At 36.4% G+C, this 54,911-nt stretch overlaps 1 protein-coding gene across 2 annotated transcripts; it reads right to left on the bottom strand.

Annotated features, from left to right (window-relative positions):
* Window positions 1–13,008: 13,008 nt before the first annotated feature.
* LOC102507386 (solute carrier family 22 member 9) lies at window positions 13,009–41,200 on the bottom strand. Of its 2 annotated transcripts, none has more exons than XM_006191559.3 (10): window positions 40,556–41,200; window positions 39,777–39,880; window positions 28,111–28,265; window positions 27,840–28,008; window positions 26,988–27,111; window positions 17,704–17,819; window positions 16,896–17,110; window positions 15,420–15,528; window positions 14,597–14,800; window positions 13,009–13,704 (listed from the first exon to the last, which is right to left on the bottom strand). In XM_006191559.3, exons 1-10 carry the CDS (start codon window positions 40,952–40,954, stop codon window positions 13,644–13,646), a joined length of 1,656 nt encoding a protein of 551 aa, XP_006191621.1. In that variant the 5' UTR covers window positions 40,955–41,200; the 3' UTR covers window positions 13,009–13,643. The 2 variants fall into 2 exon arrangements, with proteins under 2 accessions (XP_006191621.1, XP_032345526.1); XM_032489635.1 differs by having other exon boundaries at window positions 13,573–13,704; window positions 14,597–14,687.
* Window positions 41,201–54,911: the final 13,711 nt, after the last annotated feature.

Below are 54,911 nucleotides of genomic sequence, written 5' to 3'. Positions count from 1 at the left end.
TTTTTTTTCCTCCCTGTGATACTGTGATCTATAATAAGAATATATATTTCATCTTCATCCAATTTCCTGGGCACAGGGCTCCTAAAACCTTGGAATTTTCTGTGTTGAGAGCAACAAAGTTGTATTTTTTATGTTCATGAGGTTCATAACTTTTGCACTACTCGTAAGAGTAGGGGCTGGTAGCCAGGAGAATGAACCAACTGATTGGAGGACTGGAACTTTCAGTTACCTCTAGGGAGGAGAGAGGGGATGGAGGTTGAATCAGTTTCCAATGGTCAATAATTTAATCCATCATGCTATGCAATAAAGCTTTCATAAACTCCCAAAAGGACTGGGTTCAGAGAGCTTCTAAGTCGGTGAGCACATACACATCAGGAGGATTATGTACCCCATCTCTATGGGTACAGAAGCTCCTGTGCTCCAGACCCTCCCAGACCAGGACTTGTGTATCTCTTCATCTGGCTGCTCACCTGTATCCTTTAACATATTCCTTAATAAACTGGTAAATGCAAGGTAAGTGTTTCCCTGAGTTCTGTAAGTCATTCCAGCAAATTAATAGAAGCCATGGAGGGGGTCCTTGGAAACCCTGATCTATGGACTGTTGGCCAGAAGCACAGCAGGTAACCTGGGCTTGCAGCTGTTGTCTGAAGTGGGCAGGGCTTCAGCCCTGTGGCACCGAGCCTTCAGCCTGTGGGATCTGATGCTGTCTCCAGGTAGACAGTGTCAGAGTTTAATTACATTGTAGGACACCCACCTCGTGTCACAGAGACTTGCTATAAGCGGGGAAAACTCCCATACACATGGTAACCAGAAGTGTCAGAAGTGGTGTTTTGTGTTGTTTTGTGTTGCAGTAATATGAGAGTAAGGGAGACACAGAGAGAAAAAACACACAGTAGGGGAAAACTCTTCTTCCCTACATGGGAAGGATAAATTTGAGTTTTTCCTTTTTACTTCCTAATGTCTATGGGTTTCCACAGAAACTTCTTAAATTGACTCTGAGCTTTGTAGCTCTCTCAGTTGTAGCTGACTGTTATCCTAGATCCTTATTGATGTGGTGTTTGGTTATCAAGAAGGGAAAGCATCTATAATCTTATTAAATTTCTATTAAATATCCTTTTTTTTTTCTTTTAGTGGGCCAGAATCCCTAAGATGTGATCTTCAGAAGAGTTATTTATCTTTTTCTCCCTCCCTTTATGTGAGTCAGAAAGCCCAGAAGAGGCTGGAGTTGGTGAATTTACCATCCCTAGGTCAGATATGGATTTGGTAATGTAATTTCTCTTGAGATCTGGCCCAAAGCAGACATATTTCTAAATGGTTACTTTGCTCCTTTTCCTGATGGAAGGGAGAGGATTGTCCTGTCTTCAAAGCGAGGACTTGGTGGGGCTCCACGAAAGCATACAGTCCTCCTAGGACTGCCTCCTCCCTGAGTTTTTAACTCTCAAGCTATTCCACCTCGAGCCTCCAGTAATTCCTCAATTACAGTCTGAGTGGTCCCTCCACTATTGGCTCCAGCAGTGGGTTTCTGCTCCTGAGACTGCTCCTGGTAATCTGTGATTCTCTGTAACCTTCTGTCCCTCCAGGCATTGGGAAAGCTACCGGCACTGAATCTTAATTCTGTGATGGATCTAGGAAGAATTGTTGTTTTTCAGTTTCTTCAGCTTTATTTCTTGTTGTGAGGATGACTTCAAAAGTATAAGATGGAGCAGAAACCTGAAGTCTCTTTTACTTTTTTTTTTTTTTTTTTTTGCTAGACTGGATTCTAGAAGCATTGTGAAGAATTCCATGTGAAATTCAAAGTGTAAAAAAAAAAAAATTAACAGAAACCTTAAGTAAATAGAATCAAGAGATCGGAAAGGGGAGCTCTGGCACCCTGTGAGGACAGTGGGGCCCACTAGGAAGCGGAAATACTCCTCTTCTTTCCTGGCAAGGACTCAGCCAATGAAAAGCCATGGACTCCTTGCTTGTTAGAGTCGTTACAAGTCGTTAGCTCTCATTTCGCCTCTAAGAAAGCATTCTCCTTCCTTTGCTGTGCGGGGACTTGCAAGTGGTTTGACATGGATGTAGACTCCAAACTGCAATTCTCTGCTGATCCCAGATAGACCCATCTTTGCTGGAGAAATACCTGGCAGTCTAGCTGTTTTAGGACAACAAAAGTGTGAGAACTGTGAAGTATTTTGTTGAATTATACAAATAGTAAATTTGGCATTTTTGCCACTTAGATACAATAGCTTGCTAAATGGCGTTGAAAATAATTCTAACCCCAGCTGACACCATTTATTCCAAATGCTTCTGACCAAGAAAACTATACAACAATATCAATAAACCAGCTTTTTAGAGTTGTTGACATCAGTATTGTATACATTTGAAAAGTCAAATACGTAGTTCATAAATTTTAAGCTAACATCATGCATCATTACCTCTAGAATACCACGCACAACATAAGGCCTCAACTTCTTGAGCAGCATTTCACCTGGGAGTAGTCTTATACACGAAACAGTTCATTTTTGTGCTGTATATTATAGTTTAAAGATATATAATAGATGGCTGAGAAAAAAAATCCATTAAAGAGTGATATGAAAGACAACTGGGATTTAAAAAGTTTGCTTGTAAAAAATCATCCAGGACATGTAACATTCTGTGCAAAGAAAAGCAGAAAAATTCTGGATCACACTAGGTAACTCAGAACGAAATGACGTCACTTGTTAAAAGTTATTTTCTACTTGTTCATTCCTTTGACATTCATTATTTTGTGAACTGAAGATTATACTTAGTTTAGCTGCACTTCTGGGAAAATATTTCATTCCAAACCCAGAAATTTTGGTTTCTGGTCTGGCATGTAAGAAGCATGGAAGTTGCCACTCTGTCCTGACAACAAATAAAAAACTGAATGAACTGAAAAATCATCAGTGCCTCTTATATTCATAAGAAAACTGAGGTCCCAGGGCAAAGCACTATTTCTAAAATTGAAGAGACTGACAGGAAAATACAGAGAATCACAGCTCACCTGAACAGAAATTTATAGGTGACAACCTCCTCAGGAACCAGGTCTGGAGGTGGGAAACCTGGATTGTTGTATAAAATGTTTTAGACATATTTATTTTCTACTTTAAGGTCATCACTTATCATTTACAATATTTCCAGAAGGCTTGAATGTACATATAGGATGATCGCTTGCACCTCACACCTTCTTAATTCCTGACCTGGTTGGGAAAGTGGAAGAGTTTCAGGAACACTGTCTGTGTACTTTCTGTGGGATTCTTGTTTTCAAATAATTATAAAGGTTAGTATGAGACAAATAATTTTTAGTTCAGGGTATGATAAAGTCCCCTTAAAAATTAGTTGTATGTGAAGTAATGCCTGTCTACAACCTATAAAAGATGAGACATTCTAAGTCACCATATGAAAAGTCTGTAACAGTTGAAAAAACAGAAGTCGTGTTAGTCCACTGTGATTGCTTCCGAGCTGACTGAACATTTCAGGTTAGAGACAGTCTTGCAGTTATTGATAGATAGGCACATTTAACTGAAGTTAAATAAGTTTAACTGAAGAGGTGCCATGAATTCAAAAACTGAAAGTATACTTTAAAGACTAGATTAAATTCAGAGAAACATGGTGCAAAGGTAGTCTGTGTAAAGAGAGATTATAGGTAAAAGGAACTGGCAACTGAGCTTGCTATTTCAAATTCCATGAATACACTTTTCATGATGAGATGCACTTATTTCATGCCTTTCGCTAACAGTGAGACAGGAGGGAAGCAGGCAGGGCACTGCCATTGAAGGAATGACACAGCATTTGAGGACAGGACAAACTGGTTAGAGCCAAGATGGTGAAAGATTTGACTTCCAGTAGACCTTGAGCCTCTTGGCACTATGACAGTCCCTAGGCTGACCATAAAAGGTCAAAAAGTGGGCAGGGGCCCAGTTCCTGGAAATTCCTGCCCTTCTCCAAAGTAGTTGGAGTAATTCTCCTACTAATCAGCATATGAAATTACCAAGTCTGTAAAACCTAACCTTGTAGTCACTCTCTCTCACCTTCTGAGACAGCCTACACTCTGTCTATAGCATGTGTACCTCTCTATAAACTTACTTTCACTTTACTATGCCTTGCTCTTGAATTCTTTCCTGCACAAGGCAAGAATCTATTCTCCAACAACAATCCCTTCTTAAGTATTACCAGTCCTACAGGGTCATAATTTATGTTAAGCAACTCTTGCATTATAGTGGACTAGACATGTCAGTTTAGTTAAATAATAATCATGAGATTTGAGATAAAAGAATCAACAAATTTATGGGAAGAGCAAATTAAATCATTTGTTCAAATAGTTATCGGGCAGTTGAGAAATACTCGCAATCTGGAAGTTACCAAGTAAAATTGTGACTCTATAGAGCAAGTTTTGGGACGAAATCAAAATTTCTTTAAGACCAAGGCTGATCATTTTCACCAATTTTCCAATCACAGAAGGATTTGCTAAATACGTTAATGCTGTGAAACAAAAAAAGTTAGGAGGAAATCAAGCCCATAGGTAAGTTGAGGTGACTTTTAGAAGCTACCACTACAAAATAAGTCACAGACTGATGTCAAATGGACAAAAAAATTTGAATGCTGGGGAAAACTGACAACCAATAAACACAAAGGGGTGGCAGAGTTAAGACATCTAAAAAAAAATCCACCCAGTTTGGCTTAATAAAATGTTGATACTATTTAAAAGAAAAAAGAAAATTTCAAAGCAACTGAGAGGGAGGAATCAGGAGCAAGAAAACCTCTACCCTTTTAGGTTCTTCTTAGGCTGGCCTAAGAAGTCAGTTGACATGAGCCAGATTAACAGGAGAAAATCAAACAAAAGTTTAATATACATGAGAGACCTAGGAGAACTGAGTAACTTGCTAAGATGGTGGAAGCCCTCACCTTAAACACTACCTTCGGTTAAAGATAAAAGAGGATGTTGGGGGGTAGTGGTTTGGGACTTCAGAGGGGAGGAAGGCAATTCACCTTGAAATAGGAATGCAAATATTTGGTAAACAAATGTTAGCTGGGCCACGCAGAGACAGTGGGACAGAGAGTGGAGGCTGATGTCTAGGCCCTGGCCGTCTCCCCCACCACACCCAGCCCATATTCTTCCCAGATATCTTTGGTGATAGGTCTATTTCAGGAGCAGGATCTTTATCTGAACTCTTTAGGCAGCTAATGGGGAGGTAAAAAACTTCCTGAACCTTCCGTTTCTTTAAAACAACAACAACAACAAAACAGCCTAAAATAATCCTCATGCCAAAAAGGGGTAGTATTTGGGGTAGTGAATTTTGCTCCCCCAGGAGGCAACTTGTTTGAAATGGCTTACAAGCTTAATGGAGATGTACGCCAAGGACAACATAGTGCCTGTCCCTCTCCCTGCCAATTGTACCTGGTGGTAAACAGCCTCTCCACTGTCTTTATCCTACACTAGATGGCAACTCAGAGGGATGTCCTGTGGTTGCAGACTTTTTTTGTTATCTGGGAGTAGGGTGGTGGGACAGGAGAGCCTGGAATTCATTGGCTGGGCACAACTAAACTTTAGTTTTCCAGATACACTGCAGGTGCAGGTTTATGGAATTCCAGAACTCCAACTGCATCCACTTGTTAGAACCATTCTCTCTTTCTTCCTATAGTTACAGAATCTTCCCAGTCTCCTCATAATTCAGAGACCACATTTGTGTTCTGGGCTTTCCGTCTTGGTTCCCCAATATTCCCCTGGCATCTTACTTTCCCCGCACACTAGCCTCTTGTAAGTTGCTTTCATGACGGCACCACCAGCCTCTTCCTCTGACTGCATCCTCCAGCTGGACAATGCAGTGGTCTGGGCACTGAGGACTACTCACTAACTGCACCTCGTCCTCCTGCTTGCTCTGGTCCTGGCAGCACCCTGAAGAGAGGAGCGGCGAAAGCGAGTTGGGGCACAAGGATTGTCCATTGAGTGGTATTGGAGAGTAGCGAGAGGCACTGGGGTGGGTCAGCCCTGGAGATCCTGGTCATTGGGATGCAGTGTAGAGCAGAAGTCCCAGTCCTTGGAGCGCCTCCACTTCTGGCCGGTGTGGGCTGCTCTTCACTGCGCCCACCGCCCACACCGGGTGGAGCGGGGGTGGAGCGAGGCTGGCGCCCCTTGCGACGACTGCGGGGACTTGGCTTCCGAAGCGCCACTGCAAGGAGCGCCGCGCAAAGCTCGTGATTTTTCCTAATTTCTTCAGGTTATTCATCCCGTTAAGCTTCATATATTTGCACTTTCTCTCTTTCTCTTGATTACTTCAGCTGTTTTTCTATTTTTTTGATAAGTGTTTTCCTATTTGATAGTTTCAAAAATACAGTATTTTCATGTGCTAATTATGTGTCCTTTATTCCATAGTGTTCTCCATTCCCTTTAGATCTGTTATTTACTTGTGATTTCTTTTGGTTTGCTTTGTGTGCTTTTGCCAGGTTCTTGGGTGAAAGTTAAGTCATTATTTTCACTCTTTATTACTAGTAGGAATTTTTAGGGCTATAATTTTTCTTTGACCACTGTTTTAAAAAATCCCGTAATTCCTTATCTGTAGCGTTTTAATTTTTATTATTTTAACTATTCTGCCATTTCAGTTGGTTTTTCCCCTTTCAACAAAGAGAGATGTAAATTAAAAAAAACTTTTATACAATTTTAAAGGTTATTTTCCTTTTATAGTTAGTACAAAATATTGACAATTGTCCCCATGTTGTATAATACATCCTTGAGCCAATCTTACTCCCAATAGTTTGTCTGTCACACCCCTCCCCCGCCACTGGTAACCACTAGTTTGTTCTCTGTATCTGTGAGCCTGCTTCTTTTTTGTTATATTCACTAGTTTGTTGTACTTTTAAGATTCCACATGTAAGTGATATCATACAGTATTTACTTCTTCTGTCTGAATTATTTCACTTAGCACAATGCCCTCCAAGTCCATCTATGTTTCTGCAAATGGCAAAATTTCGTTCTATTTTATGGCTGAGTAGAATTCCATTGTGTATATACCACATCTTCTTTTTCCATTCATCTGTTGCTGGACACTTAGGTTGCTCCCGTGCCTTGGCAATTGTAAATAATGCTACTATGAAGCTTGGGGTGTGTGTATCTTTTCAAATTAGTGTTTGTGTTTTTTTTCAAATATATATACCCAGGAGTGGAATTGCTGGGTTATTCGGTAGTTCTATTTTTAGTTTTTGGAGAAACCTCCATACTGTTTTCCACAGTGGCTGCACCAACTTACATTCCTAGGAACAGTGCATGAGGGTTCCCTTTTCTCACATCCTCACTAACACTTGTTATTTGTAGAAAATAGCCATTTTGACAAGTGTGAGGTGATATCTCATTGTGGTTTTGATTTGCATTTCCCTAATGATTAGCAATGTTGAGCATCTTTTCATGTTTCTGTTGGCATCTGCATTTATTCGGAAAAATGCTTATTCAATTCTTCTGCCCATTTTTTAATCATGTTGTTTGGTTTTTTTGATGTTGAGTTATATGAGCTGTTTACACATATTGGATATTAATCCTTTATCAGTCATAGCATTTGCAAATATTTTCTCCCCTTCAGTAAGTTGTCTTTTCATATTTTTTTTTGATGGTATCCTTTGCTGTGTGAATGCTTTTAAGTTAAATTAGGTTCCATTTGCTTATTTTTGCTTTTATTTCCTCTACTTGAAGAGATGGATCGAAAATAATACTGCTTTGATTATGTCAAAGAGTGTTCTGCTTGTGTTTTCCTCTGGGAATTTTGAAGTATCTGATCCTACATTTAGGTCTTTAATCCACTTTGAATTTATTTTTGTATGTGGTGTTAGAGAATGTTCTAATTTCATCTTCTTCCATGTAGCCGTCCAGTTTTTCCAGCACCACTTATTGAAGAGACTATCTCTTCTCCATTGTACGTTCTTGCCTCCTTCAACAAAGAAATACTTATTAGGAAGGTTTATAATTTCCAGGAAGGAAGACTTCTTAATTTTTTTATTTTGTAAATTTCTAATTTTACTTCGATGATCAGAGATTGTGGACTGTAATATTTTATAGAAACTACTGATTTTTCATTGTGACTTGATGTGATATTGTGGTATAATAAGCATATATTGTGGTTTTTGTAGCTGGCTCCTGGCCAAAGTTCCTAAAACCTTTGTAAATTCCTGAGCGATAAAGGTGCTAAGAGCATCTTTTGTTCTAATATTTGATCTGTTTCTGACACAGGTTCCTAAATCCCTTGTAAAAAGAAGGTGATGGGACTTTCTTTTGTTCTAATGAGGTCACTCTTGGTGGGCTCTTGGAGACTGAGTTAATAATCTACCATGCCTATGTGATGAAGCCTCCATAAAAATCCCTGAACTGTGGGGTTCTGAGAGCTTCCAGGCTGCTGAACACACTCATGCATTGGGAGAGGGTGGTGCACCCAAAATCCTGCATTTGGGACCCTTCTAGACTTCACCTTATGTACCTCTTCATCTTCATCTGTATCCTTTATCATAACCCTTATTATATAATAAACCAGGAGATGTCAGTAGTTTCCTTGAGTTCTGGGAGCCTGAGAAGCTGGCTGTGGGAACCCCCAATTTATAGCCAAGTCAGACAGAAGTATGGGTAACTTGAGGACCTACTTTTTTCTGAAGTGGAGGCAGTCTTGTGGTAAACCCTTAATCTGTGGGCTCTGACACTAACTCCAGGTAGTTGGTGTCAGAGTGAATTGAATTGTAGGATACCCGGCTGATGTTAGAAAATTGATCCATGTCGGGGAAAGCTCACACATCTGGTCTCAGAGATGTTCTGTGAGTAGACAGAAAACAGGGGGTTTTCCTTTCCATTAATATATGATTAATTTGTGTGTGTGTATTTGCCATAGTTGTTTAATAGGAAAGCATATTCTATCATATTAGATAGTAAAGTTCAATAGATTAATCCATAAGATCTACCTTACTTATTGCATGTTTAGGATTGTCTATATCCTTTCTTATATTTATCCTATTGTTATGCCTTGTATTGAAAGAAGTGGTTAAAATCTTCCATTAGTTTGGCATTTCAACCTTTGTCTTCTTTCCTATGTATCACCTTTCTGAAGGCGGTTGATGAGTTATTTAGTGCACAGATACTCATAAATGGTCTCTCTTCATTGTGCGTTTTGGTGTTAATGTTAACCCCCATCCTCCCTTTTCATATTCATTTCTTTCTGGTCTGAATTCTGCCTCATCTGACACAAGGACTGAATATTCTGCTTTCTTATTATTTTCACTCAGTAAGTGTACATTTGCTGATGGTGGTGGTTGTTGCCACCTTCTGAGTTACTTCAGGTATGTGTCTTGTATACCGCATAGAGTTGAGTTTTGCCTTGTGAATGGAATTAAAAACTACTTTTATTCTGCTAACGTTAGGTTGCATTTGTTCTTCTTTTTCTAGTTCCTTTAGGTGACAGGTTAGGTTTGCTAGTTCAGACTTCTGGACGTGACTGTATGTGTATGAGTTTGTCTTTGCTCTTTCTCCCTGTGGTGTGTTTTATTACATTTGCTATTTAAATATTTAATGTTTTGTTTTGTTTTACCTTTATATTTTTTAAAATACCATTTAAAGCATGTATTTTATTTAACCAAAATTTTAATATTTTTAACAAATTTCAAGTTATACTTTAAATCTTAACCAGTTGTGGGTACAAAAATCAACAAACTTCTCATTATTCTCTTCATCTCTCTTCTCCTCCTGTCTTTTAAAGGCTGTTATGAGTTAAACCAAGTCCACCAAAATTTATATGTTGAAGTCTTAACCCTCAGTTACTCAGGATGTGACTTATTCTGAGGATGTGCAATTCTCAGAATTGTCAATGCAGATGTAATTAGTTAAGAGGAGGTCATACCATAGTAGGGTGCACTCCTAAACCAGTATGACTAGTGTTCTTATAAAAAGGAGAAGTATGAAACCAAGGCACATTCATGGGGAGAACACCATGTGAAGATGAACAGAGATTAGGGTGATACAGCAGAAGCCAAGAAACAGCAAAGATTGCCAGCAAAACTGCCAGAAGCTAAGAGAGAGGCCCAGAACAGGTACCTGCTTCACAGCCCTCAGAACGTGCCAGTCCTGCCAGATTTTATCTCAGATTCTATTTCACAGAAGAGGCGAAAGTTTAATGTAGCCTTTGTTGGTTTAAAAAGTATGTTCCTAAATTCTTCAATCATCCTTTCTTCAAGAGTTGAAGCCTAATTCTCCTGCCTTTGCTGTTTGTTAGACTTAGAGATTCACTTGCAGTGGAGAGATGAACTAATTTCTCTTTCTAAAATGGAACAGTATGTGCCATATATAAACACATTGATAAATAAATTGATAAAGCAGCTCTGTAGTTGAGACATCCTCGTGTAAGGGTTTCCAGCTCCTACAGAACATGCTGTGCAGATGACAGCTTATGGTGACGAAACTGCTCGGCCTGTGTCTTGATCAACAGCAGCTCGTGGCCTTTGGAGAAGATAAACTCTGGGGAACAGGGCTGAACTAATGTCTCCTTGAGTTTTCTGCAAAGAAGGATGCATCTGTGGGATGGTCAGCAAACAAACAAAAAACCAAAAGCCAGCTTTACTAAATTCCATGAGCGGCCACATAGCCTAGGTCTAGTTTTCACACATTTCCTTACCTCAGGTTCACCACAAGGCTGTATTCCACTCAGTGGTGTTATAATAACTTTGAGAAAAATAAAGGGCCAATAACTGCTTAGAGAGAGTATGAATGGAAGCCTTTTTCATCAGAGATTTTCATGCCATGTCACTGTGTAAATCACCTGCTGTCCTGTAAATAGCGACACTTGTTTTATGTTCTACCCTTGTTTAGGAATCTTTGACTAGATTCCATGATACTATTTCCAAATAATTAATAGAATCATGTTTTATAAAACATGACTGTCAAAAATTATATACTGTCTCATGGCTCAGATCAGTATGGTTGACAGGGCCTCTCTTATAGGGTATTGTGTGTCTGTGTCCAGGAAGAAGCTCTAACGCTACAATTAAGAGAGAATTTTCCATACAACATTTCCTCACTTGATTTCAAATGTCATTAATTCTCTGACTGCTGTTTTTCCTTTTATAAAAATCCTTTTGAGAAATACTACAAAATACAGAGTAGATGAAACATGTTCGCTGATATCCTATTGTAAAATGATGACAATTTGGAAATATTAATGAGGTTTTTGAAGAATGATGCTGCAACTCTGTGTTAGACTGAAAGGAAACTTGCCCAACCCTTTCGCCACAATTTTCTATACTTGTGTTTACTATGCTTCTCCACCAAAATACACCTCACTTTACTCTCTGTGTCATGGAGCTTCTGCTGGGCTACACTGCTGGTGGTAGCATTGACAACTCATGAGGACCTGTGGGACTTTCTCTGCCACAAAACGTTAGATTTTATGGACTGGCAGTTGGCCCTTGCAGTGATGCACAGTAGATATTGTCTGGTCTTTCTTTTGATGGGATATCAAACATTTCATTAGGAAAGAGACTGGATAAACCAATGACATTAATTATCGACAATTCCCTGGCATTTCCCTTTTCTCTTTCCTGTGTCTTGCAGGTTGTCACTTCTGTTTTTCTTGATCTCTTGGAAGTCATTTGGCAGGTGAAAGGCAAAAGAAGCCTGTAAGACTGATTGACTTGATTGACTCTGTTTCAAAAGCTAAAGTCCACAGGGGTACCTAGAGGGTGTGTGTGAAAGAGCTCATAAGAGAAAGAAATTGAGTGTTTAGGAAGCCTGAGGAGGGCGGACTGTTTGTGGGTCCTGGGGGAGCAAGAATCCAAGTCTGAGCCTTAGGAGCCCTCCATGGAAACAGAAGACCCCTACCAGTGTGGCTGCAAAAGTAGCTGAGCGGTCAGACGAGAAGCCCCAGATTCCAACGTCTCATTATGATGTGAATGGCAGAGGTGCTGTACCTGAGCGTCCACTGGCCCGGTAGTAACTTGGTAATCTCTCTGAACAGATAACTAATAACCTGTGCAGCCTCTCCTTGTAACCACCTTATCTCCTTGCCACTGTGTATGCTCCTGGGATCTAGATAGCTCTGGTGTGGAAGACCTGTGGAAATAATTTCCCCAACAAACTGACTTGCAATTTTCCACCAATCTGGAGGGAATGAGGACTTTAAAATAAAATTCTGTTGCCCATGGGAAATAAAAATGTGATGCCACACCACTACACATAGACTAATATCTGCAGCATCTGTTTTTATAACTTGTTCGTTCATTTCCTCTTTGTATCCAAGGTTCCTAGCATATTGCTTGGTAACTATTATATGCTGAATAAATAGTTGTTGAATCCATGAAAGATTTTTAAAGCTCTTTATAATGACACCATTCTGTTTTAAGCAGCCGTACAGTATATGTTATTTTATAACTCTATCATCAATTTACAAATTTCCATTTATATCCTTTTTGAAAATAAAAGTTGGCATTTTATTTAGTTTGTATGTCATGAAACTCCAGTGACTTTGTACAGTTTTCATAAATTTATTAATCATAGGATTTTTCTTTTGAAAATTATATGCTGTTGCCTCTTGACCATCTAATATTGAATTATGTATTCTTTTCCTGACTATTTATTAGAATTCTACATATTAATATATAAACATTTAAAAAATTGTTGTCTTTCGCAGTTTATTTTTGATGATATAACATTTAAAAATGTTTCATTACCCTTTTTAAACTAGAATACAGAAACTTACAAAGAAGACAGTAAAATCTCATAAAGGTATACCACTAAAAATTAATAGCTTTTATCATCTTGGTGAATGTTCTTCTAGATTTATCCAGTAAGTTTTTAGGGTTTTGTTCAGCAGAGGTTTTAAATGAGTATTTAGTCAAATCACCTTTATTTAAATCTCTGGCATTTGCTTTACTATTCATAACATTTTTTTAATCCCAAGATTTTGTATACACATTTCCTATTGAATAACATGGCTTAATTGTTCCATTCGTCATTCTAATCACATGCGATATACATATATTTTTTGGTTTAGCGAATGAAGTCAAATTAGGAGTCATTTATTTCTAAAGTTAGTTAATGACATTTATTACATAATCATTTATTTCCACCAGTGATTTATAATGCCCAAATTATCGAATTTTAGGTGATATACATGCCACTGTCTCATTCTAGACTGCTTCTGATTTGTAAATGCATCTGTATTTCATTCCAGCATATGCTGCCCCAAATACTTGCACCTCCTCCCCTCCATAAACTTCATTTTTCTGAATTATTTTGCCTGCTAATTTGTAAATAAATTTGGAACTCTTTTTGCAAATTGTCCCAAAAGTAATTATTCTATTAATTACTGTGTTATTATTTGGAGCAGAATCAAAGTTTTTAGTACTATTCTATGTTTCTATCGAGAAACATGCTATAGATCTACAATTATACACATATTTTATTACTATTTCTTTAAAGGTATTATGACTTTCCTCAAACTTCTTATTATGATTAGTCATAGGCATTTTATATGTGATGATTTAGTACTGCAGTTGTAAACGGGGTCCATTTTTTCCATTACATCTTTTTATTTATTTATGTTTCCAAATTTTGTCTAGGAATAATCCCATTTTTTTTTCTCTCATTTATCTTGCTCTTTGATTTTAGAGTTAGTTCCTGGAATTACTTAAAACTGTGTCACTTTTATGAAGGTATCTTCCTGCTTTGCTTTTCTTGAGCCTTTTCTCCTAGAAAAACAACAACAACAAACAAACAGAAATTAAACTGAAAACATGGAAAAAGCATATACGTCCTGCATTCTTTAGAGCAAGTTGATTCTTGGGCCACAAATTTTAATAAAAACCATGACACTTGCCCTGAGGATTTGATTAAATTTTATGAACAAAAAGGCCAAGCTCCCAGGGCAGGATCTGGAAGGCAGTTTTGAGTTTTCAGCTCTCACCCTCAGACACCATGGTATTGGCTAATATGGTCTTTGGAAGAGGCAAAGGAAGTATACAAACGTTTTAAAATCCTTTCTTGATCATTTAAAAATATCAATATTTACCACCCCTTTCCTCTCTTTTCTCAACACTTTCATTCCCAGTGAAGACCAGATGGTCTGAATCTCACAGGCAGCCCAACAGGTCTCCTTCCCCTGAGATAATTGTCATCTGTGGGAGGGGCTCTTGTCCTCTCCCTGATCTCCCTCAGATTCTTCAGTGACCAGGGAAGGTCACGGACCTACAGGCACCAGCAATCCCAGAGAGCTTACTGCCCTCACTGGGCTGAGGGCTGCCAGGGTTTGAGGGATGAGAATCTTGTATTTGGATCTGTGCATATTTGTGAACTACCTTCAGGGGTGTCTATGTCACAATAAGGCACCTAATTTTGGCCTCTTCACCAGTAAACCTGTTGCAGGCTGGGCAGAGCTGATCTGTGTGATCTAGGAAGTCTTGGAGAAGTCTGAGGTCACTGTAGGGAGGGATGAGGCTGTAACTAAACCAAAGGCACTGACCACATGCAGTAGTTCAGGTGTAAGTTTTCCTTGGGGTCTATGGCCCTGCATGGTGTCTTGCGCTTCTCAGCACAGACCTATATCACACAGCTCCCCTAAGGGACAGCCAGGGGTTTACTCACTCCTTTTCCACATCCTGGATAGAGTCAGGCAGAGGCTGATTCCTGGTTTCAGGAAGGAGTAGGGCGACAAGTCCAGCGAGGATGGAGAAGACTCCATAGATGATCCAAGGTAGGTGGGGAAAATACACCGTTAGGATCATCAAGAGGGGAGCCAGGGCTGCCCCAATATTAGCAGCAATTCCCATGATTCCTGTAGCTGTTACCCTTGGGGTGCAAACAACAATATAAAAATAATATAGTATAAATCACATATATGTAATTTGTGATTTATTATTTTACTTTGATTATGGGAGACACCGCAGCAGTGTTTAGGTACATGAAGCTGACGATGTACTTTTTTTTTTTAACTCTTTAAAAAAAACTGGGGGGAGGAGGAGGTAATTAGGTATTTATTTATTTATTTAATGGTGGTACTGGGGATTGAACCAGGACCTTGTGCATGCTGAGCACTCGCTCTACCACTGAGCTCTACTCTCTCCTGATGATGTACTCTTACATATGATATATGCTCTTATTTGTTCACAAATTTTTTCAAGTACACAAGTGCACTGACATGTTTTCATTATTTCAAAAATACTCTTATCCACAGTACCTACCCTTTAATGGTTCAGCAGATTGCATGAGATGATACATTAAAGGGCTTAGCTCAGTGCCTGATAAAAGTCAACTTTTAATAAATTTTAGCTACAGTTTTGTTATTATTAATACTACTACAATCAATTCTTTTGATAACTCTTCAGATTAGTTTGCTTCCCACTATATGTACTGATTAGCTGGGAAAGGTCTGTTTTGACCCTGATATAGCTTCCATGAGATTATGTACCTGATGATGGTGGGCATTAGTTCATTTCCATGGGTAAAAGAACACAGAAGAGCCACAGAAGAAACTGCTACTCCCAAAGCGGACAAAGCCACACGGAGAGTCTGCATTTCTGGAGAGGAAGACCAGTGAGACTCAGGAAATCTGAGCTGAAATCACCATCTACCAAATTATAAGTGAAAAAGACTCTATTGCAAATGTTTGTACATGTCAAATACATAGTAGAGAAATTGCACAGAGGCAAAGGATGTGCCGTGACTAATAGCTGAGAAATGTGACTTATCTGTACATAACTGATTAAATAAGAATTTAAGAACCTGAGTTACTGTGTCAACTCTCTCTACATATCAGAAATTTCAGAAATTTGCCAAAGATGGAGAGGGGAACAAAAGGCCAGCAAGAATTTGCTTTTGTTTATTCTGTCCAGTGTCTCCTCTGCCTTTCATGTATAACTTAGGATGGTCATATGAGCAATTACTATGGATGTAAAACTCATCAGTATCCTTCAGGAGTTTAAAACCTGGGTGCACATGCAATATTGGCTAGTACCGCAGTAGAGAGTAATAAAAGAATGGGACTCATGTAAATGGATAAGCTGGAGAGTTGCTCGATCTAGCATAATATTGGAAGATTTAAGAATAAGGACCTGTATTAGGGGAAAAAATAGACTTTGGGAACTTCTGAAAGGAAATTTCAGAGAGTCAGCTTCCTAACCATTAAAAAATCATGAAAGTGTTACAACATCAGAGTGGACTCTGTTGTAAGGCAGCAAAATTTCACTGATGCTGATACACAAGATGGGGAGTGCAACCCACCAATATGGGATCCTGCAAAATGCATAATTACACTGGGAGTAAGGTGAAGGATGGTGACCACGTGGGTTCCCTTATTTATTATATATGATTATTTAACTTAGTAAAATAGATTTTTAACAGAGGCTCTGAACAGCTTAATGCTATTCTATACACTTTCAATGCTTGAAGACAAGGGAGTCAAGATGATCCCCTAAAACCAGGCTGCAGTTATGGTGACCTAATTCCAGACACACGAGTGGATACATAGAGTCAGGGAGTAAACTGTCACTGAAACTTAGTAATGAGAAAGAGACCAGACAGAGGAAGTGACAGTATTGTGTCCTCACAAGAGATACAACTATATATAATGACATAATCTTGTCACTTACAATTACAAGTGTGATTGGCCAAAGGACAAATGATCAATTGTTCTCCTAGAGAAACAGTCAAGAATAAATGGCACCAATTATCAGATACATCTCAGATATGATGAAGACATATGTGAACTGACTGTTACTGACCTTGACTATTTCACAGCCGCTTAATGGTAGAATCTATCCTAAATCCTCAGATTGGTTTTGGGGAATCCTTAGAACTCTAGTCTCCATTTCCTCTGGCTTCAGATTCTGTTTTCAAACCTCTGAGCTAAGACATTTTCTTATTTCAACATGTGCTCTTTTCTCACCTTGAGGCACAAATGTGATGGACAGGATGGAGATTCCAAGGAGAGACATGAAAAGTGTCTGGCTTACTTGACGGCCCAAGTGATTCAGTGCCAAAAATGCAACATAATTGGCTGGGAGGTTGACTACACCAAAGAGAATCTGGAACAGGAAAACATTGTTCCCCATGTACTGGAGGTGGAGAGTCAGGCCAAAAAATGACATGAAGTTGGCAAATCTGTAGTGAACAAAGATGAAAGACATTTAGCATATATTTCTAAATGACACAGAGACATCACAAATGATGATAATAAATATTAGCCAGCCAGTCAGTGGTTGGTTTTAAAGTATAAAAACATGGTATGTTTTACGGAACATATCCTTGCATGGTGATGATTTTAAAACTACAAACTAATTATATTATTTGAGCTCCTAATTGTTGTTGAGTTTCGGGGGAGGGCTTTGAGTGTTTATCTGGAGGATGCATGATGAAGCCTTCTAGGGTTTTAGAGTTTTTTTCTATATCTTCATCTAATGGAAACAAACAAGTGGAGAAAGTTAAAGCCAACATCTGTACCATGACTGAAATTCTCAGCCTTAGTTTCCAGTGATGAGCTTGGTAGAGTAATACGATAAAATTCTTTTTTGTATAACTAACTCTGGGTCAGTCTTTTCATAACTCTTTGACTACCTTTAAACACAGCAATTATCTTTATGGCTTCATCATGTTTTATCTCAAATCTGTTCCCACAACTTGCTGTATCCTTTGATAAGGGATAGATTCAATGTCTCCACTCTTGTAACACCCTTCATAAACGGTGTGAAGCATACCTCACAAAAGACAGGAGACAGATCCTTTTACGCATGTTGGGTGTGCGGAACAAGTCAAATACAGAAGGTCTGGTCTGTGCTGCCTCCAGCTCCTCCTGCATGGTGGACCTCACGACCTTCAACAACAACAGACTGTTCAGTTGTCACACAATGGTAGGTGTTGTGAGACCTCCAACAGAGGACAAGGTAGACAACTTCCTTTTTTGTCTACTGGAAAATATAGCCATGGAAGATGTAATGAAAGGTGTAAAAGTGGTACGAATAGTGAATTATGGGGTTAAAGGGGCCTGAGGGAAATTACTATGTAACAATGAAAATATTTAAACACAAGACACAAATGAACTTATTTACGAGACCAGAAGAGACTCACAGATACAGAAAACAAACTTTAGTTACCAGGGGGGAAATGGGGTGGAAAGGGATAAATTTGGGGTTTGAGATTTGCAGGTACTAAATACTATATATAGAATAGATAAACAACAAGATTATACTGTAAAGCAGAGGGAACTATATTCAATATCTTGCAGTAACCTATAATGAAAAGGAATATATGTATGTATATGTGTGACTGAAACATGCTGTACGCCAGAAATTGACAAAAGTTTGTAAACTGACTATACTTCAACTAACTAACTAAATAAATATATTTTAAAAATTTAGCCATTAAAAAAAGATTCAGGAGGGCTACAGAGCCTCAGAAAGGGTGTGTATAGATATTAAGATTAGAAAGGGAATCAAATACAGAGTTACTTGGATTATGGGCCAAAGCTCCATTTGTGTCAGATGGTCATGAAAGATCTGGAAACTAAGCTTGATTCTCGGCTGGTTGTCCTTTGTAGAAAAACAGTTTATCTCAGGAGAAAGAACACTTCTTGAGAGTCTTTATTCTGGTTCTTTGCTCAGTCACTTTGGGAGGAATCCTGGCACATTGTGTTTCCATGAATGAGATGCCTAGAATTAAGTCTGAGGACTAAATCAGGGGAGATTTTGGTGTAGAATGATTTATACCCAGAACTGGTTACAATCTGGAGTTACTTAATGGCCTTGCAACATGGTGGGTGTATATCTTGAGGAAGGTAATTAAATATTTCTAAAAGTCAATTTACTTCTCATTAAAAAGAAGAATACGTAAAAGAATTAGAGTAGGAGAATAGTAGGTGGAGAAAAAGAAGAGCACCTCTCTCGGAAGGAATTCTTGGGCCATACATGAGGCTACAAATGTGAACATGGAATTATAGGTAGTACACACTCAGATACTTATTTACTAATTATTCAAACAATATAGACTTAATTCTTATCTCATCTCTACAAATGAAAAATACCATGAAATCCATTGGTATAATTCCATGAAGAAATCATAGAAATGAAAGGTCACCTGAACTAAGGACTTACACATACTCAAGAATGTCCTTTCAGCTGCAGAACTAGCTTGAGGAGCAAAATATTAGATTCATACTTTTGGAAGAGAGGGGTCATGATGGCATCTCCTTCCTGCATCTAACACCGGAAACCCATGATCACTGGCCACTGTCATGGATGGTGGTATAAGAATGAGTTCAAGTAGTACCTTAAACTTGGACCAGGTGAGGGATGCAATGCCTGTAAGACTGGCCTTAAATTATATCCAATATCAAAGTTAAAGTTCGGGATACATTGTAGTTATTTTACACTGGCCATTCATTTTTGGTGAGGAAGTAGAGATGTGAATAGTATTAGCAGAAGTATTTAGGGAGGCTATAACAGATCCCTCACAGGAATTCAAGGAACTCCTCCTATCTGGTAACATCTTTATTCCTGAAAGAAGCAGCCCATAGTCAAATGGGAGCCTGCTGGATCTTCGCTTTTTTAAATGCTTTGTTCTCTGTGATTTTCACTTCCTTTGCTTGTTAAAAAAAAAAAACAAACCTATTTGTACCACTCATAACACTATGCTGGGGTGAGAAGCACTAAACAGCTCCCGTCTGAAGACTTGCCCAGGAGTGTCCTGAAATCAGTGTGCACAAAATCACAAAAGCCTTTTGATAAATTTTTAGATAGTTTGTAAAGCAGTTGCCATTATGTTGGTGGCTTGAAATTGATGATGGTGCTATAATATTCACACCATAGAAATTGATAATCACCACAAATCTGAGATCTATGGCTTTTTTTTTCTCCTATGATGTTAAGTGTTAAGCATTTACCAGCATACCACTGGCTTGATCCCTCTGTAGTAAACTGCAAATTTAATTGTATCTTTGCCTGGTTTAAACCTGGCTAGTTCCACCTTAACCTGTAAGACCCATTTCAGGTATAACTACCTCCAAGATGCATTCATTGCCCACACCCCTGCAGTTCATATAACTTGCAGGTTATATCTCCCTCCTTAGCATTCACATTCCACCATCGTTTTACTTCAAAGAGTCTTTATCAAGCCCATTTTACTTGTTGAGTAATATATTCTGAAGACTGAAGAAGCTGTAGATGTTCCCCCCACCCCCCAACTGTCACAGGATTCTTCACCAAGTAGTTATAAAATAAATTTGGAAGGGAAAGAGGAAGACAAAGGAAAGAGGGAAGACAGGGAGGGGTGGAAGAAGCTGATTGAAGGTGGAATGCATTTAGAAGCTGAACGATCTGGAATTCAAGAACCAATAAAGGTATAAAATGTTGATTTGGAGAGTTTTGGGAAAATTTTTGTAAATTAAATCAGAGATGGATAAAATGGACATTTATTTCTTCAAAATTACAATTTATGGTATCTAGACTGACACATTTCTTACCACAGTATAGTTGGGAAAACACTGATGTTTTATGGCTGTAAGAGAAACCTGCAGAGGATTCAGTGGAGAAATTTGCTTTGGTCTCTCATAGTTACCATGTCACTCACCAGTATATAAGTGTGCCATCACTGACTTTGTGAGGATTGAGTTTCCACTGAATATTTTCCTTATGGTTTGACTGGAGAGTGCACCTTGAGTTCCTTTAAGGGAGTGTGTGGAGAATGTAGTTCAGACTGGGCTACTGTGAGGTATGACTTCTTGGTTTCTACTGGGTCTGAAATACTTTGGACAATAGAAATGAAGATTGAAAAAGACTGCACATGTCACACAGGAATGGGAGGAGGAAATTGGGCAGAGAAGTGGTGAGAAGAGAGTATCAGAGTTTGGAATGTATAGAGTTTAGAGCAGGAAAGAAGGTGCATAAGATCATAACTGCATAAAAAAAAAACCAGAACCAATAGAATGTAATGAGCAGAGAAGGAGGACAAGTTATTAAAAGATGAAGAAGATGCTGCTCTGAAGATGGACATATGGATATGCCAAGGGCTGACTGAAATAAGGGGTGACCTAGAAAGTACACCAAAAAGAAGATGCCTGAGAAACACTGGTGGTTTAGGGTGGAGACACTTTCTTCGTAGTCTTCATGTTTCCAAGAGGAAAGATTTTGAAAGATTAATACTACAGACTCCTTTATACATATCTTCAATGGCCCATGGAGAACTGAGGTATTTTATTGGTAAAGGTAGGAGAATGAGGTGGACATGCTCCAGTGACTCAGAATGCCTTTACAAAGAAATTTCATTCAGATCTGCTGCCTGGGCCACACCTTATATTTAGCAATGCAAATTCTGCACCTGTGGGAAAACATGTCACTGGTGAATAAGTTCAGTTGTGAACTGAAGTGTTAAAGAACCCATTGTTGCTTGAGACTTGGTCTTTTCCTCTATTCCAGTTTTCACAGCAGTGAAAAACAAAAGATTTTAATCTCCATCTTTCTGAGCTCATTAACTATCCTTCAGTTGGGTATGATTTAGGCAGAAGAGAAATTAGAACACTCCCTCATGCCATACACAAAAATAAACTCAAAATGGCTTAAAGACTTAAATATAAGACATGACACCATAAAACTCTTAGAAGAAAACATAGGCAAAACGTTCTCTCACATAAATCATAGAAATGTTTTCTTTGGTCAGTCTCCCAAGGCAATAGAAATAAAAGCAAAAATTAACAAATGGGACCTAATCAAACTTATAAGCTTTTGCACAACAAGGGAAATCATAAACAAAATGAAAAGCCAACCTACGAACTAGGAGAAAATATTTACAAATGATGTGACTGACAATGGCTTAATTTCCAAAATATATAAAGAGCTCAAGCAACTCAATAATAAGAAAAACAAACAACCCAATCAAAAAATGAGCAGAATACCTAAATATACATTTCTACAAAGAAGAAATACAGATGGCCAATAGGCATATGAAAGGATGCTGAACACCACTAATTATCAGAGAAGTGTAAATCAGAACTGTAATGAAGTATCACCTCACACTGGTTAGAATGGCCATAATTAAAAGGCATAGAAACAATACGTGCTGGAGAGGGTGGAGAACAGAGAACCCTCCTACACTATTGATGGGAATGTAAACTGGTGCAGCCCTTCTGGAAAACGGTATGGAGGTTCCTTAAAAATCTAAAAATAGAGTTACCATGTGATCCAGCAATCCCACTCCTGGGCATATATCCAGAGAAAACTCTAATTTGAGGATAAATGCACCACAGTGTTCATAGCAGCACTATTTACAATAGCCAAGACATAAAAGTAACCTAAATGTCCATCCATAGATGAATGTATAAAGAAGATGTGGCAAATGGAATACTACTCAGCCATAAAACAGAATGAAATAATGCCATTTGCAGCAACATGGCTGAATCTAGAGATTATTATACTAAGTGAAGTTAAGTCAGTCAGAAAAAGACAAATATCATATGATATCACTTATATGTGGAATCTAAAATATGATACAAATGAACTTGTTTACAAAACATAAACAGACTCACAGACATAGAAAACAAACTTATGGTTACCAAAGGGGAAGGTGGTAGGGATAAATTAGGATTTTGGAACTTGCAGATACAAAGTACCATGTATAAAATAGATAAACAACAAGATCCTACTGTATAGCACAGGGAACTATGTTTAATATCTTGTAATAACTTATAATGGAAAAATATGAAAAAGAATATTTTTTTACATATCTGAATCATTTTGCTGTAAACTAGAAACTAACACAACATTGTTAATCAACTCTACTTGATACAAAATAAAAATAATAAAAGATTGAATACCAAGTCTCTCAAATTCTTCCAAAAAATAGAAGGAGGCACTTCCAAACTCATTTTATCAGGCCAATATGACCCTGACTCCAAGGTAAGACAAAGATAATGTAGGAAAAGAAAACTACAGGCCAATATTCCTGAAGAACATAGTTGAGAAAATCATCAACAAGACACTAGCAAACCAAATTCAGGAGCACGTTAAAAGGATCATACACCATAACCCAGTGGGATTTATTCCTGGGATACAGGGATGGTTCAACATAAGAAAATTAAAAAATGTGATACACCAAATTCACAGAATGAAGTCTAAAAATCATATGAGTATCTCAATAAATACAGAAAATGCATCTGACAAAATTCAGTGCACTTCCATGGTAATAATTCTCAACAAATTAGATGCTGAAGGAACTTATATTAAAGACCATATATGGAAAGCCCACAGCTAACATCATACTCTATGGTGAAAAACTGAAAGCTTTTCCTCTAAGATCTGGAACTGAACAAGGATCACATTTCAATTTAAATAGGACTGGAAGTCCTGGCCAGAGTAATTAGGTAAGAAAAAGAAATAAAAGGCATCTAAATCAGAAAGGAAAAAGTGAAATTATCTGTTTGCAGACAACATGATCTTATTTGTAGAAAACCTTAAATACATTGTATTAAAAAATTGTTAGAATTAATAAATGAATTTAGTAAAGCTGCAGGATACAAAATTAACATATAAAATCAGTTGCGCTTCTATACACCAGCAACAAACTACCTAAAAATAAATTAAGAAAACAATCCTGTTTACGTTAGCATAAAAATAATAAAGTACTTAGAGATAAACTTAATTAAGGAGGTCAAAGACTTGCACACTGAAAACTGTAGACATTAAAGAAAGAAATTAAGGCTAGACACTAGAAAATTGAAATACATCCATGTTCATGGATTGAAAAAAATTAATATTGTTAAGGTGTCCATACAATCCAAAGAAATATATTGATTAAATAAATCCCTGTCAAAATCCCAATGGCATTCTTTACAGAAATAAAAAAAAAAAGCAATCCTAAAATTCATATGGAAACACAGAAGACCCTTAACAGTCAAAGCATTTTTGAGCAAGAACAAAGCTGGAAGGATCACATATTCTGATTTCAAAATTACCGTAACCAAGAGTAAGATACTGGCACAAAAACAGACATTTAGATCAATGGAGCAGAACAGAGAGCCCACCAATAAACTCATGCATATAACAGTCAGTTGATTTCTGATAGTTGTGCCAAGAATTCATAATGGGGACAGGATACTGTCTTCAATAAATGGTGTTGGGAAAACTGGATATCCACATGCAAAAGAGTGAGACTGGAAATTTACCTTTACACTATACACAAAAATAAATGCAAATGGATTAGACAAAAACATAAGACCTAAACTATAAAATTCCTAAAGAAAACATAGGAGAAAAGCTTGCTATTATTGATTTTGGCAATGATTTTTTTAATGTGACACCAAAAGCACAGGTAATGAGCAAAAATAGACAAATGGAACTACGTCAAACTGAAGAGATTCTACACAGCTAGGAAATAATTTTAAAAATGAAAAAGCTTCTGCAGAGTGGGAGAAAATACTTGTAAGCCATATGTCTTATAGAAGGTTAATACTCAAAATATATAGGAAATCCCTACAGCTCAATAACAAAAAAGCCAAAAAACTCAGTTAAAAATGGGAATAAAAACTGAATAGACATTTTCCCCAAAGACAACATACAAATGGCCAATGGGTACATGAAAAAGTACTTAACATGACTAATTGTTAGGGAATGGCAAATCAAAATCACAATGAATGATCACGTCACATCAGTTAGGATGGCTACTATTAAAAAAACATATTATTGGTGAAGTTGTGGAGAAAAAGGTACCATCTGTGCACTGTTGGTGGGAATGTGAAGTGGTGTAGCCACTACAGAGACAGTGTGAGGTCTCCTCAAAAAATTAAAAATAGAATGACTGTATTATCCTGTAATCCCTCTTCTGGGTTTATATCCAAAGGAATTGAAATCAGGATCTTGAAGAGATACCTGCACTGCCATGTCCATTGCATCATTATTCATTGTAGCTAAGATACTGAAGCAAACTAAAAGTCCATCCATGGATAGATAAAGAAAAAATACATATATCTCACATATCAAATGGTATATTATTCATCAATAAAAATAAGGCTATTCTGCCATTTGCCACAACATGAGGAACCTAGAGGACATTATACTAAGTAAAATAAGCCTATGTGAAAGAACAAATACTCCATAATACCACTTATATTAGGAATCTACAATAGTCAAACTCAAAGAAGCAGAGAGTAGAATGGTGTTTGCCAGGTGCTGGAGGATATGAGAAATGGGGACATATTTGTCAAAGAGTACAAAGTTTCAGTTATGCAAGATAAATCAATCCTAGGAATCTACTGCACAACATAGTGTCTATAGTTATAATACTGTGCTGTACACTTAAAATTTGCTGTGAGGGTAGATTTTGTTAAGTGTTATTACAAAAAATAATGAATAAAGAAAGGCAGGAGAAAGTTTTAGGAGGTAATAGATATATTTATTGCATAAACTGTGGTGATATTTAGATGTACACTCATCTCCAAATTCATCAAGTTGTATATATTAAATATGTACATCTCTTTGTATGTTAATCATGCCTCAGTAAAGGTTTTTTAAAAAATTCATCAAATGTGCCATCCAACGTGTTTTATGGCTCCTCTTTGACTCTCTAGCTCCCTAACCTTCTCTTAACCTAATAAATGAGAGTAGATGACTTCTTATTTCTATTAGCATTCTTTCCATTCCCTTATCACTGCAAACAAAAAAGTTAACAATAGAAATACCACATGATCTGGCAATATTGATTATGGTTATACATCCAAAAGAATTGTACACAGGATCTTGAAGAGGTATTTGTTTACACATGCTCAATGCAGCACTACTGACACATGGAAACAACCTAAATGTCCACCAATAGATAAATGGATAAATAAAATGTAGTATATTCATACACTAGGATATTATTCATCCATAAAAAAGAAGGAAATCCTTCCATATGCTACATCATAAATGAATCTTGAAAACATTTTGCTAAGTGAAATAAACCATCCACAGAAGGACAAATAGTGCTCACAGAAGGATAAATACTGCATAATTCCACTCATATGATGTATCTAAAATGTTAAAATAGTAAAATAATAAGTAGAATTGTGATCACCAGGGACTAGGGACAAGAGAATTGAGAAAGCTGTTGTTCAATTAGTTTTAGTCATGCAGGATGAAAAAGTTCTAGAGCTCATTGTACCTATATTTAATAAACTGTGTTGTATAATTAAAACTTTAAGAAGACAGATTTCATTTCATGCATTTCTGACCATAATAAAAATTATTTTAAAATGTATGTTAATTTTTCTCGTATTAAAGTTCCTGGAAACATGGAAGTCTGACTCACACTGCCATGTATGATCAAGCACCATGCCTAATATATTATAATTTTTCAATAAATAACTTATATGTTCACGACATGATGAATGGTTTACTTTATGATGCACAGCAACATCTGCCTTCCATACTTGGGATGGAAAATGAAAGAAAGAAGCATTTCCACCCAGTCATGCTCTTGGAACTTGTAATGCAAAGGCCACAAAACAGGGATTTGGACTTTCGTGATCACTACCACATTTACTATGTAGAACAGAATTGGCCCATTAAGTAGCTATACCATAAATGAACGCATGAATGAATGAATTGACAAATAAGTGATGTTCCTAATGCTCTATTCGGCATGGTCACTAGCTGCCCTTCTACTTGCCTTACTGTCCTGAAAAAAAGCCATCAGAATGTTAATTGGAAAGAAATGGATTAGTTCTTGTTACTTTCTCTAACACAGAGTGAGACCAATACACAACTTTTACAATCCCAAATATTAAGTTCTATCCACCAATGTTGAGTAAAATATCTGTGTCCAATTCTTTCAGAAGCAGCATAGTCTCTCTTAATGCTAGTTCAATGTTGACAGGCACTGAAGACCAGGACAATGAGGTAAGAAGACCCCAAACCACACCTGTGTTCCCACCCGTTATTCACTTTCTGGACACCAAGTAGTGTATATGTCAGGTCATGTCTCCCCTATATCCCATTAACCAACTCCCTCTCCTGTTCACCTCAATGGTTAGGGTGTCTCCAGCATTCTTTATTCCATTCCTGTGCGCAGCTTTTTTAAGTTCCTTTAAGCCCTCCTCAGGTTTGTTGGTGATAATCAGCCACCGAGCAGACTCTGCCAGCCACCTGATCAAAGAAGAGTACAGAAGTGCAACCAACTCTCATTTGCTCATTTATTCGCATACCCTTTTTCCTGAAATGGCTCTATCTTCCCCTTTAATACCTACCTCTGTTTTGTTATATCGGGAAATATAAACTTATATTCTCTTGTACCATAACTAGGAAACTGTGAAGATGAACTCTCCATGCAGCACAACTTCACTGCTGGGAATATAAAGTAGAAGTCATAGTGCCCTTCATTATTCAGGGGGATATAATCAGTTTTAGCAAATAAAAATAGTGTGTTTAGTTAAATTTGAATTCAGATAAATAGTGAATATGAGTAATTCTTGAGTATGACTATGTCCCATGCAATAGTTTAGATATACACTAAAAAGTATTTGCTATTTATTTGACATTTTACTTTAGTGAGATACTCTATATTTTATCAGGTTAGTAAATAAAACTGTGGAACTCTTAGGTAAATAGAAATTTTACATAAACAATGAATAATTTTTAGTGCAACTATGCTCCATACAATATTTGGCATACTATACCAAAATTTGGTGGCATATCTGAAATTCACATTTAACTGGCAACCCTACCTGTTCTGCTTTTTAAATTGTACATAGGACACAGATTAGTAAAGCATGTGCTCAAGTGTTGACTAAGATCAAACAGAATTATTGCATCCTAATTCCATGTAACTTACATCCTATGATCCTCTAAGACAAAGAAAGTTAGAAAGCTTATACCTTGAGGAAAGAAAGAAGACAAATAATGGTACAGAAAACACCAGCTGAAGTGTGAGCCAGTCTCGAATGGCAAAAGCCAGTCCTCCCAGGATGATCTGTCCCACACAAGCGGCAGAGATTGCCATTACCATTCCCATGGCTTGGAATCGGTGTATTGTCCATTCTACAACTGAAAGAAAACACAAACAGGATTTTGACTTCAAACAAAGTTAGAATTTCAAAGTCAAAGCTAACACTTGGAAAATGTCAAAGATCCAAAGTTTTGACTTACTAAGCACGGAACTATTTGTCAGGATGCTCATGGTAGAAAACCCAGCCAAGAAGCGCAGTGAGCAGTAAATGAGGAAGGTGGGAGCAAAGGCTGCACAGGTATCAGCAATGGCGAGCTGGAGCAAACACCATCTGAGCATTAACCTCCTCCCAAACCTGAGAAATGGTAACAGGTTAGATATGGTAATAGTAGCCACCTGCTGTAAAGATTAACAAAAAGAAGACACTTTGAAATTTAGGGGATGTTTTCTTATTTTAATTTTATTTAAGCATTTTTGTTTTTCTTTATTCCCCCTAATTTTACTGAGATATAATTGAAATACAGCAGTGGACAAGTTTAAGGTGTGCAACAGTGTAATGATTTGCCTTACATACATCACGAAATAATTATTACAAGTTTAGCAAACATCCGTCATCTCATATAGATACAAAATTAAAGAAATAGAAAATTTTTCCTTGAAATGAGAACTCACAATTTGCTGTCTTAACAGCTTTCATATGTAACACACAGCAGTGTTAATTATATTTATCATGTGAATTATATCTCTAGTACTTATTTTTCTTATAACTGGAAGTTTTCACCTTTTGACTGTCTTCATTTAATTTTCCCTCCCCTTATGCCCACCTCTGGTAACCACAAATCTCTTTTTCTATGAATCTGTTTTTGAAGTATAAGTGACCTATAACACTATATTAGTTCCTATTATACAATATAGTAATTCGATATTTCTATACATTTCAGAATAATCCCCACAATAGGTCTGGTTTGTCGCCATAAAAAGATACTATGTGGTTACGGATCATATTCCCCATACTGTACATTTCATACTCTTGACTCATTTATTTTGCACCTGGAGGTTTATTACTCTTAATCTCCCTCACCTATTTCTTCCCTCCCCATAGCCCCCTCTCCTCTGGAAACCACCTGTTTGTTCTCTGTATCTTGTCATGTTTGTTCATTGTTTTCTTTTTTAGATTCCACATATAAATCAAATCAGTTTTTGTCCTTCTCTGTTTGACTTATTTCTCGCTTAGCATAATACACATTAGGTCCATCCATGTTGTTGCAAATGGCAAGATTTCATTCTTTTTTATGGCTGAGTAATTTTCCATTGTGTGTGTGTGTGTGTGTGTGTGTGTGTGTGTGTGTGTGTGTGTGTGTGTGTGTATGTGTGTGTATACACACACACCATACCTTCTTTATTGATTCATCTATGGATGGGCATTTAGGTTGCTTCCGTATCTTGGCTATTGTAAATAATGCTGCAATGGATATTGGTGTGCATATTTTTTTGAATTCGTGCTTTCTTTTTCTTTGGATAAATACCTAGAATTGGAATTAATGGGTCATACGGAAATTCTATTTACAATTTTTCTCCATACTGTTTTCTATAGTGGCTGCATCAGTTCCCTTTTCTCCACACCCTCTCCAGCATTTATTATTTGCAGATACTTTGATGGTTGTCCTTCTGACTGGTGTGAGGTGATAACAGGTTGCGGTTTTGATTTGCATTTCTCTGATAATTAGTGATGTTGAACATCTTTTCATGTGCCTATTGGTTATCTGTATGTCTTCTCTGGAGAAATGTCTATTTGGTCTTCTGCCCATTTTTTGATTGGGTTATTAGGTTTTTTGATATTGAACTGTATAAGCTGCTTGTATATTTTGGAAATTAAGTCCTTGTTGGTCACATCATTTGTGAAATGTTTTCTCCCATTCTGTAGGTTGCCTTTTTGCCTTTGTGTGTAAAAGCTTATAAGTTTCATTAGGTCCCATTTGTTTATTTTTGCTTTTATTTCTATTGCTTGGGTAGACTGCCCTAGGAGAACATTGCTAAGATTTATGAGAGAGAGTGTTTTGCCTATGCCTTCTTCTAGGAATTTTATGGTGTCATTTCTTATATTTAAGTCTTTAGCCATTTTGAGTTTATTTTTGTGTATGGTGTGAGGGAGTGTTCTAACTTCATAGATTTACATGTAGCTGGCCAGGCTTCCCAACACCACTTGCTGAAGAGACTGTCTTTTCTCCATTGCATGTTCTTGCCTCCTTCATTGCAGATTATTGACTGAAGGTGTGTCAGTTTATTTCTGGGCTCTCTATTCTGTTCCATTGACACATGTCTGTTTTTGTGCCAATATCATGCTGTTTTGATCACTGTAGCTTTGTAGTATTGTCTAAAGTCTGGGAAGGTTATGCCTCCAGCTTCGTTCTTTTCCCTCAGGATTGCTTTGACAATTCTAGATCTTTTATTATTCAATGTAAATTTTAGGATTATTTGTTCTAATTCTGTGAAAAATGTCCTGGGTAATTTGATAGGGATTGCTTTAAATTTGCAAATTACTTTGGGTAGTATTATGGCTATTTTAGCAATATTAATTCTTCCAATTCAAGAGCATGGGATAGTTTTCCATTTCTTTGGATCATCTTAAATTCCCTTTATCAATGTTTATCATTCTCATTGTGTAAGTTTTTCATCTCCTTAGTCAGATTTATTCCTAAGATTTTTTTTGATGCAATTTTAAAAGGGATTTTTTTTTACTTTCTCTTTCTGATATTTCATTGTTAGTGTAAAGAAATGCAACAGATTTCTGTATGTAAATCTTGCATTCTGCAACTTTGCTGAATTCATTTATCAGTTCTAATAGTTTTTCGATGTAGTCTAGGATTTTCTATATAGATCACGTCGTCTGCATATAATGACAATTTTACCTCTATCCTTCCAATTTAGATACTTTAATTTCTTTTTCTTGTCTGACTGCTGTGAATAAGACTTCCAGTAGTATGTTGAATAGAAACGGTGAAAGTGGGCATCCTTGTCTTGTTCCAGAATTTAGTGGGAAGACTTCAGCTTTTCACTGTTGTACTATGTTGGCTGTAGATTTGCCATAAAGAGATTTTTATTATGCTTATTCATGTTTCCTCTATGTCCACTTTGGTAAGATTTTTTTCATGAATGGATGTTGAACTTTATTGAATGCTTTTTCTGCATCTATTAAGATGACCGTGTGGTTTTTGTCTTTCCTTTGGTTGATGTGGTATATTACACTGATTGATTGCACATATTGAACTAACCATCCTTGAGACCTGGGATGAATCCAACTTCATCATGGTATATGATCCTTCTTATGTGTTGTTGGATTTGGTTTGCTAATATTTTGTTGAGGATTTTTGCAACTATCATCAAAGATAGTGGCCTGTAATTTTCTTTTTAGGTAATGTCTTTGTATGGTTTTGGTGTCAGGGTAATGGTGACTTCATAGAATGATTTTGGGAGTGTTCCCTCCTCCTCAGTCTTTTGGAAGAGTTTGAGAATGATTGGCATAAGCTCTTCTTTGTATATTTGGTAGAATTCCCCAGTGAAGCCATCTGATCCTGGACTTTTGTTTGCAGGGGGGTTTTTTGGTTGTTTTTTTTTTTTTTAATTACTGATTCTATTTTAGTTCTAGTGATCAGTCTGTTCAAATTATCTGTTTATTTTTTATTTAGTTTTGGTGGGCTGTGTGTTTCTAGAAACTTGTCCATTTCTTCTAAGTTGTCCCATTTGTTGGCATGTAGTTCATAATATTCTCTCATAATTTTTTATATTTCTGTGGTGGTGTTGGTTGTTATTTCTCCTCTTTCATTTCTTTCTTTGTTCTTTTTTTCTTGATGAATCCAGGTAGAGATCTATCAATTTAGTTTATCTTTTCAATGAAACAGCTTTTAGTTTTGTTAGTCTTCTCTATTTTTTTTTGTTTTTTAGCCTCTACTTCACTCATTACTGCTCTAATCTTTAGGATTTCTTTCTTTCTGCTCACTTTGGATTTTGTCTAATTTTCTTTTTCTAGTTCCTTTATGTGTAAGGTTAGATTGTTTATTTGAGACTTTTCTTGTTTCCTGAGGTAGGCTTATATATACTTGCCTCTTAGTACTGCTTTAGCTGCATCCCATAAATTTTGCATCATTGTATTTTTGTTTTCACTTGTCTGTAGGTATGTTTTTCGTTTCTTCAGTGACCATTGATCGTTTAGCATTTGTTTAACCTCCACATCTTTGTGGGGTTTTTTGCAGTTGTTTTCTTGTAGTTGATTTGTAGTCTCATAGTGTGGTCAGGAAAGATGCTTGATATGATTTCAATTTTCTTAAGTTGACTGAGACATTTTGTGGCCTGACATATGATTTATCCTGGGGAATTTTCCATGTGTTCTTGAAAACAATGTGTATTCTGCTGATTTTTTGATGAGATATTCTATATCTGCTAAGTCCATCTGGTATAATGTGTCATTTAAGTAAAGTCAGTGTTTCCTTATTGATTTTCTGTCTGGATGATCTGTCCATTGATGTAACTTAGATGCTAAAATCCCCTACTATCATTGTGTTACTGCTAATTTCTCCCTTTATGTCTGTTAATATTTGCTTTATATATTTAGGTGCTCCTATGTTGGGTATACACACACACATGCACACAATTTTTATATCTTCATCTTGGATTGAGCCCTTGATCATTATGCAAGTCCTTTGTTTCTTGTTATAGTCTTTCTTTGAAAGTCTATTTTGTCCAACACAAGTATTGCTACTCTGGTTTTCTTTTGATTTTCACTTGCCTGGAATACCCTTTTCCATCCCTTCACTTTCAGTCTGTGTGTCTTTAGATATGAAATGAATCTCTCATAGGCAGCATATATATGAGTCTTTTTTTAAAATCCATTCAGTCACTCTATATCTTTCAATTGGAGAATTTAGTCCATTTACATGTTTAGTAATTATTGTTAGGTATGTACTAATTGTCATTTTGTTAATTGTCTTTGGGTTGTTTTTGTAGTTCTTTTTTGTTTTTTTCTTCTTCTTTTGTTCTCTTCACTTGCGATTTGTTGACTATCTTTACTGTTATACTTGGATTCCTTTCTCTTTTTTTGTGTGCATTTATTATAGATTTTTGGTTTGTGGCTACCATGGTATGTGTGTGTGTGTGTGTGTGTGTGTAAATCTATTTCTATATCTATACACATGATTATTTTAAGTTGCTGGTCTCTTAAGTTTCACGCATTTTAACAGTCCTGCATTTTTACTTCCCTCCCTCCACAATTACTGTTTTTGACATCATATTTTACATCTTTCTATTACTTATAGTCCTTAAGTACTTATTGCACATAGAGATGATTTTACTAATTTTGTCTTTTAACTTTCAGACTAGCTTTATATCTGGCCTATTTATTACATTTACTGTATGTTTGTCTTAACAAATGAGATTTTTCTGTTCATAATTATCATGGTTCTAGTTGGGGCCTTTTCTTTTTAATTTAAGGAATTCCCTTTAACATTTCTTGTAAAGCTGCTTTGGTGGTGCTTAATTCTTTTAGCTTTTGTTTGTCTTTTAAACTTTTGATTTCTCCATCAAATCTGAATAAAAGCCTTGTTGGGTAGAGCACGATTGTTTGTAGGTTTTCCCCTTTCATCACTTTAAATGTTCCTTGCCACTCCCATCTGGCCTGCAGAATTTCTGCTGAAAAGTCAGCTGATAGGCTTATGGTACTTCCCTTGTACATAACTTGTTGTTTTTCCCTCTCTGCTTTTAATATTACCTCTTTGTCTTTAATTTTTGCCATTTTAATTACAATGTGCTTGGTGTGGTGCTCTTGGGTTGATCCTGTTTGGTACTCTGTGCTTCCTGGATGTTGATGTCTATTTTCTTTCCCAGGTTAGGAATGTTTTCAGCTGTTAATGTCTTCACATATGTTCTCTGCTCCTTTCTTTCTCCTTTCTCCTTTTGAGACACCTATAATGTAAATGTCAGTATACTTGATGTCCCAGAATTCTCTTAAACTGTTCTTATTTCTTTTCATTCTGTTTTTTTTCTTGGTTCAGCTTCAGTGATTTTCACTACCCTGTCTTTCAGCTTGCTGATCCATTTCTCATTACCATTTAGTATGTTGATTCCTTATAGTGTATTTTTCATTTCAGTTATTGTATTCTTCATCTCTATTTGGTTGTTCCTTATATTTTCTAACTCTTCGTAAAAAAAATTCTAACTTCTTACTCTGTTCATTCAATCTTCTCTTGATTTCTTTGGTCATCATTAAAATCATTACTTTGAACTCTTTATTGAGTAGATTGGCTATCTCCACATCACTTAGTTCTTCTTTTGGGGTGTTATCCTGTTCTTTTATTTGGAACATCTTTCTTCTGTTGCCTCATTTTGCCTAATTCATTATTTTTATTTCTATGTATTTGGTAGGTTGGTTATGTTTCTCAATCTTGAAGAAGGGCTCTTTTGTAGGACATGACCTATGCATCTCAGCAGTACACTCCACTTTGGTCACAAGAGCTGTATGTTCTAGGGGCCCCCTATGTGGGCTGCATGGGTCCTTCTGTTGTTGTGGGCTGCCTACTGAGGGCATTCTGGCCCCAGTCCAGTTGGTTGCCAGGCCCTGGTTTGTATGGAGGCTACCAGATACTGGTTGGCTTGGATGGGTTGTAAGTAGGCTGGTGTAGAGCCCTGATTTGTCTTGGGGATAGTGCTTTCCCACTGGTGGGGTGAGTTCTGGGGTGGGTGCTTGTGTGGTCAGAGCTTCCAGACCTAGTGTCAGCCTGCTGGTTGTTGGGGCCAGTTCCTAACACACCTGATTGTGGGTTCTAGATTATCCCAAAGCTGTGGGTTCCAGATTATCCCAAAGCTGATGAGTAGGACTTAATCCTGGAGCATCTTGCTGAGGGGGCCAAGGTGTCTCTGAGCTGATATGGTCTGGATGAGTGGGCTGGGTCCTAACTTGGCAGGCAGTTGGGCTGTGGTGGTTTGGGGCTGGTGTTTGCCCACTGGTGGGAGGGCCTGGGACCCAATGGGTCCTGGGACCAGTGATGGCACACTGGTGTGTGTGGTCACGTACTGGGCCTTCTGGTTTACAGGGACATGTCCTGGGGTGGCTGTGGGCTCAGGGAGTCTTAAGGCTGCCCGCTTGCTGGTTGGCAGGACTGTATCTCTACCTGGCTAATTGCTTGACCTGAGACATTCTATTACTGGTACTGACAAGCTGGCAGACAGGACTAGATCCTGGTGCTAAAAAGCCAGAGGAAGGATTCCAAAATGGTGCTTGCCAGAAGCCATGTCCACATGGTAAAATGAGCTCCTCAGAATTGTTGCTGCCAGTGTCAGTGTTCACAGAGTAAGTTACATTTGCCCCCTGCCTTTCTGGGAGTATCCCCAAGATCATTAGGTGGGTCTGACCCAGGTTCCTTTCAAATTACTCCTCTCCTGGGTTGTGGAGCATGTGAGATTTGTGTGTGTGCCTTTCAATAGTGAAGCCTCTATTTCCCACAGCCCTCTGTCTCCCCTGAAAGTAAGCTCTCTTGACCTTCAGAGTCAAACCTTCTGGGGACTCATCTTTCTGGTGCAGGACCCCTGGGCTGGGGAGATTGATTAGGGCTTGGGCCCCTTGCTCCATGGAGACAACCTGTCCAATTATTCTGTTTGTGGGTATTGACTATACTGTATCTCTGCCCTACCTGAAACATATACATGCAGAACAAGTTCAACTAAAGACAAAGATCTAAACTGAGGCCAGAGATGCTGCATAAGAAACAGTTTTTAGTTTAACTCCAGCCATGAAAATTTCTTACTAAAGTAAGGAATCAGTATTATTGATGAATAATACTGGAAAATAGAATCATCACAATTTAATATTTATAATATTCAAGATATAATTCAAATATCTTGATATGTGAAGAACCAAGATAATGGAACTCATTCCCAAGAGAACAGAAATCTTTCAAAATTTCTCCTGAGATGAGACAAATTTTGGAACTAATCAACAAGGATTTTAAAGTGGTAATATAATTACCTCAAAGACATAAATAAAATATGATTTTAATATATGGAAATCACAGCTTAGAAATAAGCACTATCAGCAGATACAGGGACACAAAACCCCCCCAAATAATTGACATTATAGAATCAAAAAAAAGTAGTTTATGTTTCAAAAATTCACTCAGTGGACTTAACAACCACATAGACATGAGAGAGTATATTTGAAGAGAGATCAACAGATGTTGTAGAAGGTGAAGGATGGAGAGAAATAATGATGTTAAGAAAATGAACAGAGTCTCAAAATGTTGTTACACTAGGAGTCAGCAAATATTTCTATAAAGGGCTAGAGAACTATTGAATTAATTATTGCAGACTTTGTGAGCCTAAGTCTTTTTCTTATTTTTCTTTCTTCTTTTAAACTAATTTTTGTGTTTCTTAAAAAATCTTATTTTTAGAGCAATTTTAGGTTAACTGCAACACTGAGCAGAAGGTACAGAAATTTCTCATATATCTCACTGCTCCCACTCATGCAGTGTCCCCACCTATCAAATTCCTGAACCAAGTGATACATTTGATGTGATTGATGGACCTATGATGATATGTCATTATCCCCCAAAGTCCATAGTTTACATTAGGATACACTTTTGGTGTTGTACATTCCATGGGTTTTGACAAATGTGTAATGACATGTGCCCACCATTACAGTATCATAAAGAGTAGTTTCACTGCCTTAAAATACCTCTGTACTCTGCCTATTGATTTCTTTCTCCCCCACCAAGTACTTATCCTTTTACTGTCTCCATAGTTTTCACTTTTGCAGAATGTCATATAGTTGAAATCATACAGTATGTAGTCTTTTCAAATCGGCTTATTTCATTTGGTAATACGCATCTATGTTTCATCTATGTCTTTTCATGACTTGATAGCTCATTTTCTTTTATCATTGAATAAGATTCCATGGTCTGATGTATCACAGTTTATTAATGCATTCATCTACTGAAGGAGACATTGATAGGTTCCAACTGTGGGCAATTATGAATAAGCTGCTATAAACATCCATGTGTAGATTTTTGTGTAGACATAAGTTTTGAACTCCTTTGGGTAATACCAAGGAGCATGATTGCTAGATTATATGGCAAGAGAATGCTTAATTTTTTAAGAAACAGCCAAACTGTCTTCAAAAGTGGCTGTGCCATTTTACATTCCCACCAGCAATGAATGAGAGTTTGTTCCTGTTGCTCTACATCTTTGTCAGGATTTGGTGTTGTCAGTGTTTTGTTTTGTTTTGAATTTGCTATTCTAATAGGTGTGCAGTAGTATCTTATTGTTTTAGTTTGCATTTTCCTAATGACATATGTTGTGGAGCATCTTTTTATATTCTTCTTTGCCATCTGTATAACTTCTTTGGTGGGGTGTCCAAGTCTTCTGCCCATTTTTAAAATTGGGATACCCATTTTTTTGTTGTTGGGTTAAGAGCTTTTCGTATATTTTGGATAACAATCCTTTTTCAGCTGTCTTTTGCAAGTGTTTTTTCCCAGTCTGTGGTTTGTCTTTTCATTCTTTTGATTATGTTTCTTTTTAATTGCAGTATAATATATTAAGTATAATTTGCTATTTTAACCACTTTTGATTGTATAAATCACTCACTGGTATTAAATATATTCACAATGTTGTGCAACCATCATCAATATCTACTGCCAAAATTTTTCAGAATCCTCAACAGAAACTTTGTACCCATTAGGCAATAATTCTCCATTATTCCTCCCCTACTCCCAGCTTCTGGTATCTCGAACTTACCTTTTTTTCTGTGAATTTTCCGATTCTACATGTTTCATATAATTGGAATCATACAATATTTGTCCCCTTTTGTCTCTCTTATTTTACTTTGCATGTATTCATGGTTCTACATGTTTTAATATGATTTAGAACTTTATTTCTTTTTATGGCTGAACAGTATTCCATTTTGTGTACACATCACATTTTATCTAACCAGCTGTTGATAAAATACTTGGGTTGTTTTCACCTTTTGGCTATTGTGAATAATGCTGAAATGACATTGTTGCATAAGCTATCTGTTCTAGTCCCTGCTTTCAAATTTTTTGGTTTTATACCTAGCAGTGTAATTGCTGGGTCATGTGGTTTCTCTAAATTTAACTTTTTGAAGAACTTCCAAAGCATTTTTCACAGTAATGGCACTATTTTACCTCTCCATCAGCAAGCAATGTATAAGATTCCAATTTCTCTCTATCCTTTCAAATACATGTTATTTTCCTTTTTTTTTTTTTTTTGGATTGTAGCCATCCTAGTAGGTATGAAGTAGCATTTTATTGTGGTTTTGACTTGCATTTTTTTTTAAATGACATAATGTTGAGCACCTCTTCATGTGCTTATGCACCATTTGTATATCTTTTTAAAGAAATGTATATTCAAATTCTTTCCCATTTAAAAAATGAGTTTTTTGTCTTTTTGTTGTTGGGTTGTAGGAGTTCTTTATATATTCTGGATATTAAACCATATTCCATTGGTCTATTCACCTATCTTCACTCCTTATATATGATTTACAAATATTTTCCTCACATTACACAAGTTATCTTTTCACTTTCTTGATAATGTCCTTTGATGTGCAAAAGTTTTAAATTTTGATGAAGTCCAATCTATCTATATTTTCTTTTGCTACTCAGGCTTTTAGTGATATATTTAAGAATACATTGCCAAACCTAAAATCAAGTAGGTTTGCCCTTGTTTCTTCTAAGAGTTCTGTGGTTTTAGCTCTTGTATTTAAGACACTATTCCATTTTGTATTAATATTTGTTATGGTTTTAGGTTTATTCACATTCTCTTGCATGTGGATATCCAATTGTCATGGCACTGTCTGTTAAATAGGGGCCATATTTTACCCCTTGAATTGTCTTAGAACCCTTCTCAAAAATCAACCAGCATAGATGTATTATTGTTTTATTTTTATTTCTTCAAGGTGGGTAGTTCTGTGTTATAGAACTGTTAGAAATGAACACTCCAACTCTGAACATTTTTATAAGGTATATATACTGCCATACATTCATAATTCACAGTTTTCAGCTGAGCTAACAAATGATGTTATGCTAATAGATGGTAAGGGGTATCTTAATTTCCCATGCCCTTTAGAAGAGACAGGCTTGGATGGTGGCAATGGTTGGCTATCTAATTCAGAAGTGGTACTGTCTTGCACAGGATACTCCAATTTCTAATACCACAATTGGTGACAGCAGTTGTCATTAGATTAATTACCTTACATGGTTGAAAATTTTCCCTTTAAAGTGCTGTTTTTGCAAAAATAAAAATAAAGGTTACTGGAATAATTTTTCTATACACCACCAAGACACACTGCTATGTATACTATGGGTTTCATGAGAATGTCTGCCCATCATGCTTGAGAAATAATGACATGATGACCATGAAAATCCACATGCATTCAGGTCAAAGGGTCCAGGAGGGGCTGAAAATGGCCCCCTGGCCAAGGCCTGCAACAATGTCTTCCATATCTGTGTCATCAAACAGGTTGAATCTCATGACATGAAACATCTTCCTCTCTGTTCCCATAGGTAATTCTTCCTCATCTTCATAAACCACGTGTTGTGGCACCTCTGCTCTAAACCTTGTCCTGGAATGCCCCCATGTCTGGTGGAGATGTTGTTTCTGTAGCCTAGATACAGTGCCCCCACAGCTGACAAGATAGCACTCACCACACTGACTGTAATTCTCCATTTGTTTGTGTTTCTAGATCCCTGGGGACCAAGGAAGACCCAGGACAGTTTAATTTGTGATAAATGTTTCTTAATGGAGGAATGATTCATGAGTTCAGGAAAATACTCCAGAGTGAAGAGACCTGTGATCCAGAGACACTCACCTGTCTGATAAATGACCATATATGATGCTTCCCACCAGCATTCCAGCCATGAATAAGAATTTGGCCAATGATTTTAGTGACTGAGATTCACATACCAGGTCCCACTGGAAAAGAAGGAAACCAGCAAAGGAGAGCTCCGTGACTTATAACCCCTCAGTGGAAACCTGATTGAAACAGCTTAAATGATTTACAAGTTTCTTTAAATCAGCCCTTTCTTCCTCTCCAGCTTCCTTTTATTTATATTAGCTGACTTTTATTATTCAGGTCTCGGCTTAAACATAACTTCCTTTAGGAAGCTTCCTCTAAACCTATTAGTTATATTAATGCCTTGTTTCATTCCATACTAAGTGGGTCCTCAACCTTGGCCACAGAATACAGTCATTTGAAGAGCTTTAAACATTTAATGGTGTCAAATTTCACCGCAGATCATCTCATATGACTGCTCTGGGGTACAGTGCTTAGAGATTTTGATCAATATCCCTGATATTTCTAATTTTCAAGCAAAGATGAGCATTACTGACCTTTTTAATACATCACATAAATTATTTGCTTAACCTTTGGTCTTTCTAATAATCAAAGCCATATCATAGCTAGGTCACATCTATTTTTGAGTTCATTGGACTTGTTAAATATATAGGTGTCTGGCATTCAATAAAGAAATAATGAAAGAATGAAAAATGAGCACTTAACAGTAACTAAAGGCTAGAAGTATGTTCAGTACTGTGTTGTCTCTAAACTCCTGGACCATGTACTTACAAAAGGTAAATGGAGCCTCTTACCTCAGTCACGATGGTGGAGGAGAAGGAGCTTCGGTCATACACCCAGCCATCCACACAGGGCTCAGTGTCTAGCTCAGTCTTGGGGAAAGTCCCGTTCAGGTGAAGGAGCTGCCATTGGGGGTGGCGGAAGCGACGACAGTTCTCTGGCCTCAGGTTTGAGTCCAGTGGGATGGAGATTCTCAGGAGGGCATCTTCGCTGAGGGTCCCGGTGCCATTAGCAGAGTCAGTGTCATTGTCGAGGATGTGGACCCAGCAGCGATGACCAGGGACGGCTGCAGTGAAGTTCTCCAGTAGTATATGAGGGTACACTATGAGGCTGGAGATACAAAGGAAAACCATCTGAAGGATCTGGAATCTCCCCAGGCCTCCAACTTGATCCAGGAGCTCCTGAAAGGCCATCGAGGCTGAGCAGGTGATCCCCAAGGGGAGGCAAGATGACTACTGAGAGAAGTTCAAAGGCAGAAAAAGTTTCCTTTCACTATGTCACACACCAGGTGTGTATTGATCCTGATCCCAGCGTTAACTCAATGGGACCCGTCTCACAACAAGGCCATGGAAGCTATTTCTCCAAGTTGTTTAGGGATCAGATAGAAAACTATTTTCTTGAAAGTCACAGAGAAATATTCTACTGAGATGCTTCCAGCAGTTGACAAAACTGTTTAAAGGTCTACTTTTTGAAAATTCTTATCGTCAGCAGTGCCCCGAAATGGCATTGAACTTTGATCTCCACATCTGTAAATAAAATAAAATAAACCTGCTACATGGTTTGCAGTTCCTTTCAGAACATGTCATTTGTGAGACTCAAAAATGAAATGCTTTAAATTTTTCTGTGAAAAGTACTGGAAGTAGGTTCTGTGCTTGTTTAGTACTGAATTTTGATTAAAAGTGTTAATGAAAACAATCCTGAGTTAAAGCACGTGAAATATAGTGCAGTCCTTTCCTTTTGGTACATGACAAGTCAAATCAAACCATGAATTCACACTGAAAATAAATTATTTGAAATGAGGGGCAGGGTGGGTAGTGATGGAGGGCAGAGGGCTAAGCCAGTGGTGAGTGTATAAAGTTTATTTTTTGCTGACTTATTGATCCATCCAGATAACATTTGTTAGGATCTTTTCTGTCCTAGGAGTACAGCAATGTGTTAAGACAAGGTCTTTTAAGTGTAAGACTATGGTGAGTAAGGAAAAGGTACATAACTACAATCTGGTATTATAAAACATATATGGCAAATGCACAATGTGCTGTGGAAGAATTGAAGAGCAATACGGGTAAACTGTCACTTTTGTTAGCACTAAATCTTTGATTAAAAATTCTTCTTTTGAAGTTCATTGTGGTATAATTCACATACCACATAATTCACTCTTTAAAATATACAATTACATAGGTTTTATTCAGAGTTGTGCATCCATCACTACTCGCTCATTACAGAACATTTTCATTACAACAGAAACCTGTACCCACCAGGAGTCACTCCCTGCTTCCCACTTTACCCCTAGCTTTTAGCAGCCACTAATCTGCACCTCTTTCTATGACTTTACCTAATTTACAGATTTCATAGAAATCAAGCTGTAAAATATGTGGATCTACCTTTGTATCTGGCTTCTTTCAGTTTTTTCACTTAACATACTGTTTTCAAATTTCATCTACGTAGTAGCACATGCACTCTTTCATTCCTTTTTATAACTACATAATTCTTCATTGTATGGATATAATACATTTTTGTTTATCTATTCATTAAATGATGGATTTTGGGATGTCTCCACATTTGGCTATTGTGAACAATGCTTCTGTGATTTTTCTTGTACTCATTTGTGTGAATATAAGTTTTAAATTTGACTGAATGCACACATAAGAAAGAAATTGCTTGGACATATGGTATTTCTTCATTTAATTCATTAAGAAACTTCCCCACTATTTTCTATAGTGGCTGTACCTTCCTCTTTGTCATCAGCAATACAAGAAAGTTCCAGTTTTCCACAATTCCACCAACACTTACTATTTGTTTGATTATAGTCATCCTAGTTGTTTGTAAGGTGTATCTTACTATTTTTTGATTTGCATTTCCTTAGAATTAGTGATAATGAGTGTAATTTCATGTGCTTTTTTGTCATTTGTATATCATGTTTATATGAAAGTGTAGTAACTTAATTTTCCCATTTGAAAAATTAGGTTCTTTGTCAGTTAATTATTTAGGTGTAAGAGTACTTTATATATTCTGGCCACAAGTTTCTTAACAAATCTACAATTTGTAAAAGTTCCCTCTCCCCATTTCTTTGGGTTATCTTTTCACTTTCTTGATGGTGTCTATTGAAGCACAATTTTTTAACTTCGATAAAGTTCAACTAATCAAAGTTCTTTTTTATCACTTGTTCTTTTTGTGCTGTGTTACCATATCATTGCACATTCCTAAATCATGAAGATTTAGTCCTATATTCTCTTCTAGGGCTTTTACATTTAGGTCTATGATTCAGCTTGAGTTTATTTTTGTTTATGGCATGATGTAGAGGTAAAAATTCATTTATTGGATGGAATATCCAGGTATGTCAGCACTATTCTTTGAAAAGACTTCTTTCTAACCAGCAGGTAGGTCTAACCCATACTTCTTTCAATTTTTGCTTCTATCCTGGGTCCTGGAATGCATGAGATTCTGTGTGTGCCTTTTAAGAGTGGAGTCTCCAGAGCTGGAACAAAAAAAAATGTTAAAAATTTATATGGAAACACAAAACACCCAGGGTAGCCAAAACAATCTTGAAAAAGGAGAACAAAGCTGGGAGAATCATGATCCCTGACTTCAGACTATATCACAAAATTACAGTAATCCAAACAGTATGGTATTGGCACAAAAACAGACACATAGATCAATAGTACAGGAGAGAAAGTCCATAAATAAACCCACACACTTATGGTCAATTAATCTGCAACAAAAGAAGCAAGAATATCCAATGGAGAAAAGACAGTCTCTTCAACAAGCGATGCTGGGAAAACTGGACAGCTACCTGTAAAAGACTGAAATTAGAACATTCTCTAATACCATATAAAGACCTAAATGCAAGACCAGAAACCACAAAACTCCTAGGAGAAAACAAGGGAGAGCACTCTCTGACATAAATCATAGCAATATTTTTTTCAAACCAGTTACTAGAGTAATAGAAATAAGAGCAAAAATAAACAAATGGGGCCTAATTAAACTTAAAAGCTTTTGCACAGCTAAGGATACAATCACAAAATGAAAAGACAACCTACAGAATGAGAGAAAATATTTGCAAATTATGCAACTGACAAGGGGCTAATTTCCAAAATATACAAACAGCTCCTACACCTTAATATAAAAAAATAAGCAACCTAATCAAAAAATGGCAGAAGACCTAAATAGACATCTCTCCAAAGAAGATACCCAGAAGGCCAACAAACATGTGATAAGATGCTTAACATCACTAATTGTTAGAGAAATGCAAATTAAAACTACAATGAGGTATCACCTCACACCCATGACCATCGTTAAAAAGTACAAATGATAAACACTGGAGAGGGTGTGGAGAAAAAGGAACTCTTCTCCACTGTTGGTGGGAATGTAAATTGGTGCAGCCACTATGGAGGACAGTACGGATGTTCCTTAAAACGCTAAAAATAAACTTACCATATGATCCAGCAATCCCACTCCTGGACATATATCCAGGAGGACCCTTAATTCAAAAAAGATACATGCACCCCAATGTTCACAGCAGCACTATTTACAATAGCCAAGACATGGAAACAACCCAAATGTCCATCGACAGTTGACTGGATAAAGAAGATAATATATACACAATGGAATAATACTCAGCCATAAAAAAGAATAAAATAATGTCATTTGCAGCAACATGGTTGGGCCTGGAGATTGTCATTCTAAGTGAAGTAAGCCAGAAAGAGAAAGAAAAATTTTATGATACTGCTTATATGTGGAATCTAAAAAAAGGACACAAATGAACTTTTCTACAAAACAGAAACAAACTCACATACAGAACAAACTTATGGTTATCGGGGGTAAAGAGGGTGGGAAAGGATAAATTGGGAATTCAAAATTTGCACCTCTTGGGGAGCGATGGAAATGTTAGCTAACTTGATTGTGGTGGTAGCTTCATTGGTGTATACATCCATCAAAATTCATCAAACTGTACATCTGAAGTATGTGTGGTTTACTGTACAGGAATCATACCACAATAAAGGTGTTTAAGAAAAAATAATAGAGTCTCTATTTTCAACAGCTCTCTTGGTTTCCTGAAAGTAAGCCCTACTGGCATTAAAAGCCACATTTTCTAGAGGTTCAACTTCCTAGCACAGGATCCCTGGGCTGGGGAGCTGATGTGGGACACAGACCTCTCACACCTTGAAGAGAACCTCTCCAATTGCAATTATCCTCCTATTTGTGGGTTGCCCACCCTGGGGTGTAGGTCTTGATGATACTGACTCCACCCCTCCTACCCATTTCGTTGTGATTCCTTCTTTCTTTATATCTTTATTTGTATAAGGACAACTAGGTTCCATTAGTTTTTGGTCTTTTTCATTGATAGGTGTTTTGTAAATAGTTGCAACTTTGGTGTTCCCATGAGAGGAGTTGAGCTCAGTCTCTTTCTACTCCACCATCGTGTGATCAACCAATCATAGATATTTTAATTCCTGGCCTGATAACCCCCAAATCTATGCCACATCTGAATTTGTCTCTGATGTTTTCTTTGTCTCTGATGCATTGGGTAATCGGTTTGAGGCAAACAGATCTTTAGTGAGGTTTAATGTTTACCTGCCTGGAAGATATGCTATGTTTAGTATTTTCTGTATATGTATGTGTCAGAAGCTTCAATTTCGTCTAGTGCACTTTTTAATTTCTCCCCCTATTGTCTTGGGGTCTTCTTATATAGAATCTCTAGAAACTCCTTCTCATATGGAATCTGTGTCTTGCAGTTCTCTCCCTTGCAAGCCACTGTCATTATCCCAGAGCCCTGTTTATGTGGTGATTAGATACTGGGGAGAAAAAAAATTCTATATTATTATCACAAATTTATTTACTTATTTTGGTAGGCCAGAGTCCCCGTGCTGTAATCTTTTGATGAGTACACTGTCTTTTCTGCTCCCTTTATGTGAGATAGAAAGCCTAGAAGGCGCTGGAGTTGACTAATTGCCTTTCTCCATGTCAGCTAAGCTTTGGTATTACAGTTTCTCTTGATGTTGGGCCTTTGTTACAGAAAATAGAGCCAAGAGCGGATACTCTGGCTCTGGGTATATTTCAAAATGTTTACTTTGTGTCTCTTCCTGTTGAAAGGAAGAAGGTATTTTTCTTTGATCTTCAGAATGAGGATCTGGGGGTGCTCCATGAATGTGCAGGAACCTCCCACCCCCCGGTACTTCTGCATCTCTAACTACTCTATGCTGAGACTCTGATAATTCTTCAATTACAATCTAAGTGTTCCTGCAAGTACAGGCTCCAGCAGTGAGCTGCTTCTAAGCTTCTGCTCCTGGCAAGCAGTGATTCTATGTCACTTTCGGTCTCCCCAGTAGTGCCCTTTGACCTCGGTTCTCTGATGAATCTAAGAATAGTTGTTTTTCAGTTTATGTAGTTTTTTTTTCTTATGTGAGGACACAAATGACATTTTCCATGCTCTTTGCAAATCAGAGCAGAAACCAGAAGTCTTTTCCTCAGTTCTTCTGGTCTGATTCCAGAAGCATAGGGAACTAGCCCACAAAAATTCAGAGTTTACAGCTATAGTGTGTTTTGTTCAATAATGCAAATAGCAGGTTTGATAATTCTACAGTTTATTTAGTGTGAATGCAACTGATTGCTCAGTGACATTGAAATAAATATGACCGTATTGGTACTACCTAGACCAAATCTTTTTACTAAAATGTACAATTGTATTATACAGTGCTGCATGTCAGTTATATCTCAATAAAACTGGAAGAAAAAAATTCTTGTGTATTAAAAATTTTGGAAAACTAGTTTTTTACAGATGGTTAATATTAGTACTGTATGTGTTTAAGAAGTCAAATACATAGTTCATGAATTTATAATATTAGATTGTTCATTATTACTTCTACTACATGTCTCCTACAACATAAACTTTTGAATGCTTTTAATAGCATTTATACAAAAGTAGTCTTATATACAGAAACAATCCATTTTCTCTGCCATGTAAATATAATAATTCTTAAAAGATGAGTGAGAAAAATATTACTATGTTAAAAATTGATATATAACATCAGTTTGTAGGATTTAAAATGCTTGTTTTTAAAAAATCATCCAGAATACATAACCTTCTGTGCAAAGAAAAATAGAAAAATGGTCATAATGAACGGTCATAATGGATCACACTAGGTGATCTTAGAATGAAATTATGTTATTTATTCAAAATTATTTTCTATTTATTCATTTTTGAACAGCATTAATGTGTGAACTAAAGACCTTTTAGTTGAACTTTGAACAACCGGGTTTGAGCAGTGTAGGTCCACTTACATACAAACATTTTTCAGTAGTGAACACGACAGTACTACACAGTCTGTGGTTGTTTGAATCTGCAAATGTGAAAGAACCACAAAGGGCCAAAGGTGATTTATATGCAGATTAACCCCATGTTGTTCAATGATCAACTGTTTTCTGTTCAGCTGAAATTTTGGGACAAGATTTTATTTTCAAAACAGTGGCACCAATTTTCCTTAATGGCAATAGCACTCAGTTTTTATCAACAATAAAAATAATAATTTGTTGAACAAAATGTTTTAGTTATAATTATTTTCTTCCTCAATCACCATTTACCAGTTACAGTACATCTCTCCCTACCTTATATTTTATTAAAAGGTTTTTCCTTCCCCCTCATTTCTGACCTGGTTGGGAGAAGTGGAAGAGAATAAGAAAAGTTGTCTATAGATTCTGGAATTTTCCAGCAAATATAAAGGCAAGCATATGACAAAATAATTTTTAGTTCAGGGTATGATAAAGTGATTTCAATAGATAGCTATGTGAAAAGTAATACCTGTTAAGAACTTACAAATGGTGAGACATTCTAAGTCACCCTGTGATAAGTCTATAACAGCTGAAAAGCCAGAAGTCATGTTAGTCCACTGTGATTCCATCACAATTGACTGGATATTCAAAGTTAGAGAGAAATCTTGTGCTTGCTGATAGACAGGCAAGTTTAACTTAAAAGGTGTCACTGAAGTCATATGCCGAAGAATATTTTAAAAAATTGATTAATTTCAGAGAAATGTGGAGTTGAGGTTTATGCATAAACAGAGAATATGGATAAAAGGAGTTGGCAACTGAAGGTTCTAAACTGAATTTCACTTGTTATAGTAATATGCATTTATTACATGCATTTTCTAACAGCAAATTCTTAAAAATCACCAACTCTAAGGAGTTAGATTTTGCGGTAAACTACTTTTGCATTATAGGGGAAATAGCTGCATCAGATAGCTAGCATAGTCAAGTTACAGTGGTGAAATATGAGACAAAGAAGCTGACAAATTTCTAGAAAAAGTACATTAAATCATTTGTCAAAAGGGTTGTTGGACAATGGTCCAAATCTGGAACTTATAAAGTAAAATTGTGATCCTATGAAACAAGTTTTGTGATAGAATTAAAATTTCTTTAAGACCAAGAATGATCATCTTCACCAAATCTTACTATAGAAGGATTTATTGAATATGTTAACATAATGAACCAGAAAATAATTTGGGGGAAAATAAATCCATGCATAAGTTGATCTGTTTTTTAGAAGCTAACACCACAAGATAAAGCACAGACTGGTGTCAAATCAATGAAAGATCAAATAATATGGAGAAATGACAACCAAAAAATAAGTGTATGGCAGAGTTAAGATATCTAAAAATATTTTGACTTACTGAAATGTTTTACATTAAAAGAAAATTTCAAAAGAGGTAACTTGTTTGAAGTTTTCTCATGGCAAATTCAAATAGGTCTCAAGTCTCATTCAGATGGTTATCAAGGTCAGTAAAGCAGCCTCTGTTCCTCTGAGATTGAACATGATTCACTTGATTCTACTTATTCTTCACTAGATGGCAACCCTAAGAAATGTGCAGTAGTTACCAACATGACTTTGTTATCTGGAGGGCACTGGGGCATGGAATTTCCAAGGATAGGAAGAACCCAGTTTTAGTATTCCAGATACTATACAGTGGAGATTTATGATACTGGAGAACTTCAGCTGAATCCTCTACTTTGAGTCATTCTTTCTTCCTTCCTATTAGTTACAGAATCTCCCTAATGTTCTAATAGTTCAGTGACTGTAAGAATATACATATATGTTCTGGGCTTTGGTTCTCAAATAGTTTCAGGCATTTGTATCATAAACCTGCATTGTATAGTATTGAGGTTGAGCCCATTTCATACATCTGTTGACCCTTTTTATGTCTTCCTTGTAGAAATGTCTGTTCAAATTCTTTGCCCATTTTTAAACTGAGCTATTTGTTATTTTGCTACTGAGTTATTTATGTTCCTAATATATTTTGGATATTTAACCCTTATCAGATTATTTGCAAGCATTTTCTCCCTTTTGTAGGTTGCCTTTGCATTTTGTGAGCTTTATCCTTTGCTGTTGAAAAGATTTTAGTTTTATGTAACCTTTCTTGTCTATTTTTACTTCTGTTGTCTGTGCTATCAGTGTCATATCCAAGAAGTCATTGCTAAAACCAATTTCAAGAAACTTCCCTCTATGTTTTCTTCTCAGAGTCTTATAGTTTCAGGTCTAATGGTTAAGTTGTTAATCTATTCTGAGCTGATAATTTTGTGTGGTATAAAAGAAAAGTCTAATTTAATTCTTTTGCATGTGGATATCCAGTTTTCCCAACACCATTTGTTGACAAAACTATTCTTCCCAAAGTAGCCATTAGCACTGTTTGCTTATTTTTTAATCCTGTGGACACAAAAACAAGTAAAAGAAATTTGTCAACTAAAATTATTTACTTTTATACTTAATTATTTGTAAAACTTATACAATTACTTGATTTTGTATTTGTATTTAATTTATATTTATTTGCTTTTTTCCACTCTTTTTTCTTGACACCCTTGTTCAAAATCAGTTGACTAACTAAACATGGATTTATTTCTAGGCTCTCTCTTCTGTTCCATTTGTCTATTCATCTGTTATTATGCCAGTATCATACTGTTTTAATACTACAGCTTTATAATGTATTTTGAAATCAAGAAGTGTGATGTCTCCAGCTTTGTTCTTCTTGCTTAAGATTGCTTTGGGAATTCACGGTCTTTTATAGCTCTATATGCATGTTAAGATTATTTTTTCTATTTCTTTAAAAATTTCCATTGGGATTTTGATGAGGTTAGCATTTATTCTATAGATTGCTTTGGGCAGTATGAATAATTGAACAATATTAAGTCTTCTGATCCGTGAGCATGAGATGTCTATCCGTTTTCTCCTTTCTTCTTTAATTTGTTTCATCAGTGTGTTTTAGTTTTTAGTGTACAAGTCTTTCACCTACTTGATTAAGTTTATTCCTAAGTAGGTCAATTTTGTATTTTGCAAACTTGTTGAATTCATTTATTATTTCTAACAACTTTTTAAATGATGTCTTTAGAGTTTCAATATAAGTGACCATGTCATCTGCAAATACAGTTTCACTTCTACTTTTCTGATTTAGATTTTTTTTCTTTTCTGTTTTACTTATTTATTTTTAGCATATTATGTTTTTATTTTTCTAATTTTACTGAGATGTAATTGACATATAAAATTGTGTAAGTATAAGTTGTACAATGTGATGAGTTGGTATGTGTATATATTGTGGGATGATTGTCACAATAGGGTTAGTTATAACCTTCATCACATCACATAAGTATCATTTGTGAGTGTGTGTGTAATGAAAACATTTTGTCTTATATAAATATTGCTATTATAGCTTTCTTTTTATTTCCATTAGCATAGAATATCTTTTCCATCCTTTCACTTTCAGTCTGTGTGTACAAGATCTGTACTTTGAATTTCATTCCTTTATCTCTGTTTATCCTTATGCCTGAACAACAGTATGCTATAGCTTTGCAGTAACCTTTGAAATTGAAAAATGGAAGTTGTCTAAGTTTATTCTCTTTTATAATATTGGTTTTTTTGGACAATCTGGGTCCTTGAATTTCCACATGAGTATTCATGACAGCTTGTCAATGTCTTCCAAAAGAAAAAAAAGCTAGCCAAGATTTGTATAGAAATTGTGTTAAATCTGTAAATTAATTTTGGGAGTATTGCTTTATTGACAGTATTAAGCCTTCCAGTACAAGAATATGATATATCTTTCCATTTATTTATTTCATCACAATGAATCTAATTATACATTTCCATCTTTAACTCCCCGGGAACTAAGGAAACCCACAAGAGTATAAACTGTATACTGGAATTCAATAAAGACTTCTTTATGAGAAAATTAATTACAAACTGAAAGGGCAGCAATGATCTGGAGACACTCACCTGTCTGAGAGATGGCCATATATGAAGCCTCTCACCAGCATTCCAGTCATGACTAGGAACTGAACCACTGGTTTCTGTGACTGATAATCACAGACTAGGTCCCATTGAAAGAGAAGGAAACCAGCACAAAGGAGCTTCACAGCATCTTACAACCTCTCAATATTCACTCACTGCATCCCCTCAGTGAACACACTCTCTGGCTTCATTTACCACATTTACTCACATATATCATTTAAGTATCAGCTTCAGCATAGTTTTCTCTAGAAATCCTCTACTAAGATTATATTAAAACCATTCTTCAACGTACGGAATGGGAGAAAATTTTTGCAAATGAAATCGACAAAGGCTTGATCTCCAGAATATATAAGCAGCTCATACGACTTAATAAGAAACAATCAAACAACCCAATCCAAAAATGGACAGAAGACCTAAACAAGCAATTCTCCAAGGAAGACATACAAATGATCAATAGGCACATGAAAAAATGCTCAATATCACTAATTATCAGAGAAATGCAAATCAAAACTACAATGAGGTATCTATCACCTCACACCAGTCAGAATGGCCATCATTCAAAAGTCCACAAATGACAAATGCTGGAGAGGCTGCGGAGAAAGGGGAACCCTCCTACACTGCTGGTGGGAATGCAGTTTGATGCAGCCACTATGGAAAACAGTATGGAGATTCCTCAAAAGACTAGGAATAGACTTACCATATGACCCAGTCATCCCGCTCCTGGGCATATATCCAGAAGGAACCCTACTTCAGGATGACACCTGCACCCCAATGTTCATAGCAGCACTATTTACAATAGCCAAGACATGGAGACAGCCTAAATGTCCATCAACAGATGACTGGATAAAGAAGAAGTGGTATATTTATACAATGGAATACTACTCAGCCATAAAAACCGACAACATAATGCCATTTGCAGCAACATGGATGCTCCTGGAGAATGTCATTCTAAGTGAAGTAAGCCAGAAAGAGAAAGAAAAATACCATATGAGATTGCTCATATGTGGAATCTAAAAAACAAAAACAAAAACAAACAAACAAACAAAAACAAAGTGTAAATACAGGACAGAAATAGACTCATAGACAGAGAATACAGACTTGTGGTTGCCAGGAGGGTGGAGGGTGGGAAGGGATAGACTGGGATTTCAAAATTGTAGAATAGATAAACAAGATTACACTGTATAGCACAGGGAAATAAACACAAAATGTTATGATAACCCACAGAGAAAAAAATGTGACAATGAGTGTGTATATGTCCATGAATGACTGAAAAATTGTGCTGAACACTGGAATTTGACACAACATTGTAAAGCGATTATAAACCAATAAAAAATGTTAAAAAAAAAAAAAAAGATGTGGTATGTAAACATAATGGAATATTACTCAGCCATAAAAAATGAACGAAATAATGCTTTTTGCAGTAACATGAATGGACCTAGAGATTATCATATTAAGTGAGTGAAGTCAGATAGAGAAATACAAATACCATATGATGTCACTTATATGTGGAATCTAAAGAAAAATTACACAAATTCCATTTCCAGGCCAAAAACATACTCACAGACATAGAAAACAAACTATGGTTAACAAATGGGAAAGGGAGAAGTAGAGATAAATTAGAAGTTTGGGATTTACAGATACACATGACTACATATAAAACAGATAAACAACAAGGACCTACTGTAGAGTAGAGAACTATATTCAATTTCTTGTAATAACTTATAATGGAAAAGAGTCTGAAAATAAAAAAATATATGTATGTATACATATAACTGAATCTCTTTTCTGTACACCTGAAACTATCACTGTAAATCAACTACACTTCAATAAAAAATAAAATTAAGAGAAGCTTTTAAAGAATGTAAAACTTACCCAAACATCCACAGCTCAGAAGTGAAAATAGGTATTTTTATAGTTTATTCTTCCTAATTAATTTCTAAGTGTTTTCCTTAGAAATAGTTAAGTGTTAATGTAAGCACTGTTTTTTTTTTACACCTTTGAACACTTAGTTTGCAGTTATAAAACCCTTCACATTCTGAAAATTTGATGTTCATCTGGATTTTCTCATAGCATTTTTATGACTTGCTTTTCTTTAAAGTTTTAACTTTCAAATTAATCAGAATGTATTCTATGTGGCCAGCATTATTCTGATACCAAAAGCAGATGAAGATAGAAGAAAAATAATCTACAGGCTAGTACCTGTCATTAATATATATGGAAAACTTCTCACTGAAATTTAGCAAATCAAATAAGCAATATGTTTTTAATAAAAAGGTTACTATATCCTGAACAAGTAGGTTTGCCTAGTGGAAGATTAGTTTAACATTTTAAAATATATCTGTGTAGAATAGATAAACAAGATTGTACTGTGTAGCACAGGGAAATATATACAGGATCTTGTGGTGGCTCACAGCGAAAGAGAATGTGACAATGAATGTATGTATATTCATGTATAACTGAAAAAATTGTGCTCTACACTGGAATTTGACACAACATTGTAAAATGACTATAACTCAATAAAAAATGTTTAAAATATATCTGTAATTCACCACTTAGACTAAACACATAAAATCAGATGCTTATCTCAATATATTTGACAAAAATCTATTGGGAAAGGCAAAGAGTTGTTGAACTGCAAAGTGAACATGGACCAAGGGTACTTTTCCAGAGAACTACTAATCTTTTTTAACAGAAAAGTGAGAAACCCCTCTCTGTGCTCTAACTCATAATTTTGGCTTTGTATAAAAATGCTGGAAACTTGATACCTCAGGTGGAAAGATTTTGAGGTATATGCACCGAAAATAATTCTGGAATTCTGTCAATTTACAGAGAGTTGAGCCTACAAGTTAAAATCACATGGACTCTTAGAAAAGCACAATGTGATATCCAAACTGCATTTGAGGACTACCTGACACTTCTGATTGTATGCTTTTTGTCTCATTAAATCTCAAGATCCGCAGGGACAGGCCAAGTCCATTTTAAGTTAGAAATGCTCAACAAGAATTTGCTGAAAAAAAAAATGACTATAACTCAATTAAAAATGTTTTTTAAAGAACTGAATAAAAACCTTAATATAATGTCATTTGCTTTTAGCAGCTTTATAGCATGTTTGACTTTTTTTAGTTTTCATATATATACTAATTATTGTTTCTAAGAACAGATTAGATCTTTAGCTTTTTAAGCTTACATACTTATCAAAGGAATAAAGCCAAGTACAAAATTAGAATCAACAGAATGCGGTAATCCAATCATAAAGGACAGTCAAATGTGCTTACACATACTTAAGAAATCAAAATAATAATTAGTTCATTTGTGTCCTTATTATTAGTGTTATTATTATTTTGATTCTTCATATAAATGATGTCATACGGCATTTTTCTTTCTCTTTCTGGCCCACTTCACTTTGAATGACACTATTCAGGTCCATCCAGATTGATGCAAATGGCATTATTTTATTCTTTTTTATGACTGAGTAGTGTTCCATTGTATTTATGTACCACATCTTCTTTATCCAGTCATCTGTTGATGGACATTTGGGTTGTTTCCATGTCTTAGCTATCATAAACAGTGCTGCTATGAACATTGGGGTACACGTGTCATTTTGAATTTTATTTTTCTCTGGATATATGCCCAGGAGTGGGATTGCTGGGTCACATGGTAAGTCCATTTTCAGATTTTTAAGGAACATCCATACTGTCCTCCATAGTGGTTGCAGAGGTTGACATTCCCACCAACAGTGTAGGAGGAGGGTTTCCTTTTCTCCACACCCTCTCCAGCATCTATCCTTTGTAGACTTTTCAATGATGGCCATTCTGCTGGTTTGAAGTAATACCTCTTTGCAGTTTTGATCTGCATTTCTCTGACAATTAGCGATGCTAAGCACT

Source organism: Camelus ferus, chromosome 10 (assembly GCF_009834535.1).
Source record: "Camelus ferus isolate YT-003-E chromosome 10, BCGSAC_Cfer_1.0, whole genome shotgun sequence".
Taxonomy (NCBI): domain Eukaryota; kingdom Metazoa; phylum Chordata; class Mammalia; order Artiodactyla; family Camelidae; genus Camelus; species Camelus ferus.
The sequence above is the reverse complement of the archived record's forward strand: the minus strand, read 5'-3'. Positions and strand labels throughout refer to the sequence as shown.

What these genes read in the sequence shown, in the direction of transcription:
- LOC102507386 (XM_006191559.3), bottom strand. Translation starts at nt 40,954, where the DNA reads ATGGCCTTTCAGGAGCTCCTGGATCAAGTTGGAGGCCTGGGGAGATTC. An exon ending in CCTCCACCATCGTGACTGAG is followed by an intron (nt 39,881 to 40,555) that starts GTAAGAGGCTCC and finishes CTTCTTTTCCAG; the next exon opens with TGGGACCTGGTATGTGAATC. An exon ending in GAGACACCCTAACCATTGAG is followed by an intron (nt 17,820 to 26,987) that starts GTGAACAGGAGA and finishes TTGTTGTTGAAG; the next exon opens with GTCGTGAGGTCCACCATGCA.